This window comes from Dermochelys coriacea, chromosome 17 (assembly GCF_009764565.3).
Source record: "Dermochelys coriacea isolate rDerCor1 chromosome 17, rDerCor1.pri.v4, whole genome shotgun sequence".
NCBI lineage: Eukaryota > Metazoa > Chordata > Testudines > Dermochelyidae > Dermochelys > Dermochelys coriacea.
Window position 1 is genome coordinate 21,846,313 of NC_050084.1, and position 70,349 is coordinate 21,916,661.

Genomic DNA, 70,349 nt, shown 5'->3' on the forward strand with positions numbered 1-70,349 from the left:
GATGTGGTTGACCGTCCAGGGCGCCATGGTCAGGGGGGCACCATCCTAGTACCACAAGCTGGTGGACCTGGGCTACCGGAGTGGGGGTGAGTGTGGGTGAGCCCAGGGCTGCAGCCTGGCCATTTATTCTAGTTCAAACAAGCAAGTGACCCATGCCACATGCTGCAGAGGAAGGCAAAAAAAAAACCCCAAGGTCTCTGCCAGTCTGACCTGGGGGGAAATTCCTTCCCAACCCCAAATATGGTGATCAGTTAGACCCTGAGCATGTGGGTGAGACCCACCAGCCAGATACATGGGAAAGAATCCTCTGTAGTAACTCAGAGCCCTCCCCATCTAGTGTCACATCACCGGACGTTGGAGATATTTGCTGGTAGCAGTCACGGATTGGCTACATGCCATTGTAGGACGTCTCATCATCCCATCACCTCCATAAACATATCATGCTCAGGCATTAGCACTCGACTCAGTATGCTGGTAGACTTCTGTTGTAAGACACACACTACTCAATAGTCCTGGAGGGAGAGAAGTGTCTCCCATCTCCTGTCTCAAGACACACTATTTTTGTGGGACCTGCCTCTAACAATAAGAACATAATTGGTGGCATATATACACACATTTTCAGAAGAACATAAGAATGGCCCTACTGGGTCAGACCAAAGGTCCATCTAGCCCAGTATCCTCTCTTCTGACAGTGGCCAATGCCAGGTGCCCCAGAGGGAATGAACAGAACAGATAATCATCACGTGAGCCATCCCCTGTCACTCATTCCCAACTTCTGGCAAATAGAGGCTAGGGACAACATTTCTGCCCATCCTGGCTAATAGCCATTGATGGATCTATCCTCCATGAATTTATCTAGATCTTTTATTAACCCTGTTATGGTCTTGGCCTTCACAACATCCTAGGGTGACCAGATGTCCTGATTTTATCAGGACAGTCCCAATTTTGGGGTCTTTTTCTTATAGGGGCTCCTATTACCCACCACCACCATCCCGATTTCTCACACTTGCTGTCTGGTCTCCCTACAACATCCTCTGGCAAGGAGTTCCACAGGTTGACTATGCGTTGTGTGAAGAAGCTTTAGCAAAGCTTTTGATACCATCTCCCACAGTATTCTTGCCAGCAAGTTAAAGAAGTATGGGCTGGATGAATGGACTATAAGGTGAATAGAAAGCTGGCTAGATCATCGGGCTTATCGGGTAGTGATCAATGGCTCCATGTCTCATTGGCAGCCGGTATCAAGCGGAGTGCCCCAAGGGTCAGTCCTGGGGCCAGTTTTGTTCAATATCTTCATTAATGATCTGGAGGATGGTGCGGATTGCATCCTCAGCAAGTGTGCAGCTGACACTAAACTGTGAGGAGAGGTAGATACGCTGGAGGGTAGGGAGAGGATACAGAGGGACCTAGACAAATTAGAGGGTTGGGCCAACAGAAATCTGATGAGGTTCAACAAGGACAAGTGCAGAGTCCTGCACTTAGGACAGAAGAATCCCATGCTCTGCTACAGAGTAGGGACCGAGTAGCTAGGCAGCAGTTCTGCAGGAAAGGACCTAGGGGTTACAATGAATGAGAAGCTGGATATGAGTCAACAGTGTATTCTTGTTGCCAAGAAGGCTAACGGCATTTTGGGCTGTATAAGTAGGAGCATTGCCAGCAGATCGAAGGACGTGATCATTCTTCTCTATTCAGCATTGGTAAGGCCTCATCTGGAGTACTGTGTCCAGTTTTGGGCCCCACACTACAAGAAGGATTTGGACAAATTGGAAAGAGTCACAATGAAAATGATCAGGGGGCTGGAGCACAAGACTTATGAGGAGAGGCTGAGGGAACTGGGATTATTTAGTCTGCAGAAGAGAAGAATGAGAGGGGATTTGGTATTACTTAATGAAATAATACCAAGGTTTGGCCCTCCAGAAGTAATTGACTCAGACCAAGGTACTCACTTTACCGCAAAGATTTGTGGCGAACTTACAAAAGCAGTAGAAACAAAATGGGCTTTTCACACTCCTTGGCATCCCCAAAGTTCAGGCCAGGTAGAGCGGATGAATGGAACTCTAAAAACTCTTTTAACAAAATTGTGCCAAGAACTCAACATGAGATGGACTACAGTCCTTCCTCTAGCTCTTTACACTATTCAAACAACTCCGGGTGCCAGAACTAAATTGGCACCTTACGAAATCCTGTTTGGACATGTACCCCCGACCTTCGCTCCTTTGATATCAGTTCCCACTGATACTGATATGACCAAAGCGACAGAAACTTATGTGAAAGAATTGCAGAGACAGCTAGTGACACTGCAGAAATACTCTGCACACTCCCAGTCTTTACCTTTGTGGGAAGCGGTTCATTCTTTTTTACCAGGTGATCCTGTGTGGGTAAAAGCATATAAGAAGACTCCGCTTCAACCACTGTGGTTAGGACTCTTTGAAATCCTCCAGAGCCCTACCGCTATCCGAGTGAAGGAACTACCCACCTGGATCCATCATACCAGAGTCAAGAGGAGCACCGCTAGGGAACCTGACCTGGAAAAAGGTTCCCCAGAAGCAGACGGTATTGGACTTCAAGGGAGCTACACATGTTCACCCCACTGTGAACCGGGTGAATCAGAAGCGGACGACATTCGTGTTCAAGACCAATGGACTGCCACCCCTTTGGGCGATCTGAAGCTCCGACTGCAGCTGAACAAACCTTGAGTTGGTGGTGTCCTATCCGAGAAGGATGGCCCCGGGATTTAGCATGGGTTCTTGTGTTTGAAATCTGTTTGTTATTTGTTATTTTTCTTTTTTGGTGGTACAAGGAGTAGAAAGAATAGAATCACATAGTCCTAACACATTTATACGCCTTGCCCATGAAATGAAAGCTCGCATGCCAGCCCTACAAAATACTTCATGCTGAGTGTGCTCGTTAATGCCAGCCGATAGCCAAAAGGGTCTTCCCATGGTCCCTATTCCTCTTGGTGCAATGAATATGACCTGGACCCCATCCTGGAAGGATTCCTCAGGCAATTTAAATATTACCTAGGCGGATACAGGCATCTCTGAGAGCAGGTATCTAATAGTTTGGAAACAAGTTGGTCAATGGTGCCTCTTGAAAAAGGGAAAAAATAGCATTAGGAAATAGTGAGTGCAAAGCTTACTTTAACAAAAAGAAAAGGAGGACTTGTGGCACCTTAGAGACTAACAAATTTATTAGAGCATAAGCTTTTGTGAGCTACAGCTCACTTCATCGGATGCATTTGGTGGAAAAAACAGAGGGGAGATTGATATACACACACAGAGAACATGAAACAATGGGTTTATCATACACACTGTAAGGAGAGTTATCACTTAAGATGAGCCATCGCCAGCAGCATGGGGGGAGAGAGGAAAACCTTTCATGGTGACAAGCAAGGTAGGCTATTTCCAGCAGTTAACAAGAACATCTGAGGAACAGTGGGGGGTGGGGTGGGGGGGAGAAATAACATGGGGAAATAGTTTTACTTTGTGTAATGAGTCATCCATTCCCAGTCTCTATTCAAGCCTAAGTTAATTGTATCCAGTTTGCAAATTAATTCCAATTCAGCAGTCTCTCGTTGGAGTCTGTTTTTTAAGTTTTTTTGTTGAAGGATAGCCACCCTCAGGTCTGTAATCGAGTGACCAGAGAGATTGAAGTGTTCTCCGACTGGTTTTTGAATGTTATAATTCTTGACGTCTGATTTGTGTCCATTCATTCTTTTACGTAGAGACTGTCCAGTTTGGCCAATGTACATGGCAGAGGGGCATTGCTGGCACATGATGGCATAGATCACATTGGTAGATGCGCAGGTGAACAAGCCTCTGATAGTGTGGCTGATGTGATTAGGCCCTATGATGGTGTCCCCTGAATAGATATGTGGACAGAGTTGGCAACGGGCTTTGTTGCAAGGATAGGTTCCTGGGTTAGTGGTTCTGTTGGGTGGTGTGTGGTTGCTGGTGAGTATTTGCTTCAGATTGGGGGGCTGTCTGTAGGCCTGAATAGAGACTGGGAATGGATGAAGTGAGCTGTAGCTCACGAAAGCTTATGCTCTAATAAATTTATTAGTCTCTAAGGTGCCACAAGTACTCCTTTTCTTTTTGCGAATACAGACTAACACGGCTGCTACTCTGAAAGCTTACTTTAACGGCACTCATTTTGGGAGCAAGAGAGGTCCTAATATCACTCTCCTTAATGGGGCAACCTCTTGTACTTCTGCGTGGCACAGTTTCACAGATAACAAGTGCAGTTTACATGGGGAGGAACATTTCCTGTATCAAGGTCACAAATTGGTGGAACATTACGTTATAAATTGCACGCTTGAGTATAACCTGACAACTCATACTATGTGCTTATGTTCCTCCAATGCTTCTGTGACTAAATTCTCCCTTCTCCCATCTTGGACAGGGTGGTACAGACGTATTAATAATACCTGGTCCAAAGTCACTCCTACTCTCTTTGGAGTATACTGGGTGTGTGGTAATAAGGCATACCAAGCCCTCCCTCCTTCATGGAGTGGCTCCTGCTATTTGGCTTGGTTAGAACCACCTGTAGTATATCGCACATAATTTCCTAAAGGAAAAATCAGAAATGTAAGGGGGCAGAGGAAGACATTAATGTCTCTCGTCCCCTTACTTGGCGTGCCCTAAACGATTGGACAGGTGCTTGTGCAGGATTCGTCTTCGCCTGTGGGGGCGCCACTTGGCGTATTGGAGAAGAAGTAATGAGTCTTCAGGGAGTATTGGAGGTAATGGCAAATACTACTGCCGAGGCCTTGATAGATTTAGCAACTGAGCAAAAGAAACTAAGGCAGCTGGTCCTTCAGAACCGCTTGGCTTTAGATATTTTGCTGGCCTCCCAGGGAGGAACATGTGCGTTAATTGGGCAGGAATGCTGTGTATATATTCCAGATGTTTATAACGCCACCTGGGAAAGAGCAAACCACCTTATACAAGTTGCAAAAGACCATGGAGGACAGCGGGTTGACTCGTGGTAGAGCAATTTGTTTAATTGGATTCCAGATATAGGTGGCTGGGTACATAACCTGCTTCGCAGTGCTGTTGTAATTATTTGTGGTTTAATAGTTTTGTATATTATGTTAAGATGTAGCTGTTGGATGGGTACCAAGCTGTGCCCTACTAACTAGTGAATAGTCCTAAGTCACTACCCACAGTGGCCAGTATGTCCCAAGAGTTCCCCTATGGCACTCTTTTTTCTGGGGACAAAGGGGGGACTGTTAGGTGAGAAAAATTAAACATGAAGCAGTTATGCCAACCGAACCAAAGTCAGGCCAAGAAAGGCTGCTGGGAAAGTTTCTGAAAGTAGAATGATTAAATACTTGTTTAATGTACAGAGAGTGAGAAAAAGGGGAGGCCTGCTGCATTCCTGCATTATCGTACCAGATGTTCTGAGAATGAGATGGAGACACACTGTCTCCACACCTTGTTTTTGTTTCATGTATGTTTTTAACTCCTCGTCTCCAGTTTGACAACTGGATTGCTAAGAAAGTCAGGGAGGCATAACAACTTGCAAAAAGCTATATACAATAGGAGATAGATATGCATGCATGATAAAGGACTTTTAACTAGCAAAGGGGGGGGGAGGGTTGGGCTATTTCATGAATAATTTGTGACGCGACAGACCTGTCTATAAAAACCTATTAGTTTTAGGTTCTGTCTCCAGAGCAATCGGGAGGGGCGATGGCAGCACGTCTAGACGTACCTGAGCTAGCCTCGATTGGGCTGGCATGCCAAACACCGCAACCCTAGCCAGCCATGTACAATCCCGCCGGGGATCTTCCGTACTCCCTTGGGCAGCCAGCCCCTGCCACTGGCCATGCCAGCCTGGCTCCGCTGCTGGGGTATCTGTAGATCCACAGCATAGACCTCTACCACTTCAGCTAATGGAGTGACTGGTAGCAGTAGAAGACTGTTATCTTCCCTGAGGGCCTGGTGCTAGAGGGGGATGGAGACACACACTTTGCCAGTGGGTTTCACAGCTATTTGCTGAGGGCAGAGGGATGGTGCTATGCAGGACTCCTGGGGTCAATTACAGGTTCTGCAAAGGAGAGTGTGACTCTTCTGCTTCTGCCACACAGCCTGTCCCTGAAACCTGCTACTCCGATCCCTGTCGCCCCAGCTTCTGCTCCTCTCCCCTCCCACCTATGGCATCTCACAGCAGGCCACTGACCTCTGGCAGAGGGGAGCTGGGCTTGGTCACTGACAGATGGCACCAGACATTTCAGCCTTCCCGGCCCTGCCCCAGAGCCGCCTCCCAAAGCTGAGATGTTCTTTCCCTTTCTTTGCCAGGGCCGCCTCCGGCAAGAGCAGGAAGGCCGGGTCCTGGGCTTAGAGCTGGGAAGGGTGAACTCACCCCCCATCACTTCTATGACTGGGATCCTATTCCAGCTTCAGCCAAACGTAAGTGGGGGGAATCTTTCTGTAGACACGCCATGGTGACATGGCCCATCCTTGGTCTCCATAGTTACACTATGGCGATATGTCCCATCCTTGGTCTCCACAGTGACACCATAGTCACCTGGCCCACCTGTGGGTCTCCATAGTGACACCATGGCGACCAGGCCCACCTGTGGGTCTCCATAGTGACAACATACTGACATGGCCATTCCTTGTCCAGGAAATGGGGGCATTTCCTACTCACAGCTGCAGAAGCAATGGGTCACGTTAGAAAACACTGGACTTTATTGTATCTGCAAAGAATGACAGTGGTGTTGGCAGGGGGTCTCTTCCCCATCACACAGTCACTGGGGGACAAAGGACACAGAAGGGATGGAGGGAGTGGGAGGGGTTCTCCTTAAATAAACAGGGCTAGAAAAATAGCTTCTCTAAACCGTGCAATGATGCACATCAGTCCGTGTCAATAATGGGGAGCATTACATTGAGTTCTTGTCCAGCTGCACAGTCTGGATGTCTTTACGTGATTTTTCTTGCTTTCCTTGACATTTAGCCAGTGATATCTTACTGTGATCAACACAGACTTCCTTCCCCTTCGTGAGCATCACTCTGTGAGGAGAAAGAGAGAGAGAGAGAGAGATGAGCCCAGCTCCCTTACCAAATGCAAGGGACGCCCAGACTGATCGCAGCTCCCGCGGCAGGGCAGTGACTGTGAGAGCGCTGGGAACGGAGGCACTTGTCCCTGAAACGGTCTGGTTCCGCAGTGAAACCGGTTCCCTGAATGCTGGAGGCTGACAGAGCTGCCTGGGCCCAAGCACGGTGCACTTGCCTTCCCCAGCAACAACACAGCTCAATCGGACCTGCAACATCTTGTGCTATTGCAATCGGTGCCCCCCACGCAGACCGGTCAATACACCATGACCGTGGCCTGCCGCGCTGCCACCTTGGAATAGGAGCCCCACCAGCTTGGTCAACGCACTGCTGCCCTAGGCTGCCTATCCCCTGCCAGACCAATTCCATCCCCCACCCCCAGCTCTGCCAACACCTTTCGCTCCTGAGCTACAGCCCCCACCCTGCTACTGGAACCAGAGTCCCCACAATCCTCGGCTCGTGCACCTTGACCCTGCTGAGCTGGGCTCCCGGCTAGCCCAGAGCTGGGGAAGCACATGCAGTCCTTCTAGTGTGTCTCTGACTCCAACAGCCCCAAACCTCAGTTAGCCAAGCTGTATCATCGGCCAGCAGCGTCGCCTAGTGACACCTGCCCCTTAGCAACAGTGTGATTGCCCCTTTCCATTTTCCTTTTGTAACTGAGCCCCACTGAGTCAGGCTAACGGCCCTGAGACCCCCTTGTTTGTTTAGTTGATCATTTGCAACACAGGCAGTTGAGGCGAACCATAACCATACAAAGATATCTCGTCCCACAATGCACTTTGTTCCTGTCGGGCGACAATTCCTGACTCCATGTCTGTAACAGTACCACGGAATATTTACAGGTTGCAGAGGAGCAGCCGTGTTAGTCTGTAGCCACAGAAGGAACAGGAGGACTTGTGGCACCTTCGAGATTAACAAATTTATTAGAGCACAAGCTTTCGTGAGCTACAGCTCACTTCATCGGATGTGATGAAGGTGCCACAAGTGCCACGAGTTGCCACAAGTACTCCTTTTCTTCCTGCAGAATATTTAGGACAGAAATTTCAGCAGTAGAGGACGTCATTACAGCAGCTGAGACTGAATCTCGGCTACAAAGTCGCAGAGGCGGTAAAGACCATGGAGTGGGAGAGGAAATTATTGGGTTTGCACATGAAAGGTAAAAAATGTGGTGGCATTTTATTTGCCTGTATTTGGCAGCGCTACGGGCCCAAGATGAGACAGACACATCGGCCCCGTGTGTGTCTCACGCCCCGGGATACTCACATCACGGCCTGGCGGGAGCAGTTAGGACCTGTGGGTCTGCAACTTTTGATGTGTTTTGGAGAAATTCTTCTGGGAACAAAATTATCTTTCATGCAGCATGTGTTGCTCTGGCTGATGACTGGGAAGAAGAAGGGAAAGGGAATTAGTTCTCCTTCCCTCAGGAACAAGGGAGCGCTGACTGGAGAGAATTTCTTACACTGACTAGTTCTGTTCTCATTAACAGCCATCCCCCCTTTCTGGAGGCAGGTGGGAATTCTTGGATGCTCCCCCGGCCCCTCCACAATCGGGTTAATTGTTGTTGTTGTTCTGCCCTCCACTGGCACAAGAAATGGACTATTCTCCATTCTGCCACTGAGTGATCTGGGTTGTCCCTTTGCCGCTCTGTGCCTTGGTTTCCCTGCCAGCAGCATGGGGGTAAGGGTACTGACACTCCCACTGGGGGCTGGCGAGGGTTAATTCAGTGATGCTGGTGAATGCCTTTCAGAGCCTGGGATAAAGGGCTATCGATATCTGAGCTCTGGAGCAGGCAGCTCTCGGCCTCCGTTCCCAAAGCCTTTTTCCCCATTTCACAGATGAAACCTGAGGCCCAGGAAGAGTCCGGCTCAGATTTCCAAAGCTTCCTAGGGGATTTTGGTGCAATTTCCATGGGACTTGGGCAGCCCAAACCCCTCAGGCGGCGTTGGAAATCCAGCCTCAGTGACGGAGGCTGGACTTGTACCCACATCTCCTGAGTCCTAGCACAGGGCCCACCCACACCCCTTCCTTCCTCTGCTTCACCCACTGCCCTTCCAAAGCTCCCGGGCCCTAACGCTGGTGCTGGAAATGCCCGGGCTGGTGGAGCCTGGCAAGGCAGGGCTCTGTAGAGTAAGGAAAGGGGTGGATCCGGTACTTACAGGAATCGCAGTGGGCTTCCGTCCAGAGAGCGGCAAGGAGCAGCGTTGTCAGGGCTAAGGAGGTGACCTTCATTTCCAGGCAGGTTCTCTCGGCTCCAGTTGAAGCAGAGGCAGGTTGCTCCACAGTGGGGTGGCCGAGAAGGGTCTGGCTTCCCCCTCCCCTGCCTCTGTATTTTATAGCCCTCAGCAGGGATTTCCATGGCTGCGGTGGCGAGTGCGTGGAGGTGGAGAAGGGGCTGGAGGGGAATAGTTATTAATAAATGATAACGAAGGAATGGAATCTGCCTCTTCCCCCACGCAATTACCAGTGGCCAGAGGGGACAGAACAGGGGCTGGAAAGTCTCTTGCTGATTTACAGATAAGGAGCCAGCCCTGCACATGCTCACGTGGGAGGGGCGGGCTGCAGATTTTTAAGTTTAAATTTAGTCATTTGCAAACCACACAGGATGACACACGATTCCCTGCCCCTGTGTTTGCTGAAGTCCTGCACTGAGTCTCTTTCAAACCCAGTCAGTGACACCGGCTGACGAGCCCTGGAAAGGAGACAAGGTCAGGCCCATCTCGTGTAGATGGGACGGTGGGGTTGGATGGGCTTCAGTGGAGGTTAAACCCTCCCCACACATTTCGTGTGCTTCGCTATGCAGGTATCAACGGTAATAGCAGAGTGCCCCAGTCCTGGATGGGCCTCCTCCGTGCAGCTCCCCTTGCAGATGGCAGTGCTGTCCTGCTTTCACACCTGGGGACTGCAGCACCAGAGACCCTGGGGGACTTGTCCAAGCTCTGGTGGGAAGGCTTTGGCTGAGCTGGGAGTAGGATCAGACCCCTTGAGTCACACCCCAGTGCCTTCCCCCTTTGCCATCCTTCCCCCGAAGCTGCTCCCCGTTCATCATGCACCCCAAGAGCTGGGCTTGTGATGCAGTTGAGCAGCCCCCCTAAACCAACTCATTTCAGGGGGAATCCCACGCTGATGAGAAGGTTTCTCCATGTACCCTAGTAACTAGGTAGCAACGTGCCCATTGAACAGCAATTGACATTAAAGGCCTTAGGGGCTGATTTCCAGCCTGTGGCACATTAGCAGCAGGGCTAGAATTAGTGGTGCAGGTAGGGATCATTGACTAATTTCACACATTGTAAGGCCAGAAGGGACCATAGGATAATCTAGTCTGACCTCCTGTACAACACAGGCTGGAGAATTTCACCCATTTCCCCCTGTATGGAGCCTAACAGCTTGTGTTTGGCCAAAAAGGAAAGGAGTACTTGTGGCACCTTAGAGACTAACAAATTTATTAGAGCATAAGTTTTCGTGAGCTACATAAGCGCTCACGAAAGCTTATGCTCTAATAAATTTGTTAGTCTCTAAGGTGCCACAAGTACTCCTTTTCTTTTTGCGAATACAGACTAACACGGCTGCTACTCTGAAACCTGTTTGGCCAAAGCATCTCTGTCAGACAGGTCTCTGAGTTTGGTCTGAAAACATCCAGGGATGGAGATTTCATCACGTCCCTTAGGATTTTGTTCTAATGGTTGATCAGCCTCCCTGTGGAAAATGTGGCCCTGATTTCTTACCAGGATTTGTCTGGTTTCAGCCTCCAGCCGTTGGTCATTGTTCTGCCTTTCTCCACTGGGTTAAAGAGCACTTTATTGCCTGGTATATTCTCCCCACGAAGGTGCTGGTACCCGGTCCCCAAGTCACCCCTTGCTCTTTTCTCTGAGAAGCTAACTAGACTGAGTTCTTTCAGTCTCTCTTTGAAAGGGATTTTTTCCAGCCCTCGACTGATTCTTGCGGCTCTTCCCTTCACGTGCTCCAGTTTTTCCCACATCCCTTTTGAAATGCAGATACCAGACCTGGGTGCATCTGTCAATACATGGAAAACCTTAAGCGGAAGCCAGACCTGGGCAAGGCCTTCGAGTTGCCATGCAAGTGGCAACCACTTCCTCCCCGGGGGCAGCTTCACCTGATTTGCCTACTGGAGGTTCATCCACAAGGCCTGGCTCAACTGCGTCCCGCTGAATGGAGCCATCCACACGGAATCAAGACAAGCGATGTAGGAAGTGCGGCTATGCCAACAAGACACTACCCCACTTCCGGTGTAGCTGCAATCCCTATTCCAGAGTCTGGCAGCTGAGACACAACACCATCCAAGATCACCTGGTCAGAGCCATCCTGCCACCCATGGGGGAGGTTGCTGTGAACTCCGCCATCCCCAGAATTGACAGCCAACTGCGACCGGACATCATCATCACCAGTTAGGACCGGAAGAAGATCATCATGGTGGATGTCACAGTGCCCTTTGAAAACAGGACCCCAGCTTTCCACGACTCCCAGTTTTGAAAGCTGGAGAATACGCCCCTCTGGCCAACACCCTGAGAGCTAGGGGCTACGAGGTTCAAACTCACGCGCTGATCATCGGAGGCCTGGGCCCATGGGACCCCCGGTAACAACGAGTGCTGAGAGAATGTGGTGTCAGTTAACGCTATGCTCGGCTGATGCAGCAACTCATGGTGTCGGACGCCATCAGGTGGTTGAGGGACAGCTACGTAGAACACATCACTGGAGATCGGCAATACCAGGAGGAAAGAGCTGGTGTACCAATGAGAAGCGCAGTCGAGAAAGTAACTGAAATACTTTCCTGATGTACTGTTTTTTCTAAATGGACAACCTACCCTAAATTCTCAATTACTGAGGGACAATCTTCACTCATTGATATATTTTGCTTTCTGCCACCAGCTCTCTGTATAACTTTTGTCATGAGTAATGTATCCAAACACTTGTATGGTAAATATCTAAACAGTATTCTTAAATTCATTCACCTAAATTTGGGTTATTGCTGATTATGCACTATATGTATCATATGACTTAAAAACAAACTTTGTATTTGTGCCAAATCTAAGCACTATACCCAGATGTACAGACACTCTTTTCTCAATCTGTATATTATATAATTTTAACATTAGCTTTAATAAACATGTTAAATCCGCGTTTCGATCTCACCAGCACCACAGACAAAGGTGAAATCTCTGCCCTGCGCCTACTCACCACTCCCCTGTTTTTACCTTCAATGTCACAGTGATGCCACAGTGTCACACAGGGCTCATGTTCATTGTCTGGCCACTGTGACCCCTAGATCCTTTTCATTTCACTGCTTCCCAGGATACAGCTCCCCATTCTGCAGGTGCGGCCTGCATGCCTCAGTCCTAGATGTTTCTATGGCCTTGCATTTGGCGGTATTAAAATGCATTTGGCTTGCATGGGCCCAGGTTACCAAGTGATCCAGATCGCTGTATATGTCTGCCCTGTCCTGGTCATTATTTACTGCTCTGCCAGTCTTTGTGCCATTCACAAATCTGACAGCAGTGATTTTATATTTACTTCCAGCTCATTCCTGAAGATATCGAATAGCATCAGGGCTCAGACTGATCCTGTGGAACTCCACTAGAAATGCGTCCATTTAATGACTACTTGATGAGATCTGTCCATGAGCCAGTTCTTCGGCTGTTGAACATGTGCTTTACTGATGGTGTGTAGTGCTCGTTTTTAATCAGAATGCCTTGCGGGACTAAGTCAAACACCTCATAAAACTCAAAGACTATTATATCAATGGCGTTACCTTTATCAACCACATCTGTAATCTCATCAAAAAAATGAAATCAGGTGTGTTTGACAAAACCTGTTTCCCATAAAGCCCAGGTCAAGTGGAATTAATTATATTCCTGTCCTTTTATTCTTTATCAGATGAATCCTGTATCCGCCTTTCCATTATTCTGCCAGGGACTGATGTCAGAATAACTGGACCATGATATCATCCAGCTTGCCTTTTTAAAATATTGGCATAACATTAGTACCTTCCAGTCTCCTGGAATTTTCCCTGTTCAGTTATTCCAACATTTATTAAACATTAACAACCGCAGCCAGAGATCTCCTCAGCCAACTCTGGGCTGGTCAAAGGTCCCTCAAGGTCCCTTTTCTCCCTGTAAGGGGCTGATTTTCATAATCAAAATGCTCGAAAATCCACATCCGCAGGGTAATGGTCCTCAAAACTGGTGTGCCACAACAAGGCCTGGGGTAGACTTTGTGTCACAAATTGCGCGTCATTTGGTTAAGGGGTTCCAGAGATACAGCCCTCCCCCAGCTGAGATGCTCGTAATGTTCAAAGTGTACTAAAATCCACGTCACAATGTAAATTGCTTTAAGAGTTGATATGTGGCAAGGGAGCCTGGAGTACAGCTTGTGGTGCAATTTGGGGGTCAGTTAGTCAAGGGGTTCCCAGATATAGACTCCTACAAATGTGCTGCTTTTATCATTTTCAGATTCATACGGCTTTTTTTTAATATGTCCTTCTAGCTCTAATTGAGGGGCACTGAAGGCTGAAGGTGAGAGATCCAGGGGTGCCCTGAGGAAGAGGAAAGACAGAAAGCCCAGCTGAGCTGTTTGTATTCATAAGGACAGTCTGGCCTTTGGACTTTGTTACTTTATTTAATGAAGGCAAACCCAAAGGAGGGGCAAGTATCAGGAAGCCTGTGGCTGCCGGGTTGGGGAGCAGCGGCCTCCTCCCACCTGAGTCCACCTCAGAATGGAAAAATCAGACCTACAAGGTTCCAAGTGCAAAAAGGGAACAGAAGCCACTTTGGTTTCCCTTCCTGCACCGTTTCACTTACTGAAATGACTGACCCCAAACCAACATGGTAATTGAAAGTCAAAGGCTTCCCATTGGTTCTTCCTGTTAAATTATTGCCTGGAGACATTACTGGGAGGATTTGAGGTTCAGAGGCCCAAGGTCACACAGGCAGTCTGTGGCAGGGAGACACACCAAATGTCCTGATCCATAGCAAGCTAACCTTTAGGAGACAGGGGAATGTCTTGGGAGTTAAGCTGAGGCACTAGAAAACATGTTACAAATTTGATTTATATGTAGATGGTTATTTCCTGTATTCTTACTTTCCCTCTGTGACCGGATGCCTGGAGGGGCCACACTGAGAGGACCACTCTCAGGGCAGGCTGCAAGGAATAGGGCAGACAATCCCCCAAACTGGTGGTTTATCCTATAATTAGATTCACCAAGCCAGTAACAAAACAACTTCTGCAATACCAGACTGATTAACAGAAGCCAAATATAATCCCCTTTAGGCAATCCAGCCCTGGGATCCCATCTAGACAGCCAGGTCTAATATAATGAGAGGTAATTGAAAACTTGAATCATCATATATGAGGTTCATAGAATCATAGAAGATTAGGGTTGGAAGAGACCTCAGGAGGTCATCTAGTCCAACCCCCTGCTCAAAGCAGGACCAACCCCAACTAAATCATCCCAACCAGGGCTTTGTAAAACCGGGCCTTTAAAACCTTTAAGATCCTAGCACGATCAGGGGTAATGGCAGCGGTAAAGGCCCAGAGGTTCTATAAGTGGAAATACCAGGAGAACAAACCCCCGAGGTCCCAGCTATTCGACCTCATACACCTCGCATGGAAGTGGTCACAGCCTGAGGTGTGGAGCCTGGAGGAGATTTTGGAGACTCTGGTCATAGACCATTACATGCGGGGACTGCCGCCAGATCTCCACAAATGGGTAGGCCAGAATGATCTGTTCACATACGACGAGATGATCACACTGGTAGAAAGACAGATGGCAGCCAGGGAACTGACCCGACTACCCAAGAAAGGCCCCTTTCGAAGCAAGCATCCGACCCCAACCCTGAAAGGTTGGGCAGCCAAACCCCCGGGGAGTCCTAGGTGGAAGAAGGGGGGGGCCGAAAACCAGTGGGGATCCCAGAAGGAAGGGATTGGCCTGAGTGGGGGGAACCTCGGGACTAAACCCCCTAACCCCTGGGATAGGGGAGTGATTAAAAGCAATTATAGATGTTATGCATGTGGGGAGTGGGGACACATAGCAGCACAGTGTCCCAGCACCGAGGCACCTATGCAATGTAACTTGGGGGATTGGGAGGTCCCATGCTCCCTTTGATGCATACCCCATACCACACATCGACAAACTGGTTGACCGACTGGGTAGTGCCCGATTCTTGACTACACTGGATCTGACAAAAGGGTACTGGCAGATTCCTCTGACCAAAGAAGCTAAAGAAAAGACAGCTTTCTCCACCCCGGATGGGCTATTCCAGTACACCGTCCTCCCTTTTGGGCTACATGGGGCCCCAGCCACATTCCAGCGCCTCATGGATAAGCCTCTGTGCCCCCATACTAATTATGCAGCTGCATACCTAGATGATGTCATCATCCATACGCCAGACTGGGGAACCCACTTGGAGAAAGTTGAGGCAGTACTGCGCACCTTAAGGCGGGCTGGCCTCACTGCTAATCCCGCTAAATGTGCCATAGGGCTAGCAGAGGCTAGGTACCTGGGATATATTGTGGGAAGGGGCATAGTGAAGCCCCAAACGAATAAGCTAGATGCAATTCAAAACTGGCCCTGGCTGACCCGAAAGAAGCAGGTCCGTGCGTTCCTAGGCATGGTAGGCTACTACCCACGGTTTATTCCCCAATTCGTCACTAGCGCAAGTCCTCTAACGAACCTGGTGAAGGCCCGAGGTCCAGACATGGTAAAGTGGACCGACGCAGCAGAGGGGGCATTTACAGACCTTTGGACGGCCCTCTGTAATGACCCCGTACTCATAGCCCCGGACTTTAACAGGGAATTTATTTTACAAACAGACGCTTCCGAGGTGGGGTTGGGAGCAGTTCTGTCGCAAATGGTGGGAGAAGAGGAACACCCGATCCTCTACCTAAGCAGAAAGCTTCTCCCAAGAGAACAGAAATACACAGTGGTCGAGAGAGAATGCCTTTCTATCAAATGGGCTATAGAGACATTGCCTTATTACCTCTTAGGCCGGCGATTTACTCTTGTGATGAACCATGCACCCCTCCAGTGGATGCAGAGGAATAAGGAAAAGAATGCAAGGGTCACCAGGTGGTTCTTATCCCTCCAACCATTCCAGTTCCGCATACGGCACAGGGCTGGATGCCACCATGGCAACGCTGATGGTCTGTCACGAGCATACTGCCTGGAGTCCCAAGTTGCCCAACTCTATGGTGTTGAGCAGAGGGGAGGATATGTGACGGGGCAAGGCCAGATGACTATAGAAAAGTAGTGGGAGATAGATAGATTAGCTCCAGGCTAAACTAATCCCTGGTACCAGGTTAAGTGAAATGGAAGCTGCTCCAGGTCAATTAAGACACCTGGGGCCAATTAAGAACTTTCCAGAAGTCAGGGAGAAGGCTAGGTTGATTGGGACACCTGAAACCAATCAGGGGCTGGCTGAAACTAGTTAAAAGCCTCCCAGTTAGTCAGGTGGGGGCAGATGTCAGGAGCTGTGGGAGGAAGTTGCGCTGTTGGAAAGGCTGAGTAGTACACACCATATCAGGTACAAGGAAGGAGGCCCTGAGGTAAGGGTGAAGTGGAGCTTGAGGAAGTGAGGGCTATTGTGGGGGAAGTAGACCAGGGAATTGTACATGTCATGTTTCTAAAAGGTCAGCTACCATAGCTGATACTATTAGGATCCCTGGGCTGGAGCCCGGAGTAGAGGGTGGGCCCGGACTTCCACCCCTCCCCACCTTTGCCCCCTGTTTAATCACTGAGACTGGGAGACAACAGAGACTGTGCAAGGAAGGATAACTTCTCCTCACCTCACTCACTGGCGTATGATGAAAATGGCTCAGTAGACTGTGACCCTTGTCTTAGAGAAAGAAGGGTTATGTGGAGGGTCACAGTGATAGTGAAATCCGCCAGGAAACGCGGGACCCACAGAGGCAAAGACAGAGCTTTGTCACAATATTGATCTTTTAACCATTTGCAACTCTCTTCTCTTTTCCTTTTATTATTAAACCTTTAGTTTTAGTTACTAAAGAATTGGCATCAGTGCGATTATTGGGCAAGATCTGTCAGGTCTTTTGAGATTGATGAACCTTGCCAGCAAGTTAAAGAAGTATGGGCTGGATGAATGGACTATAAGGTGGATAGAAAGTTGGCTAGATCATCGGGCGCAATGGGTAGTGATCAATGGCTCCATGTCTAGTTGGCAGCCGGTATCAAGTAGAGTGCCTCAGGGGTCGGTCCTGGTACCAGTTTTGTTCAATATCTTCATTAATGATCTGGATGATGGGATGAATTGCACCCTCAGCAAGTTCGTGGATGACACTAAGCTTGGGAGAGAGGTAGATACACTGGAGGGTTGGGTTAGGGTCCAGAATGACCTAGACAAATTGGAGGTTTGGGCCAAAATAAATCTAATGAGGTTCAACAAGGACAAGGGCAGAATCCTGCACTTAGGATGGAAGAATCCCATGTACTGCTACAGGCTGGTGAGCGACTGGCTAAGCGGCAGTTCTGCAGAAAAGGACCTGGGATAACAGTGAATGACAAATTTGATATGAGTCATCGGTGGGCCCTTGTTTCCAAGAAGGCTAATGGCATATTGGGCTGCATTAGTAGGAGCATTGCCAGCAGATCGAAGTGATTATTCACCTCTATTCGGCACTGATGAGGCCACATCTGGAGTATTGTGTCCAGTTTTGTTCTCCCCCCATCCCCTCCCCACCAGCCCACTACAGAAAGGAAGTGCACAAATTTGAGAGAGTCCAGCAGAGGGCAATGAAAATTATTAGGGGGCTGGGGCATATGAGTTACGAGGAGAGGCTGAGGAAACTGGGGTTATTTAGTCTGCAGAAGAGAAGAGTGAGGGGGGATTTGATAGCAGCCTTCAACTACCTGAAGGGGGATTCCAAAGAGGATGGAGCTCGGCTGTTCTCTGTGGTAGCAGATGACAGAAGCAGGAGCAATGGTCTCAAGATGCAGTGGCAGAGGTCTAGGTTGGATATTAGGAAACGCTATTTCACTAGGAGGGTGGTGAAGCACTGGAATGGGTTACCTAGGGAGGTGGTGGAATCTCCTTCCTTAGAGGTTTTTAAGGTCAGGCTTGACAAAGCCCTGGCTGGAATGATTTAGTTGGGGTTGGTCCTGCTTTGAGCAGGGGGTTGGACTAGTTGACCTCCTGAGGTCTCTTCCAACCCTAATCTTCTATGATTCTATGAACCTCATATATGATGATTCAAGTTTTCAATTACCTCTCATTATATTAGACCTGGCTGTCTAGATGGGATCCCAGGGCTGGATTGCCTAAAGGGGATTATATTTGGCTTCTGTTAATCAGTCTGGTATTGCAGAAGTTGTTTTGTTACTGGCTTGGTGAATCTAATTATAGGATAAACCACCAGTTTGGGGGATTGTCTGCCCTATTCCTTGCAGCCTGCCCTGAGAGTGGTCCTCTCAGTGTGGCCCCTCCAGGCATCCGGTCACAGAGGGAAAGTAAGAATACAGGAAATAACCATCTACATATAAATCAAATTTGTAACATGTTTTCTAGTGCCTCAGCTTAACTCCCAAGACATTCCCCTGTCTCCTAAAGGTTAGCTTGCTATGGATCAGGACATTTGGTGTGTCTCCCTGCCACAGACTGCCTGTGTGACCTTGGGCCTCTGAACCTCAAATCCTCCCAGTAATGTCTCCAGGCAATAATTTAACAGGAAGAACCAATGGGAAGCCTTTGACTTTCAATTACCATGTTGGTTTGGGGTCAGTCATTTCAGTAAGTGAAACGGTGCAGGAAGGGAAACCAAAGTGGCTTCTGTTCCCTTTTTGCACTTGGAACCTTGTAGGTCTGATTTTTCCATTCTGAGGTGGACTCAGGTGGGAGGAGGCCGCTGCTCCCCAACCCGGCAGCCACAGGCTTCCTGATACTTGCCCCTCCTTTGGGTTTGCCTTCATTAAATAAAGTAACAAAGTCCAAAGGCCAGACTGTCCTTATGAATACAAACAGCTCAGCTGGGCTTTCTGTCTTTCCTCTTCCTCAGGGCACCCCTGGATCTCTCACCTTCAGCCTTCAGTGCCCCTCAATTAGAGCTAGAAGGACATATTAAAAAAAAGCCGTATGAATCTGAAAATGATAAAAGCAGCACATTTGTAGGAGTCTATATCTGGGAACCCCTTGACTAACTGACCCCCAAATTGCACCACAAGCTGTACTCCAGGCTCCCTTGCCACATATCAACTCTTAAAGCAATTTACATTGTGACGTGGATTTTAGTACACTTTGAACATTACGAGCATCTCAGCTGGGGGAGGGCTGTATCTCTGGAACCCCTTAACCAAATGACGCGCAATTTGTGACACAAAGTCTACCCCAGGCCTTGTTGTGGCACACCAGTTTTGAGGACCATTACCCTGCGGATGTGGATTTTCGAGCATTTTGATTATGAAAATCAGCCCCTTACAGGGAGAAAAGGGACCTTGAGGGACCTTTGACCAGCCCAGAGTTGGCTGAGGAGATCTCTGGCTGCGGTTGTTAATGTTTAATAAATGTTGGAATAACTGAACAGGGAAAATTCCAGGAGACTGGAAGGTACTAAAGTTATGCCAATATTTTAAAAAGGCAAGCTGGATGATATCATGGTCCAGTTATTCTGACATCAGTCCCTGGCAGAATAATGGAAAGGCGGATACAGGATTCATCTGATAAAGAATAAAAGGACAGGAATATAATTAATTCCACTTGACCTGGGCTTTATGGGAAACAGGTTTTGTCAAACACACCTGATTTCATTTTTTTGATGAGATTACAGATGTGGTTGATAAAGGTAACGCCATTGATATAATAGTCTTTGAGTTTTATGAGGTGTTTGACTTAGTCCCGCAAGGCATTCTGATTAAAAACGAGCACTACACACCATCAGTAAAGCACATGTTCAACAGCCGAAGAACTGGCTCATGGACAGATCTCATCAAGTAGTCATTAAATGGACGCATTTCTAGTGGAGTTCCACAGGATCAGTCTGAGCCCTGATGCTATTCGATATCTTCAGGAATGAGCTGGAAGTAAATATAAAATCACTGCTGTCAGATTTGTGAATGGCACAAAGACTGGCAGAGCAGTAAATAATGACCAGGACAGGGCAGACATATACAGCGATCTGGATCACTTGGTAACCTGGGCCCATGCAAGCCAAATGCATTTTAATACCGCCAAATGCAAGGCCATAGAAACATCTAGGACTGAGGCATGCAGGCCGCACCTGCAGAATGGGGAGCTGTATCCTGGGAAGCAGTGAAATGAAAAGGATCTAGGGGTCACAGTGGCCAGACAATGAACATGAGCCCTGTGTGACACTGTGGCATCACTGTGACATTGAAGGTAAAAACAGGGGAGTGGTGAGTAGGCGCAGGGCAGAGATTTCACCTTTGTCTGTGGTGCTGGTGAGATCGAAACGCGGATTTAACATGTTTATTAAAGCTAATGTTAAAATTATATAATATACAGATTGAGAAAAGAGTGTCTGTACATCTGGGTATAGTGCTTAGATTTGGCACAAATACAAAGTTTGTTTTTAAGTCATATGATACATATAGTGCATAATCAGCAATAACCCAAATTTAGGTGAATGAATTTAAGAATACTGTTTAGATATTTACCATACAAGTGTTTGGATACATTACTCATGACAAAAGTTATACAGAGAGCTGGTGGCAGAAAGCAAAATATATCAATGAGTGAAGATTGTCCCTCAGTAATTGAGAATTTAGGGTAGGTTGTCCATTTAGAAAAAACAGTACATCAGGAAAGTATTTCAGTTACTTTCTCGACTGCGCTTCTCATTGGTACACCAGCTCTTTCCTCCTGGTATTGCCGATCTCCAGTGATGTGTTCTACGTAGCTGTCCCTCAACCACCTGATGGCGTCCGACACCATGAGTTGCTGCATCAGCCGAGCATAGCGTTAACTGACACCACATTCTCTCAGCACTCGTTGTTACCGGGGGTCCCATGGGCCCAGGCCTCCGATGATCAGCGCGTGAGTTTGAACCTCGTAGCCCCTAGCTCTCAGGGTGTTGGCCAGAGGGGCGTATTCTCCAGCTTTCAAAACTGGGAGTTGTGGAAAGCTGGGGTCCTGTTTTCAAAGGGCACTGTGACATCCACCATGATGATCTTCTTCCGGTCCTAACTGGTGATGATGATGTCCGGTCGCAGTTGGCTGTCAATTCTGGGGATGGCGGAGTTCACAGCAACCTCCCCCATGGGTGGCAGGATGGCTCTGACCAGGTGATCTTGGATGGTGTTGTGTCTCAGCTGCCAGACTCTGGAATAGGGATTGCAGCTACACCGAAAGTGGGGTAGTGTCTTGTTGGCATAGCCGCACTTCCTACATCGCTTGTCTTGATTCCGTGTGGATGGCTCCATTCAGCGGGACGCAGTTGAGCCAGGCCTTGTGGATGAACCTCCAGTAGGCAAATCAGGTGAAGCTGCCCCCGGGGAGGAAGTGGTTGCCACTTGCATGGCAACTCGAAGGCCTTGCCCAGGTCTGGCTTCCGCTTAAGGTTTTCCATGTATTGACAGATGCACCCAGGTCTGGTATCTGCATTTCAAAAGGGATGTGGGAAAAACTGGAGCACGTGAAGGGAAGAGCCGCAAGAATCAGTCGAGGGCTGGAAAAAATCCCTTTCAAAGAGAGACTGAAAGAACTCAGTCTAGTTAGCTTCTCAGAGAAAAGAGCAAGGGGTGACTTGGGGACCGGGTACCAGCACCTTCGTGGGGAGAATATACCAGGCAATAAAGTGCTCTTTAACCCAGTGGAGAAAGGCAGAACAATGACCAACGGCTGGAGGCTGAAACCAGACAAATCCTGGTAAGAAATCAGGGCCACATTTTCCACAGGGAGGCTGATCAACCATTAGAACAAAATCCTAAGGGACGTGATGAAATCTCCATCCCTGGATGTTTTCAGACCAAACTCAGAGACCTGTCTGACAGAGATGCTTTGGCCAAACAGGTTTCAGAGTAGCAGCCGTGTTAGTCTGTATTCGCAAAAAGAAAAGGAGTACTTGTGGCACCTTAGAGACTAACAAATTTATTAGAGCATAAGCTTTCGTGAGCGCTTATGTAGCTCACGAAAACTTATGCTCTAATAAATTTGTTAGTCTCTAAGGTGCCACAAGTACTCCTTTCCTTTTTGGCCAAACACAAGCTGTTAGGCTCCATACAGGGGGAAATGGGTGAAATTCTCCAGCCTGTGTTGTACAGGAGGTCAGACTAGATTATCCTATGGTCCCTTCTGGCCTTACAATGTGTGAAATTAGTCAATGATCCCTATCTGCACCACTAATTCTAGCCCTGCTGCTAATGTGCCACAGGCTGGAAATCAGCCCCTAAGGCCTTTAATGTCAATTGCTGTTCAATGGGCACGTTGCTACCTAGTTACTAGGGTACATGGAGAAACCTTCTCATCAGCGTGGGATTCCCCCTGAAATGAGTTGGTTTAGGGGGGCTGCTCAACTGCATCACAAGCCCAGCTCTTGGGGTGCATGATGAACGGGGAGCAGCTTCGGGGGAAGGATGGCAAAGGGGGAAGGCACTGGGGTGTGACTCAAGGGGTCTGATCCTACTCCCAGCTCAGCCAAAGCCTTCCCACCAGAGCTTGGACAAGTCCCCCAGGGTCTCTGGTGCTGCAGTCCCCAGGTGTGAAAGCAGGACAGCACTGCCATCTGCAAGGGGAGCTGCACGGAGGAGGCCCATCCAGGACTGGGGCACTCTGCTATTACCGTTGATACCTGCATAGCGAAGCACACGAAATGTGTGGGGAGGGTTTAACCTCCACTGAAGCCCATCCAACCCCACCGTCCCATCTACACGAGATGGGCCTGACCTTGTCTCCTTTCCAGGGCTCGTCAGCCGGTGTCACTGACTGGGTTTGAAAGAGACTCAGTGCAGGACTTCAGCAAACACAGGGGCAGGGAATCGTGTGTCATCCTGTGTGGTTTGCAAATGACTAAATTTAAACTTAAAAATCTGCAGCCCGCCCCTCCCACGTGAGCATGTGCAGGGCTGGCTCCTTATCTGTAAATCAGCAAGAGACTTTCCAGCCCCTGTTCTGTCCCCTCTGGCCACTGGTAATTGCGTGGGGGAAGAGGCAGATTCCATTCCTTCGTTATCATTTATTAATAACTATTCCCCTCCAGCCCCTTCTCCACCTCCACGCACTCGCCACCGCAGCCATGGAAATCCCTGCTGAGGGCTATAAAATACAGAGGCAGGGGAGGGGGAAGCCAGACCCTTCTCGGCCACCCCACTGTGGAGCAACCTGCCTCTGCTTCAACTGGAGCCGAGAGAACCTGCCTGGAAATGAAGGTCACCTCCTTAGCCCTGACAACGCTGCTCCTTGCCGCTCTCTGGACGGAAGCCCACTGCGATTCCTGTAAGTACCGGATCCACCCCTTTCCTTACTCTACAGAGCCCTGCCTTGCCAGGCTCCACCAGCCCGGGCATTTCCAGCACCAGCGTTAGGGCCCGGGAGCTTTGGAAGGGCAGTGGGTGAAGCAGAGGAAGGAAGGGGTGTGGGTGGGCCCTGTGCTAGGACTCAGGAGATGTGGGTACAAGTCCAGCCTCCGTCACTGAGGCTGGATTTCCAACGCTGCCTGAGGGGTTTGGGCTGCCCAAGTCCCATGGAAATTGCACCAAAATCCCCTAGGAAGCTTTGGAAATCTGAGCCGGACTCTTCCTGGGCCTCAGGTTTCATCTGTGAAATGGGGAAAAAGGCTTTGGGAACGGAGGCCGAGAGCTGCCTGCTCCAGAGCTCAGATATCGATAGCCCTTTATCCCAGGCTCTGAAAGGCATTCACCAGCATCACTGAATTAACCCTCGCCAGCCCCCAGTGGGAGTGTCAGTACCCTTACCCCCATGCTGCTGGCAGGGAAACCAAGGCACAGAGCGGCAAAGGGACAACCCAGATCACTCAGTGGCAGAATGGAGAATAGTCCATTTCTTGTGCCAGTGGAGGGCAGAACAACAACAACAATTAACCCGATTGTGGAGGGGCCGGGGGAGCATCCAAGAATTCCCACCTGCCTCCAGAAAGGGGGGATGGCTGTTAATGAGAACAGAACTAGTCAGTGTAAGAAATTCTCTCCAGTCAGCGCTCCCTTGTTCCTGAGGGAAGGAGAACTAATTCCCTTTCCCTTCTTCTTCCCAGTCATCAGCCAGAGAAACACATGCTGCATGAAAGATAATTTTGTTCCCAGAAGAATTTCTCCAAAACACATCAAAAGTTGCAGACCCACAGGTCCTAACTGCTCCCGCCAGGCCGTGATGTGAGTATCCCGGGGCGTCACACACACGGGGCCGATGTGTCTGTCTCATCTTGGGCCCGTAGCGCTGCCAAATACAGGCAAATAAAATGCCACCACATTTTTTACCTTTCATGTGCAAACCCAATAATTTCCTCTCCCACTCCATGGTCTTTACCGCCTCTGCGACTTTGTAGCCGAGATTCAGTCTCAGCTGCTGTAATGACGTCCTCTACTGCTGAAATTTCTGTCCTAAATATTCTGCAGGAAGAAAAGGAGTACTTGTGGCAACTCGTGGCACTTGTGGCACCTTCATCACATCCGATGAAGTGAGCTGTAGCTCACGAAAGCTTGTGCTCTAATAAATTTGTTAATCTCGAAGGTGCCACAAGTCCTCCTGTTCCTTCTGTGGCTACAGACTAACACGGCTGCTCCTCTGCAACCTGTAAATATTCCGTGGTACTGTTACAGACATGGAGTCAGGAATTGTCGCCCGACAGGAACAAAGTGCATTGTGGGACGAGATATCTTTGTATGGTTATGGTTCGCCTCAACTGCCTGTGTTGCAAATGATCAACTAAACAAACAAGGGGGTCTCAGGGCCGTTAGCCTGACTCAGTGGGGCTCAGTTACAAAAGGAAAATGGAAAGGGGCAATCACACTGTTGCTAAGGGGCAGGTGTCACTAGGCGACGCTGCTGGCCGATGATACAGCTTGGCTAACTGAGGTTTGGGGCTGTTGGAGTCAGAGACACACTAGAAGGACTGCATGTGCTTCCCCAGCTCTGGGCTAGCCGGGAGCCCAGCTCAGCAGGGTCAAGGTGCACGAGCCGAGGATTGTGGGGACTCTGGTTCCAGTAGCAGGGTGGGGGCTGTAGCTCAGGAGCGAAAGGTGTTGGCAGAGCTGGGGGTGGGGGATGGAATTGGTCTGGCAGGGGATAGGCAGCCTAGGGCAGCAGTGCGTTGACCAAGCTGGTGGGGCTCCTATTCCAAGGTGGCAGCGCGGCAGGCCACGGTCATGGTGTATTGACCGGTCTGCGTGGGGGGCACCGATTGCAATAGCACAAGATGTTGCAGGTCCGATTGAGCTGTGTTGTTGCTGGGGAAGGCAAGTGCACCGTGCTTGGGCCCAGGCAGCTCTGTCAGCCTCCAGCATTCAGGGAACCGGTTTCACTGCGGAACCAGACCGTTTCAGGGACAAGTGCCTCCGTTCCCAGCGCTCTCACAGTCACTGCCCTGCCGCGGGAGCTGCGATCAGTCTGGGCGTCCCTTGCATTTGGTAAGGGAGCTGGGCTCATCTCTCTCTCTCTCTCTCTTTCTCCTCACAGAGTGACGCTCACGAAGGGGAAGGAAGTCTGTGTTGATCACAGTAAGATATCACTGGCTAAATGTCAAGGAAAGCAAGAAAAATCACGTAAAGACACCCAGACTGCACAGCTAAGACAGAAGCAGCTGGACAAGAACTCAATGTAATGCTCCCCATTATTGACACGGACTGATGTGCATCAGTGCACGGTTTAGAGAAGCTATTTTTCTAGCCCTGTTTATTTAAGGAAAACCCCTCCCACTCCCTCCATCCCTTCTGTGTCCTTTGTCCCCCAGTGACTGTGAGATGGGGAAGAGACCCCCTGCCAACACCACTGTCATTCTTTGCAGATACAATAAAGTCCAGTGTTTTCTAACGTGACCCATTGCTTCTGCAGCTGTGAGTAGGAAATGCCCCCATTTCCTGGACAAGGAATGGCCATGTCAGTATGTTGTCACTATGGAGACCCACAGGTGGGCCTGGTCGCCATGGTGTCACTATGGAGACCCACAGGTGGGCCAGGTGACTATGGTGTCACTGTGGAGACCAAGGATGGGACATATCGCCATAGTGTAACTATGGAGACCAAGGATGGGCCATGTCACCATGGCGTGTCTACAGAAAGATTCCCCCCACTTACGTTTGGCTGAAGCTGGAATAGGATCCCAGTCATAGAAGTGATGGGGGATGAGTTCACCCTTCCCAGCTCTGAGCCCAGGACCCGGCCTTCCTGCTCTTGCCGGAGGCGGCCCTGGCAAAGAAAGGGAAAGAACATCTCAGCTTTGGGAGGCGGCTCTGGGGCAGGGCCGGGAAGGCTGAAATGTCTGGTGCCATCTGTCAGTGACCAAGCCCAGCTCCCCTCTGCCAGAGGTCAGTGGCCTGCTGTGAGATGCCATAGGTGGGAGGGGAGAGGAGCAGAAGCTGGGGCGACAGGGATCGGAGTAGCAGGTTTCAGGGACAGGCTGTGTGGCAGAAGCAGAAGAGTCACACTCTCCTTTGCAGAACCTGTAATTGACCCCAGGAGTCCTGCATAGCACCATCCCTCTGCCCTCAGCAAATAGCTGTGAAACCCACTGGCAAAGTGTGTGTCTCCATCCCCCTCTGGCACCAGGCCCTCAGGGAAGATAACAGTCTTCTACTGCTACCAGTCACTCCATTAGCTGAAGTGGTAGAGGTCTATGCTGTGGATCTACAGATACCCCAGCAGCGGAGCCAGGCTGGCATGGCCAGTGGCAGGGGCTGGCTGCCCAAGGGAGTACGGAAGATCCCCGGCGGGATTGTACATGGCTGGCTAGGGTTGCGGTGTTTGGCATGCCAGCCAAATCGAGGCTAGCTCAGGTACGTCTAGACGTGCTGCCATCGCCCCTCCCGATTGCTCTGGAGACAGACCCTTAAACACTCCAAGCTCTCACTCTCTGATGCCATTCCTGCCAGCCAACTCCCCCAGATCCTCAGACTCCCACCTCCCCCTAGCCAGGACAGCTACAGCATTTAGCTCTCCCCTTTATGATCTCTCATGCAATTGTTTCTCTGGCCTCCCAGGGCAACTAGCAAAAATCCATGAACCACCATTCGTAGCCCCACGAACATCCCAGGATCCATGGAGCTCATAGGGGCCCCACCCCACTCCCAGCAATGGGACAAATTGTCGTAGCCCCTGGACTTGTAGATTTCCCTGAGCTTGTTCCTCTGTTCACACCCTGCCCCCTACACACACACTAACACACACTCACCCTTCTTCTTCACACTAAGACCGTCTCTTGTCTACGGGGCTTCCCTGGGTCCTTCTACGTTGCCTGGTAAATGTCTTCTTTATTGGCGTAGCAAAGCGAGATCCAACACTGAGTGTTTCTCGCCTTCTCTGGCTGTCTGCACTGCGATAACTTTTGAATTCCAATTTCAAAATTCAGTGGAGAGCGGTGAGGGGGTGGGGAGCCCAGTTCCTCCTGTTTACTCATCAGTCTGCTCCTCAGGGCCCCGGAGCCAGTTGGATTTTAAGCATTGCTGCTGAGCCAGGCAGTGGAGCTCTGCACATGATCACAGATGCTTTGTTCCACAGGACCCTGCCTCATTCAGTGCACAGTTTGGACACACAAGGGACCTGTGTCCCAAGGTCCTCTGAAGGTCAAGTGGCAGAGGGCTCAGGGGTGTAGAGAGACACAGGGATCTCCTGGGTTCACCAGTCAACTGAAATGCCATGTAAGGAAAGCCTGTCACATGACCATAATCTTTGTGAAATGTATGTATGGAAAATGTGTGAGGAGTCGTATATATATGTCAGCAATTATGGTCTTGTCGTTAGAGGCAGGTCTCACAACGATAGCATGTCTTGAGACAGGAGATGGGAGACATTCTTTCCCTGCTGGACTATTGAGTAGTGTGTGTCTTACAATCAAAGTCTATTAGAGCTAATGGCTGAGCATGATAAGTTTAAGGAGGGGATGCTATGTTGAGATTGCCTGCAATGGCATTTGGCCCATCTGCGACTGCTAGTAGCAAATACTTCCAACGGGCAGAGATGGGACACTAGGTGGGAAGGGCTCTGAGTTACTACAGAGAATTATTTCCCAGGTGTCTGGCTGGTGGATCTCGCCCACATGCTCGGGGTCTAACAGATCACCATATTGGGGGTTGGGAAGGAATTTTCCCCAGGTCAGATTGATAGAGACCTTGGCATTTTTTTTTCTTTTCTTTGCAGCATAGGACATGGGTCACTTGCTGGTTTAAATTAGGGAAAATGGTGGATTCCCTATATCTTGTAGTCTTTAAATCACAATTTGAGGACTTCAGTAACTTAGCCAGAGGTTAGGGAGCGTGCGGGAGAGATACTGTGGCTTGTGATGTGCAGAAGGTCAGACTAGATGATCATGACGGTCCCTTCTGGCCTTGAAATCTATGAGTGTATGAGTTTGTGGTGACTTCAGAAGGAAACTAACAGGAAGAGGTAAACACTGGGGAGGTGAATCCTATTTTGAGATGAAGATCAAAGGTCTAGTCTGGTATAAATGCGGTACACCAGGCCTCCTTCCCTCTGTGAAGACAAGCTACAAGGGGGCTTGATCTTACAAAAGATGGATCTCAGCCACCCTGGCTGAAGATGCCGGGTAAAGGACTTAGGTAAGCTAACTGGTAGGAGACAGTGGAATGTCCTGGGAGTTAAGTTTAGGCTCCAGAAAGCATGTTATGAATTTATATGTAACTGTTTGTTTCCTGTATTCTTATGTTCTGGCATTTGAACCTTTATTCTTTGATAACCAAAATCCTTGTTTTCACTATAGGTAGATCTAAGGGCTGTGTTAAGCAGTGGTGATTCTGAGTTAACACTAGTAAGTTGGTGTGAACTGTTCCTTTGGGAATAGTGAATCTAAGAGCTCAGTGAGTGTTCGGCAGATCAGGGGCTGGGCACTGCAGGGGGATGTCTGGAGGGCTCAGGGGTCATTGTGCCTAACGCTCACCTGTACAGAGGGAGCGGGGCCTACGGAGGAGTGGCTGGCAGTGCTTGTGCTGCCAGAGGCTGGTGGGGTCAGGGAGCTGACCCCAGCCAGCACAGACAGAAGTGCTGCACACCCAAGCAGGGGGTGGCAAGGTGCCTCACAATGCTGGGTACCCAGGAATCATCACGGTGCCCCAGATCCCGGCAGAAGTTCTGACCCAGCCATAAAACCAGAGGCCTCTGCATGCGCATATAAGGCTCCCACTGTCACGGGTGTAAAGCAGGGCTGAGTCGGGGACAGCCTGGTGCAGGGGGCAGAATCCTGCTCTCAGTTACACCAGAGGGAATCCAGAGTAACTGACCTGAAGCCAATGGGGCGGCCCTGGATTTACATTGGCCACTGAGAGCAGAGGGCCAGATCTTTGCTGGTGTAAACAGACAAAGGCTCATGATGCCAATGGTGCTGCCACCATGAGCTACAGCAGCCCGTCCTGGATCTTTTCTCCCCCTCACCTGCCCTCCCCAGCCTCACAGCTCCCCTTTGTGAATGGCCTTCAGCTGGAGGCTGTGGCAGCTCAGAGACCCCCGCTCCAAGCCCCGCTGTGTGCTGGGAGGGCCTCGCAAGGAGAATGGGAACATTCCCATCCTTCCCGAACCAGAGCCGGCTCATTCCCCCTGCCCCGCCACCCCGTCCATATGCAAACCAGTGTCACCATGCAGCCCACCAGGAGGGCCTTTGGGGGCCCAACCCACTGGCCAGCTCCCTCAGGCCTCTCTGCATCTCCTCAAGGCCAGGGGATGGCTGTGCCTGTGTCCTTCTGACGGCTTCATCCTGCTGCCAGGCCCTGGCCTGGGGTCTGTTCGGGGGCCCCCTGCCTCTCTCTCCCCTGGGCACAACCCTGGCTATGGGGGCTTGCTAGCTCCCAGGGGGTAGGGCACAGGGCCCTGTCGTGGGCACTGACTGAATGTGCCCGGTGGGACACGGAGCTCTCAGCGCTCACTCAGCCAGCTCCCAGGGTTTAAGCACATGGACTTGAGTCTCCTTATGGGGGGGAGATTGATTGACAAGGGCACAGGCGAGAGGGGGCTCAGGCCCCAAGAGCGAGACTCAGAGAGAGGGAGCAGAGCTGGGATGGAGACAGAGACATGGAGGGGAGGCAGCAAACCAGTACTAGACAGAGGGGGGAAAGGGTTAATGAGGAGGTCACAAGGAAGGAAATGATCCAGCAGCTGGAGCCAGGCCCTGCCGATGCAGCTACACTGACAACAGGCTTCTTCCAAGCTTCAGTCATGTCCCAGATCTGAAACCCCATGGACTTTCCTGCTGCTCCTCCAGGACCTCAGAGGCCAGGGAGGATGATGTATCAAACCAGCTTTGCAACGATGTAGCATGGGGTCGCAGGGCCAGTGCAGCTGCCTGGAGGGTGAGAGCCCTATAGCTGCCGGACCAAATCCCTGAGAGCCTCGGGACAAGGGGACATGCGGAAGGCTCCCAACATCTGAGCGCCTGGAAATGCCCAGTGAAGGTACCAAACAACCTAAACTCTGCCCTCCTGGCAATGCCTGCCACCTGCCCTTTGCTGTTCCTTTCACACCAGCCCGTCAGCTGGGTCACTCTGGGCACAAGGTGGTTTTTAGGGCTTGGAGAATGAGTAGCAAATTGGGGAGATGGCCTTGTACTGATTCCTCCATCCGTGTCTTAGATTGCGGGGCTCTGTGGGTGGGGTCCATGTGACCTCTGTGTTTGTGCAGCGCCTGGCACGCTGAGTCTGACTAGGGCCTGTGGGCACTATGCCCAGAGCAATGATGAGCAATGCTAATAGTCCTGGGGCAGGGAGGATGGCCACCACCACCGGGCCAGTGCAGAGTTCAAAGGTTGCACTGGTGGCTGCGGTGATCTTTCCTTGGAGACAGCTCTGTACTCGTAATGCCTGCAGGCAGAGGGCATTGGAGCAAGCCCCTAAGCACTGGAACCCTGGGGCCCCAAGAGCATCTTATTCCCCATTTGGGCCATACAGCCAGGGCTCTGGTTTAGAGTACAGCCCTTCATCACCGCTCCGACATTGGGTCTTCCCATGTCAGTGCTACTGGGCCAGCCCCTTGGGCTCCCATGGCCCCTTTGTGCTCAAAAGAGACTTAGGGTCTGTCTACACTGCAATCAGACCCCGCGGCTGGCCTATGCCAGCTAACCTTGGCTCGCTGGGCTCGGATAAAGGGGCTGTTTAATTGCAGTGTGGGCATTCCGGTTTGGACTGCAGCCCAAGTTCCTGGACCCTCCCACCTCGAGCCTGGGTTCCAGCCTCAGCCGGAACATCTACACTGCAATTAAACAGCCCCACAGCCCAAGTCAGCTGCCACGGGTCAGCCGCGGTTTTCTAATTGCAATGTAGACATACCCTCAGCATTTCCCCATCGGTAAAAACGGAATGCTGCTGACCTTCTCCGTAAAGCACTTTGACGCGTCCCAGGAGTTACGGATCATAAGGCAGCACCTGTGGAGGACTTACCCTCCGACTGCTCTAACATGTGCTGGGCACGATTCAGCTGCTGGTAAGCTCAGAACTGGCAGCTGTTTTTTCTTTGCTTGTTTTCACATAGCGATAACATCCTGGGCAGTTATTTTACTCCCCAGTCCCTGAGATCTCCTCTCAACCCAAAAGATTTTGCCTGGGAACTAGGAAATGCCTGAAAAGCGCTTATTCTGGGATCCATTGATAAACTCCATGAAGTGCAAAGCATCATTGTAATATCGATGTGTATCTCATTCTGTGCCTTTATTACTGGGGACATGTGACTAAAACGGGATTGTTTGATGAATGCATCACAAGGTGTTTTTTTAATCCAAAAACAAAGGGATTCATTATCCGGTAGCAGAACTGGCTGCTGGGGAGAGAGAGGGAGAAGGTGGAAAGAGGAGCCCAATGCATGAAAAGGATTCCTAATCCATGTCCTATCCCCTGCCTTTGCCATCACTTTCATACAGTCTGGCATGAGCATCCATGCTCGTAATAATCAAAAGTCTGGAGCTATCTCAGCCTTGGAGAAATGGAAATGACCAGTCCAGTCACAAATGGCAAGGCACACATGTTTCAGGGGACAATAACAGATGAGAATGTGTGTGATTGTGCCAGATAGTCACTCAGTAAAGGTGCTAAAGAACACAACAAAGTCGGTCCTTCTACCCTGCCTCCTGGCACTACAGCACACAACACGTCATTTCCTTAGCTGGTGACAATGTAGACTAGCTCTATTGCCTTGACTGGAGCTACACAAGTTTCCACCAGCTGGGATGTGGCCCAATAACAAGTGATGTAGGCACATTGGATATCACATGCCACAGGAGGGCAGTAATATATCTCATGTCAGGAAAATCGCAAGGAGCATGGTTGTATTTATTTAAATGGAATGTAGGACCCAAAGATTTAGAGGTGTTAACATGACCCAGTCACTATCCAGCATGAAACAGTGCTAACAAAGGTCAGGGCATGGTCCACAGAGACATCGGCCTGTTTAATACCATGGCAAACATGCCATTAAAAATCGTTTTAACCCTTTGTTAAAGATACAGAAAAGAAGGAAAAACAATTAAAGCATTTGAAATGTAAAGTATTGAATAAGGTTTTTGTTTTAACAGCATCCCCAGTCCCTTTCCCTTTCGCTGGTGAGAGTGGTTGGAAGGAAAACACCCCTTATCTGACAGTCCCTTAGCTAGATCAAAGATGGTCATAACTGTTCTGTTGGGGGAAATGAGAAGCTGGTTGAGCTGGGCTGGAGCTGTTGCCCCATTTCCTAAGAGAGAAAACGAGAAACAGGCAGAAGAGGAAGAGGAAAGAACAGCAACGATAGAAACTGTGGCCTCTGTGTCTGGTTTAGCTGAAATCTCGCTGCGGGAAAAGCACAGGCATGGTGATTGATCTTATCAGCCAGTCCAAGGCCTGGCAAACACGTACCAGCATCGGGCTGCTTAGGACATTGCTTTTATCTGCCTCGCTGCTCACAGGCTTACAGCAGTGTTCAGAATATACTGTCTTGGCCAGCTAAGCCAGACTCATATTAGACAGGAGGAAAAAAGGGGAGGGATAGAGAGGAAAAGAAAAGATGGGGAAGAAAAAGGACCCCTGAAAGGGGTGGTACATAACAAAGCCTCATGTCCCAGCAGGTGTTCGGGATACAGCCGAAGCTGGTGGAGATGGGGATGTCCTCTGCATCTCTCTTTCTGGTGCAGTCTGGTCAAGACAGCTGTCAGTGTCAGGGCAACCAAGGCCCAATAGAGTTACTGTAAAACCCGGGGTCCCAGGAGACGGCAGGGGTGGCAGTCCTGATGGTGAATCATGCTCCTTCCCTTCTTTCCATCAGCAATTGTTGTGTTCATTTTCCCTGTTGATATATTACAGAGTCTGTTGTTTGGACACACTTTGGTTCATTATGGAATATAGCCAGAGTCAATCAGGTTTATGAGTATGGTACAGGAAGAAGGTTCTATATGATGTCAATCTCCGAAGAGCTGCCCGTGTAGTGATGTTACATTAACTTTATGGAGAAGTTGTGCTCCCCAAGTTACACATTTTAGCTGGGATTATTTATATGATCTCACACGTTACACATGTCTTTACAGATCCAATCTATCAGTTTTTAGAGCAGTTAAAGGCCCTTGGCACCAGGTACTCTGCTCCCAGAGACACCTTCAACATGGCTGAGGCCAGAGACAGCCGCAAACAGCCATGAGGAAATGGATTCACTCTCCGGACATTCCTGCATCTATGCCGGGGCCTGACCCTGCTCTCACGCCCCCAGGTGTAAATCAGGAGCCACCCCATTGCTGTCAGGCTCAGGTATAAAACCCAGGCTCGGGGCCAGGTCACCACAGCTGGGGATGGGTTTTCGGGTGAGCTCAGCAGGCAATGTGCACCCAACGCACCGAGCTCTTTGGCCAATCTGGCCCCAGCTGTGGGGGCTGGTTGAGCGTTTCAAAGCCATATGGAGCGGGACCCCAACTCCCATTGATTTAGCCCCGAGGCACCTTTGAAAATCTCACCTGCGGAGCCCTTCTGAAAATTGGTGCCACCGTCATTCTAACAGTGATCAGTCTCGACACAGCCCCTTGCTAACCCAGCTCTTTCTCCTCCTCCTGCAGATTCAAGACTCGAATAGGTAAAGACATCTGTGCCAACCCTGACAAGCGGTGGGTGAAGAAATACCAGGGGTTCTTCCAGCCTAATTCCCTGTCTATCCTCAGCTAGACAAGCTGTGAGGGGAGAATCCTGGAGACCAGCCCCCAGCTCTATAATCCATACACATAGCTGCAAACGTCTCTTGCTAGCTTGACTTTTGAGCCTTTAACAGAAACCTGCTTCTTTTGTCCTTCCCCGGTGCAGGATCTGACACTCCAGGGAAGCCACTCCTGGCTCTTTGACACAGCCCATCTCAGGGGAGGCTCTGGACACGGGAAGAGGCGTCTGATATTGCTGGCAGCTTTGCTGGGATCCAGTGTCTCCAGCTGAGTTTAGCAGCCCCCCGAAGTACACCTTCTCCCACGAGGTCCCCACAGGGTGTGGGTCTGTACCACGGTGGGGTCACCTCCTTGGGGGGACTTTGCAAAGCTGTCTAGGGGAGCAGATGTTCTGTTCTCATGAAAAACGGGTTGTCCAGATCCCTCAGCAGCTTTGAAATTCCCAGCCCTACCCTGCAGGCCCAGATTGCTCCCTGTGTAGCCTGGTTAGACCAGGCTGTCCACCTCCCCATGGCCCAGCAGAAGAGTTCCTTCCAGGGGGCTGGGACCTCCCAGTCTCCTCAGTAGCCACCAGCACAGGAAGGGCCCATCCCCGCAGGCAGGAGTTCAGGAGCACAAAGACCCGTGACTGTTATGGCTGGCACAAGGGTTACAGGCAGTTCCTCTCCTGCTGCAGAGCCCAGAAAACAGAAACTCGCTTGAGCTCCCCACAGAGCCATGTCCTGGCATGCTTGTCCTTCCCCCGGGGACAAGCCGTGTCCTTTAAGGGTTGTCTCCAGAGCCATGTCCTGGCATGTTTGTCCTTCCCCCCAGGGACGAGCCATCCCCTTTGAGGCTCTTCTCTGGAGCCATGTCCTGGCATGCTTGTCCTTCCCCCGGGGATGAGCCACCTCCTTTGAGGCTCTTCTCCAGAGCCATGTCCTGGCATGCTTGTCCTTCCCTTCGGGGACGAGCCGCCCCCTTTGAGGCTCTTCTCCAGAGCCATTTCCTGGCATGCTTGTCCTTCCCCCGGGGACGAGCCGCCCCCTTTGAGGCTCTTCTCCAGAGCTGTGTCCCATCTAGTCTACAAAGCACCATAGGCGACCCTGCCCCAGCCCAGTACAGACCCCTGAGCAGTGTTGCGGACAGCAGGGGATGGCATCCAGCCGAGTGGAAGGAACAGGGAGCAGCTGTGTTCCCTCATCCTGTTCAGACTCAGACAGACACGTCCCCGCCAAGCCAGTGAGGGAGAGACCTGGCCAGACGCTTCTAGGTAAACAGCACTTCCTGTGCAGCTCCCTCGTCCCCTGACTTTGGATTATCATTCTGGGCTCAGAAATGGCAGACCCAACGCTTCGAGTTTAATGTGTGAGCATAGGGGCCGTACGTGGGCATTTGATTCCAGAAAGGCCCTGGAAATAGTGTTGTCGGCTTCCTCTTCTGTGTATCGATATATACAAATATATAAACCATGAAATCAATTAAGTGTCTGTGCCACTTTGGGGCATCTGATGAGTCTGGTGGATTTTGTGAAATCGCTGCGGCACTGAATGCACCAGTGGCTAAGGAGCCAGGCATCTGTCACCTCCCTCCCAGACCAGGGACAATGGAGAGTCATTTGCACTTATAGCTCCCTTTTAAATGGAAGTGTGGTAGCACGGCTGAAGCCCAGGGGAACCAGCTGGCCCAAGTTTGTCTGCAGGGATGAGGGTTGGTCCCCAGAAGGGGGAATTAGCATGTAAAATCTCAGAGGGGCCCATGATGGGACTGGGAGAGGAACAAAGCGACAGGCTTTTGGAGGGAGAGGGAACTGTTTGACCTTGAGAGAAGGCTAGAGGAAGCTGACTGGAGAGGTCAGTGAGGTTCGGGAGAGAAGCCTGACCTGGAGAAGTGGAGTCCCAGGATTGACCGGGAACCCCAAGATGACACGGATTCAAATCCAGAAGATGCTCTGAGTGGTGAGGAATGGGAGGTGGGGATCCACACACTGGTGTTTCATATTTTGCCTAGATCTGTACATGTCTTGGGCTGTCTAAAGTAAAATGTGATTGTGTTAGAAACCCCACGCAAGGTCTCTGCTTGCTTCAACTGTGGTGTGTCCCTGCAGGGGTTAACTGTACTCCCGAGTGCCTGTGGGATGGAGCTCTGGGAGTGGTTTGCCGAGGCTGCTGGGGGAGCTGGCACGAGTCTCAGGGCCTAGGCAGCTGGGCTGCAAAGTCCCAGTGCTCAGAAGAGGGTGCTAGATGGAGGATCGGCACCCTGGGAACGTGTCTCGAGACCCAAAGCCAGAGGCAGGTTCTGGCCTGTGCTCAGACTCAACATGCCCAAAGCACCCGGGTCCAGTGTTGGGACGCAAACACAGCAGCCTGGTGGATGTCCAGAAGGGGGCGCTTGACCAGGGCTGGGACAGTGATCGCGTACAATCGAGAGCTAAACACCTATCCAGGGACTCGGTGTGCAATGGGGTGCTGCTCCAGGGGGTCTCTAGGTGTCACTGGGATACAAATGATCATAACAGCCAATGGTCTCCTCCACTGGCCTCTTCACCCCAGGCTTTGTCTCGCTCTGAGAGCCGAGGGTCTTCCATCCTCCCTGAGCTGTCCCTTCCGCCAGGCATTTCCACTGACACCAGTGGGCCTGCACAGTATATAAGGTACTGCTCTGTGTGTGGGTGCGGGATACACACCCACAAACACACACACTGTGCTGTTCACACACCCACACTCACAAACACACATACTGTGCTGTACACACACGCACACACTGTGCTGAACACATACACACTCTACGCTGTTGTAACAACCAGGCAAGGTACTAACAAACTTCAACAGGCCTTTATTCTTAAAGTGGAAACTTCTTTACCAAGCTGCTGCTGCACCCTCGGTAGCTCTCACTCCCCTCCTCAACTTCCCCCCCCTTCCTGTTTCCAGTCCTTTCAGACTCCCAACAGCCAGTGCTTCCAGTTCTAATAATTACAAGCAGCATCTAAACACCACATACACACACACACTGTGCTGTGCATACACACCTACAATGACACACTCTGTGCTGTACACACACACACTGTGTTGAACACACACACCTATAAATATACACACCGTGCTGAACACACACCCACAAACACACACACTGTGCTGTACACACACATACACTGTGCTGAACACACAAACCTACAACCACACACTCTGTGCTGTACACACACACACACACTCTACACACAAACACACACACTGTGCTGAACACACCCACCTACAAACATACACACTACTGTACACATGCACATCCACTCTACACACACACACACTGTGCTGTACACACACCCCTACACACAGTGTGCTATACACACACACACACACTCTGTGCTCGCTCGACACACATACACGGTACTGTACACACACTCTGTACTCTCGCTACAAACACACTCACCATGCTCCCCCCTTGCTGGGTCTCAGAGCCTGAGCTCCAGCCTGTGCCCCAGGGCCTGCACTGCTATGTTTAGCCCTGCAGCGTGAGCCCGATTCAGCTGACCCGGGCTCTGAGCCTCACTGCAGTGGATCTTGCTGCTTGGTGGATGTGCCCTGTGGATGCCAGCGTCCCCTGGGAGAGGGCAGTCCTTGCTGGTAGATGCTAGTGGGGTTCCCTCCTCTGGGTGCAGGCGGATTATGTCCGAGGAGGAGGCTGCAGCCCATCCCCCTCTTGTTCCCAGCCCAGCATCACTGCACTGAGAACCCCTGTCCATGGTGCCAGGAGATCTGAGCCAAGCCCTGCTGCGTTGCTGGAAAGGGAGATAGCCACACCGGGCCCAGGGATAGGGAGGGGTGAGGCAGGGGCTCAGCATTTCTCTCTGCGCAGAAGCCTGTTATCCCGGGACAGCGCTCAGTGCCTCTGGCACCTCCTAGTCTCCACCAGACTCCAGGCAGGGCTCAGCACCAATATCGCCCTGCCACAGCGTTTCCCTGGGAGCCAGATTCCCCAACAGGGGCCGACCGGCCTCCGATGGAAAGGCAAACACATGTGGTGTCCCCACAGCCGGGGCTGGACCCAGGCCAAAGAGCCCTGAGCTGGGGGAATGTGGCCCCTAGAGCTATCCCGGGCTAGGCCAGAACTCTGGATCTGACTGATCTAGGCAGAGCTGGAAATGCAGCCTAGCGTTAAGGTTGCCCGCCGCTTTTCATTCAAAGGCCATGTTTTCATTTGCTTATAATTTGCTTAAATTTCCCAGGCCAGGGTCTGCCTCAGGCTGATTTTTTTCTGGAGAGTTTCATTTAAAACAATTCCAGCCAGTTCTGACAACAAGGTTAGGAAAATGCAACCGTTTGTCAGTCACTGGTCCCTGGTGAAGCGATGGGGCTCCGAGCGGGGGATGGCGTTCGGCTGGGGGGTGCCCTGAGGACAGAGAGAGGCGCCTTTTGTGAAAATCTGCCCTGGTTAGCTCAGTTACAATGCTCTTGAGAAATCACTGGCAGTTGTTAGAATTTCATCAGCTGGGCAAGACACTCCATTTGCTCAAACCTTGTTACTGGAAACGACGAAGACTTGCCAATCAAATTCAGCCTGGGGCAGACAACCGGCATGGGAAAATTCAGCCAAAACGGTTAACGGCCTGTCTGATTTCCAAATGCTTTAAAGTGGTGCCCACTGCCTCACGATACACGTGCCATGCGTGTCTGTCTGGTGTACACAGGAATCTCATTCATTGGAGGCCATTTCGATGTCTACCTAGTGGATCTGTGTGTGCAGCTAGGTGTTTAGTGGCCGGATTCTGGCTTGCTGACACATGGGTGTAAATCTGGAGTCTCTCCATTGGAGTCCATGGCACTTCACTGCATTTACACCATGAAATAACAGCAGGATTTTGCTCCTGGACATCTATACAGCTTAACCTGCACCCCAAAAATATTGTGACTGTATAACCCTCCCAAGGGGGTGGGGCTTTCTCCTCCTCCCGCATCCTGGACGCATAACAGGGAAATGAAGCTGCTTCTTCCACCCCTGCAGGGTTTCAGGCCAGGAGAGCAAGTTACAGAGACCTATGAGTGTAGTGGAACAGGTTCCTGGTTCAATCCCCTCTCTCGGTGGGCTATAACAGGGTGTGGACTGAGGAGACCTGGGCTCAGTTTCAGGCTCTGCCACAGTAATCCTTGGCAAGTCACTTAATCTACCCCTGCCCCAGTGTACTATGGGGCTGAGACTTCCCTGCCTCAAAGGGGGCTGAGGATGAAATTGGTTCGTGACCGTGAGGCACTCAGGTTTCTATGGCCGTACGTAGACAGCTCCCCTGCAATATATCTTCGCACCCCTGCCATCTGCACAAAATGTGCTGGATTAGGCATCATTTCTAAGGCATGCTGGCCGGTGTCACAGGCCTTCAGCAAACACACGGGCAGGGAATCGAGTCTCATCCTGTGTGGTTTGCAAATGACTAAATTTAAACCTAGAACCCTCTGCCTGCCCCTCTCTATCCTCCCCCGTGAGCATGTGCAGGGCTGGCTCCTTATCTGTAAATCAGCAAGAGACTTTCCAGTGACATTGCTCTTCTGTCTCCCCGGCCACATGAGCGTGGAATGGAAAAGGGGAGACAGGTATTAATAGATGATAATGAACGAATGGAAGAAGTATTCATCTCAAGCTATTCCCCACCTCTGTGGACATTCCAGCACCATCATGGGAATCCCTACTGAGGGCTTTAAAATGCAGAGGCCGGCGAGGGGGAAGCCAGACCATTCTCGGCCATCCCAACCTGCCAGATCTACCTGCTGCTGGAGCCGGAGTTGAGACACCCCTCCTGGAAATGAAGGTTGCCTCCTTAGCTCTTGTAACACTGCTCCTTGCCGCTCTCTGGATGGAAGCCCACTCATTCAGCTGTAAGTAGAGGGTCAGCCCCTTTCTTTCTCCTAGAGACCCCAGCCTAAACAAGGCGATCTGGAAGGAAAGCTACCCATCATGCAGAGGAAGGGTGGTCTCAGAGGTGAGGGACTGGGCTGGGCCTTGGGAGAACTGGGTCTAGTCCCACCTCTGCCACGGACTCTGTGTAACGGAGCCGAGTCACTGCGGCTGGGATGTCTTAGGAGTCTGAACAGCTCGTTCCCATTAAAAGGATGGAAAATAGGCACTGAAATCCCCAGGGCAGTTTTGAAAGCCTCAGCCTTTGTCTCGCCATGGCTTCGTTCCCTGTCTGGAAAATGGAGCTAGCAATCCTCTTTTTGTCTTGTCTGTTTAGATGATGAGAGCGGAGCCCGTGGCTCTGTGCAGCGCCCAGCACAATGGGGCCCCCCTCTCTTTCGGGGCCTTTAGGCACAACTGAATCTGAATCTAGAATCATAGAAGAATAGGGAGGGAAGAGACCTCAGGAGTTCATCTAGTCCAACCCCCTGCTGAAAGCAGGACCAACCCCAACTAAATCATCCCAGCCAGGGCTTTGTCAAGCAGGGCCTTAAAAACCTCTAAGGATGGAGATTCCACCACCTCCCTAGGGAACCCATTCCAGTGTTTCACCACCCTCCTAGTGAAATAGTGTTTCCTAATATCCTGGGCAACATGAGAGGACTCCCTGTTTCTGAAACTAAGCTGGTTCTCTATTGAGAGAACTAATCACAGAGATCCTGCAACTGCCAAGAGCATTCAAGCTATGTGCATGCAGACTGGCTTCCAGCAGCCTTCTGCAAATGGTGCTTCTTCCTCCAAGTTCCATGGAGGTTGCTACAATCAACATAAATTAATTAACCCTTGCAAACCATCGCCCCCGCCCCTGGGCAGGGGTGTTAACATCTTTGTCCCCATGCTACCAGTGGGGAAAGTGAGACACAGAAAGGCAAACAGCTAAACAATGAGATCAACAGTGACTCAGTGACAGAGCTGGGAATATTATAATTGCAATATTTTGGTGCCAGTGAAAGGCAGAAACCCTCCCATGCAAAACAGCAATGAACCCGATCTGGGGGGGTGTCAATGGGAGCATCAAATAATTCCCTCCTGACCCCCAGAGAGAGATTTGGCCGCTTCCCAGCACAGTCACTATTACACATGATTAATCCTGTCTACCCAGTTCTTCATTATTATCCAGCATATGAGAACTCACTCATCTTCCTTTCTTCTTTCCAGTTGATAGGAAACTCAGCACCTGCTGTTATGCAAACAATTTTGTCAGAAAACCGATTGCTACAAAACTGATCCAGAGTGACAGACCCACAGACCATAGATGCTCCCGTCAGGCTGTGATGTAAGTTTCACAGGGTTGCAGACGCATGGGCTTGATGCTTTTCTTTGCTTTTCATGTCTGTAACTCCATCTATTTCAGTAAACGCCCCAGAAAAGTCCTTTCCAAGAGCTGCTCATGTTGTACCCTATTCAATTCCAGGTTTGCTAATCCACCACCTGATGAGTCACACGCAGAATAAGCTCTCGGATATACCCCTTTGCAGCAAGGGGTTAATAGTAGTTTCTATGCTAGGATTTCATTACTAAGGGGTTGGTCTACATGGAAAGTTCCAGCCATTTCATTAAAGGTCTGATTTAAAAACCAGTTTTGTTAAACAGATGCCAGTGGCCTTGCTTATTTTAGTTTCCATCAAAATCTGTTCCTAATTAACCCGCAACATGACCCTTTAGTGAGAGCATCCACAGATATTTGCACTGGTTTCCCTAAATCATGTCAATTGCTGCAACTTTCTATGTAGCCCAGCCCTAAATACACTGTGGTAAATCATCTGTTACTGCTCGAAGAGATCAAAACTGACTGACACATGTAAACATAAAGGAGCAAAGCGCACCATGAGATGTGCTATCCTTGCTATTTGTATTGTGTGTGTGAACTGCCAATTTTGTTGCACATTAGCAGATAGCCATGGGGTCTCATAGTCAGTGTGAACTGATGAGATTCCTCTAGAAAAGGACATTGGAAAGGAGCAATAGCTTAACTGAAAAGTTAGAGGAAGGGTAGGTGTCATTGTTAGCGAATGTCTCTGCCTGGCTCAATCAGTTCAGATGCTGTAGTGAGAGATGCTCTCAAAGAGCTCTGTGTTTGCCCCAGCTCTGGACACCTGCCCATCAGGATCAAGGCGTCTTGGCAGAAGGTCAGTGGCACTGATCTTAGAACTGGAGTGCACTGAGTCATGTGGGAGCTCAGAATTGGACTGGCAGGGGATACCCCAGCCTAGGACAGCAGTGCATTGACAAAGCCGGTGGGGGCTGTGCTGGAGTAGTTGGGAGTGCTGCAGGCCAAGATCATGGTGTATTGACCGGCCTGCATGTGGGGGGAGGGGGGCACAGATTGCAATAGCATAATATGTTGCAGGTCTGGATTGAGGTGTGTTGTCAAAGCTGGGGGAGGTGCCCCACAGCACTGTGTCTGGGACCAGCAACTCTGTCAGCCTCCTGTGTTCAGGGAACCGATTTCACTCCAGAACCAGACCGTTTCAGGGACAAGTGCCTTCGTTCCCAGTGCTCTCACAATAACTGCCCTGGCCCCTAGCCACATGAGCCGTGATCAGAGTCTGTGTGCATCTCTGCCCCGTTCCTAAGGGAACCTGCCTCATGGCCCTTTCTCTCTCTATTCACAGTGTGGTGCTGCGAAGGGGGAAGGAAGTCTGTGTCGATCCCAGTGCGGAATGGTTCAAGACGTACAAAGAAAACCAGAAAAACTCTTTAAAGACACTTGGCCTGAGGGTCTGAGACAGCAGCAGCTGGACACGATCTCGGTTTAACACGCCACGTTATTTATATGCACTGATGTACCAGTGTACGGTTTTGCTAATTTATTTTTCTAATCCTGTTAATTTATGTGAAAAAACCCTTCCACTCCCTCCATCCCTTTTGTGTTCTTTCCCCCCCGAACATGTGATGGTGCAGCTGGCCAAAGCCACTGTCACTCTCTGCAGACACAATAAAATCCAGTGTTTTCTAACATGTCCCAGTGCTGTCACTGATGTGAGTAGGAAATGTCCCCCCATTTCTGAACAAGGATGGGCCTTGTCACCATGGTGTCTCTATGGAAAAACAAGGATAGTGCAGGACACCGTGGTGTTACTATGGAGAACCAAGGATGCTGTGGGGATGCAATGGAGGGGAGAATCAGGGAGTGGACTGATCCTTGCTCACAGGAGGGGCGGGGAAGAGGGGACAGCGTCACTCTGGGCTTCTGGGCTCGTTCTGCTCCATCCTTTCCTCTTCCCTCCTGTGCAAATGGTGCAGGCTGCTCCCCCTCTCCCCCCCAAAACACCCCTTTGGCTCTTGAGAGGCAAGGGGGGCAGGGCAGAGCTCTGGCTGCTTCCTGCAGCAGCCTTGATTGGCTGCTGTTCCCAGGAGGCAGGGCAGTGGCCCAGGCAGGACTGGTGTGCTTGGTCCTCTGGCCAGACTGGCTGCAGCCCTAGTAGTGGCTCATTGGTGCCAGCACTGGATGGCCACAGGGCTGACTCCGATCTTGCTCCCACCAGGCACTGGGCAGCTCCCTTCCCTGGGTGCCAGAGTGAGGGAGACCAGAGTCAGGCTGGTGTCCAAGCTCAGGGGTTCCTTTACTGATTTACCTGCTGTCCCCTGCCCTTGGTACCTGGCAGAGGATAAGGCATGCCAGGGGGTTAAATGCAGTAGCCTGAGGTTCTCAGCCTGGGGGATACCACACCAGAACAAATGCCAGGGCACTACCCCAGCCTACCCTTCCCGCATTGCTGTGGGGAGCAGGATCTCGGCTAGATGAGAAGGGGTTGCGGTGTGGAGAAGGTGGGGAACCCGCTGCACTAGCCTTTCTGTTCTGATAACCAAGGCCCAGATCCCCACTGGGGTTCAGAAAAGAAGCTGGGCCTCCCCCCAGCTTTGCTTGATCTGTTTGCTCTGAGTCCACCCCATTCTCTGCTCCAAGCTGTGGATCTAATGGATGTGAAGCTGATGGGCCCTCCGGCCTGGAGTTCCTGGGTTTCCCTGTTTGTGAAGGACTTAGGAGAAGGAAAGTTCTTGGATACGAATTCCCTGGTAGCTTGTCCCTGTCCCAGGCTGACAAGACACTGCTGGTAACGGACACATGGTGGGGTGGGAGGCTGACTAGACTGTTGGGTGCCAGTAGAAACTGCAAATGCGATTGCAGCTACTGGGGTCTTACTGTTTAAGCACCTGGTCCACCTCCCAATGACGCTGATGACTCTTTCCACTGACTCTAGTGAGAGCTGGACCTGCCCTCTATGGCTAAGAGTCCATAATTTTTGAAACTTTGGTTTTCTCATGTAGGAGGCCGGGGGGCTGAGGAGCAGGCAACACCCCCCCGCCTCCAATGGCAATCACCTCAAACAGACCCCCTTAAACTTCCCACAGGCCTAGGAAAAGCCCATCCCCCTTTGATATTTGCTCCCAACCTGCTTTCATTCCATCTCCAAAACCCTCCTGCACCCCTAGGATCAGCCCCTCGCCATCCCCCCACAGGCCCAATGCGCCCATGTGCTCCCTCTTCTCCCTCCCCCCTTTCTGCTCCCCTTCCCCACAACAACACTGACAGTGCTGGAGGGCTAGGACATCACAGACTCCTTCCCTTTCTATGGCACCATTCGCAAAAAGAAAAGGAGTACTTGTGGCACCTTAGAGACTAACAAATTTATTAGAGCATAAGCTTTCGTGAGCTACAGCTCACATCCGATGAAGTGAGCTGTAGCTCACGAAAGCTTATGCTCTAATAAATTTGTTAGTCTCTAAGGTGCCACAAGTACTCCTTTTCTTTTTGCGAATACAGACTAACACGGCTGCTACTCTGAAACCTATGGCACCATTAATGCACAAACTGCCCCAGGGAACAAGCAGTTTGGTTTTGTTTTTTCCTAACAATATTTGGAGCATTTCTGCCTTTTCCCTTTGGCCTCCCCTGGTGCCGGGCAGCAGCTGAGGTACAAACCTGCATCTCCCTGTGATTCCTACATGGTTTCCTAAGGGTCTGACCTAGAGACCCTCCCTGAACAGGGAGTAGATTCAGGAGCTGCCTCGGCCTCCAGGCAGAGAGAGGGGGCACAGACAGGATACATGCAAGTTGAATCTTGATTGCATGCTTTTATCTCTGCATTTTGCTCTTGTTCTTCTTCTCATGACACAAACCTTCCCATGTGGTGGAAGACCCTGGATAACGAACTCACGGAACTCCCCAGGGTTGGTGTGGGCCACAACGTTACACGGGTTCACCCGGTGGCAATGGGGATTAAGATCAAACTAACACATACGATTTGATAAATCTTTGATTATGTTCTTGTTACTAAGGAAAATGAAATTACACATGAAGTTAATTATTAATTTAAGAATAAGAGACTAATTATGTGATAACCTGCAGGACATTGTAATATTGAATGTCATCTTGTATTCTGTTAGCAATACAGGAAATGATGGCTACTCTGGAAGAAGTTTATTTGATGTAATTTACCCCCTTTGGACTAAAGAATTCTGAAGTCATACCTCACTGGGGTGAGGGACTAGGTGAGAAAGACAATGTATCTGGGACTACAGACCTGCTATAGACTTCAATTAATTCTATTGCAGATGGAATTTATTTTGACAACCTTTAAGTCAATTTTCTGTTAAGAGAGAAACTACTGGAGGAAACAAGTTGTGTAATTTTTTACCCAGCTAGCCTGTAACAGCCACTGACTTCTCCACTTCTTTTGTTTGCAAAGCAAAGCTGCGACATCCGCTGTCACCTGTCCACATTTATTATTAAGAATGGTGATGGATGCATGAAGGGGAGTTTAAAAACGTCTACCGCGAGTTATGTTCATGGTCTGCAGGCCCCTTTTCCTTTTGAGGAGGCCTGATGTTAACACACGGCTGCTTAACCCTCAGGTCAGGCTGGGAAACTTTCTCAGAACTGGCCTCGCCTTTCTTTTCGATATCTTTGACGTTCACAAAGCCACCCTGCACGTGGTTTGCAACGATGAATATTTTAAGAAAACTTCAGGGTTAAGCATGACTTTTCCCAATTGACATTGACCCAAAGGTTGCCTCCCTTCAACAGGGTTGGGCCGTGTTGGCCTTATCCCGGGCGTACTTTACACCTGATTTGCCCAGACGGGTAAGCTCGAATTGTCACCATAAACATTAAAGTACAGGCAGAAGTCCTTCGCCTTTCACACCAACTCGCCGTCTAAGAGAGACTGACATTCCAGGGCCCCGAGACTGATTCCCTCTAGGGAAGGAAGTCTCGCCTATTAACTGGGAGATGCCCTGGCCTTTCTATTATTAAGGATGTGACAGTGTGGTTGAGTGTGTGCATGTGTGTATGAGCACCTGTAATACCCACACACAGAGGGTGCCATACAGAACAGTGCCCTAAATCTAAATTGCTCCAAAACTCTGCCCTGTGAAATAGTTTGATGTGTTTTCTTTGTTCTGTGAAATGATTCAACAAAACTAAGCTGCCTGCTATACAATTTTTCAGCGAGAGCTGTTGAACATCTATTTATTAAAGTCTCAGTAAGGTGCGGAGCTGTGTTGGGGGCTGGGAGAGGAAGAATAGTGCCTAACATCATTTTCTGTGATATCGTCATTGTCAGGTAAGGCGGGACTTCCAGTGGCATTGAGAAGGGTGGGACTTTCTGTGACAGGTAGGTGGGACTTCCTGTCATATCATCCTCATCTGTCAATCTCCTTAACAGACAGTAGGGTGTCCTTACTACCCAAGCCCACAGGAGCTATTGGGCAGAACAATCCCACTGAAATTCCAACAGGGCGAGGGAAATTAGTATGAGCTGAAAACCACAGCAACTAAATTCTGCCTGGACTCAGTAAGTCTGAGCTGCCTTGAATTGTCTTCCGGTCCATGCTTTCCCAAGGCACAAGAGAGTGGGGCAGGGCTGAGTTCAGTGGAGTAAAACCCTGCCACTTTCCCCAGCAGGGAGCAGGTGCAGGATTCTCCCTGGGGCAAGTTGCTTTGCTGAATCTAGCTAGCAGAGTACTCCTCTGCCCACAGCTCAGTCGCTACACACTGGCTGACTCAACTGTAAGGGGGCACAAGGGCAAACCCCCTTACAGAAGATACAGTGCCCAGTCACTCCATGCAATCAGCACTCAGTGCACTGCAAAGGGCCTCGCCTGGGGATGGCCAACTCCAAGCCGGGGGGCAGAAGCTAGCTCTGAGTTTCTAAGGCGCTGTGCACTGAATGGGAGAGGAGTGAAGGGGGAGGGTAAGGAGGATTCCTGAGAGATGCCAGCTGGGAGTGATAAATCAATGTGCTATTTCTATGCTCCTCCCACCCCCAGCAGTGTTGTGGGGAAGGGGCTGGGATCTCCCTGATCTCACAGACCACCTGAGTTTTACCCCCTCTTATGGAGAGGCTGGGATGGGAAATGCAGAGGCTTTGCAGAGGGTCCGACTTGGAGGCTCTGGAGATTTGTCCCAGTGCTGAGTTTGGTGCTCAGAATAGAAAATGCCCCCTGTGCAGCACACCCAACTTTGAGCCTCCAAACATCAGGAGCCAGATCCCCCAGAATAATGAGACAGGCTTAGAAATCAACAGATTAAACACTTAACACGTGCCTTTGCTGTTCTTCTCCCTCCCAGCCTCCCAGGAGGTCTGGGCAGGGGGCAAGCTCCCGAGCGGGGTCCGTGCTGGCTGAGTTCTCAGCGCGGAAGGTATCCATGTCCCACCCAGCGCAATGTGAAGGCATGCTGAGCTCTGGGTCCCTTGGCTCAGCCTAGCCAGGGGTCACCAAAGGAGGAAGGGGTCCCCAGACACTGATGGGTGGGGAGGCCAGGACCGGTGCCCGCTGGTGAGCCATGAAAGGCAATGCCCCTCTGGGTGTCCAGGGACCCTACCCAATTTCCCGGTCTCCCCGGGGCAATGCGAAGTTCCATGCCCCTCCCCAGGGTCGGCCTGGCTGGGGGATGGAGGCTGGGAACACTGCCAAGTGCCTGGGCATCTGGTCTCCCTGTCATTTGGGAGCACCAAAGGCTGCAAGTGTTTGGGAGTTTCCCAGGCCGCAGAATGGCAAAAAAGTCCCAACAATGTTTTCCCCGAGGGCTCTGAAGGATCATGACTGGGGGGGCGTGCTCAGGGGGCCCCCGGAGGTGGGGAATGGCCGGCCGGGCTCTCCGGCTGAGCTCACCCACACTCTCAGAGGCCTCTCCCCATGCAGGGCCACGCCCCAGAAGCAGGGCTGGAGAAGGGAGCAGGCCAGACAGCCCTCTCAACCACCACCTGTTACAGCCCCAAATGTGGAAAGACCTGGGAATAGTCAGGCAAGCTTGACTATCAGCACCTCTATTTGTTCCCCATATAATTAGAGAGAGAGAGAGCCTGTGTTGTGGAAACTGAGAGGCCATTGAAAGTCCCAGCCCAGGGAGGTCTGGATTATTCAGACCGGGGAAACCCAGGGCATGACTCTAGCAACACCTGCAATTCCTCCCTCTCCAGATTCTTACATTGGCCCTGCACTGCCCGTGTGACATGTCATTCCCTGGATAGCCTCAGCATGAATAATCCAGAGCTCCCTGGCCATTATGTCAGGGAAGCAACAAAGCCAGGGGTGTCTCTGTGCCGAGACTGGCACCAGGTCAGGCAGGAAAGGGATGATGACAATGCAGCATACAGCTCTTCAGAGGCCTTTCATCCCTAACCCACCAACGGCATCTCACAGGAGGACAAATCTCTTCCACCGAGCTCCGGCAGAGGGAAGCTGGGTTTGTTAGCTGATGATGGACCCAGACATTCCAGCCTTTCTGGCCCTGCCCCAGAGCCCCCCTAAAGTCCCAAGCAGATGTTCTTTCCCATCCTCTGCCAGAGCAGCCCCTGCCCACAGCAGGAAGGCTGGGTCCTCCTCTGCTCATAGCTGGGAAGGGAGAACTCACGCCCCATCAGTCTGTGGCTGGGAGAGAAAGGAACAAAATTATGTTCCAGCTCCCACCCAATGTAATGGGGGAGGAGAATTGTCTGCATGGACATGCCATGGTGACTTGGTCCATCCTTGGTCTCCATAGTCATGCCACAGTGATATGGTCCATCCTCGAGTCTGCATAGTTACACCACAGTGATACGGCCCATTCTTGGGTCTCCATTGTGACACCATGCAATTAATTGACAGCCCTAGTTATTAGTTTTCAAATGATACCTCAAGAGCCATGTTTTGTACAAAGATTACCACAATAGTGGGTCAGGTCTGAATACAAGGGTGCATTCGGTCACAAAGAGCCTCCCATGGGAAGCCCCTTACCCAATGCAGAGTGCAAAATGTAACCTTCTGCCAACTCTGGCTTATTTTAGGGGATTATCTACAATTTCTTCATTTTTTGGCTCAAGACCCCACCCCATAATCTGGTAACCTATAACCACGCTGGGTGCCTTTGTTAGGCAAATCCATACCCACTTGCAAGCACAGAGGTTTAAACAAACTTTACGGAGAGGGTGGGGGGCAGAGAAAAGGAAAAGGCCAGGCTGACCTGAGTCAAAGAGTTACACTTTAACACCTTGCACCCCCAGTTACCTCACAGTGCACAAGTCACAGTTCCAAACAACTGGACCCTGAATGGCTGGTGCAATTTTCGGCCTCCCACTCTCAGTTCAGGGCCCCCCAACTTCCTCACTCACAGTCCATGGTTCCAAGAGTCCAGGAAAATCAGGGGGCTGGTTTCGTAGACAGCTGGGGCTCAACCCCCTGCCCTGCTATAGTGATGTCAGCGGCTCGGACAGGGAGGCCTCAGCAGAGTCGCTGGGCTGATGTAGACGGTCGCTGTGAATTCCTCGGCTCCCGCTGGAGCGCACCCAACTGCTCTCACTGCTGCGCCGTCTGCTAGGGCCATGGCCTGTGGCTGAATCCGGCTGCGCTTTGCACTGCCTGCTGGAAGCTGCGGCTGGGCCCAGGTGAGCCGAACTGTGGCTGGGCTCTGGCCTCTGTCCCGCTGGCTAGACAGCTGGCCGCTCTGGGGAGCTCTGCCTGCCTACTGCAGGGACGGCACTTGGCTCAGCTCTTTCAGATAACAGGGGATCAGTGGCCTTGGGCACCCATCACAGTCCCTGTCACCCCCCACACCCCCGAGAGGTGTTCCCAGCACAAGTCAGGAATGTGCCACCTCTCTCCCCTTCCCTATACTTCTCGCCCTCTTATTTTATCCCTTCCTTTCCCTTTCCCTCTTCTCCCATCTCTTCCACTCCGCTCTCCTTGTCTCAGTGCCTGTGTGCGACACAGTTATGAGTGCTCCTGAAACCCCTCAGATCCCCTCCCTTCAGCCAGGGACTCGAGGGATCTATTTAGCTCACCAAAGAGAGAATTAAGCAGCCACTTGATCTCGGTCTGTAAGAACCTACACAGGAAGAAGGTACCTGATCCTACCAGAGGCGGGGGGGGGACTTTTTAGTCTAGCCAACCAAGGCAGAATGAGATCCGATGGCTGAAGAAAGCTAATGTGAGGCCAATATTTAAAAAGAGTTAACAGGCTGATCCGGGTAATTATAGGCCTGTCAGTCTGACATCGATCCCAGGCAAGATAATGGAGCAGCTGATATGGGACTCGATTACTAAAGAATTAAAGCAGGACAATATAATTAATGCCAATCAACATGGGTTTATGGAAAATACAGCCTGTCAAACTACCTTGATATCTTTTTTTTTTATGAGATGACAAGTTTGGTTGCTAAAGGTAATAGTTTTGATGTAACATACTTAGACTTCTGGAAGGAGTTAGACTTGGTACCATGTGAAATTTTGATTAAAACCAAGTTCTGGCTCCACTGGCTCCACCACTGACTCCGCTGGCTCCACCACTGGCTCACTGATGGGTCTCAAAATGAAATTGTAAATGGGGGATCATCATTGTACAGGTGTGTTTCTAGTGGAGTTCCACAGAAACTGGTGCTTGGCCCTGTGCTATTTAACATTCTTTATTAATAACCTGGAAGAAAACATGAAATCATCACTAATAAAGTCTGCAGAGGACACAAAAATTGAGGGGGTGTCCAAGAGGACAGGTCACTGATTCGAGCGATCTGGATCATTTGGTAAACTGGGCACAAGCAAACAATATGAGTTTTAATACTGTTAAATGTAAATGTGTCTATCTAGGAACAATGAATGTTGGCCATACTTACAGGATGGGGGACTCTATCCTGGGAAGCAGGGACTCTGAAATAGACAAGGGAGGGGGATGAATAATCACCTGAACATTGCATCCGATGAAGTGAGCTGTAGCTCACGAAAGCTTATGCTCTAATAAATTTGTTAGTCTCTAAGGTGCCACAAGTACTCCTTTTCTTTTTGCGAATACAGACTAACACGGCTGCTACTCTGAAACCTGTCACCTGAACATTAGCTCCCAAGGAGACACTTCAACTTCCAGCCATTTACCTTTCTCTGATAGACTGAAGAACCCATTAGTAAATATTTATTCCCCGTGTAGGTACTTACAGGCTGGGATTAAGTCACTCCTTGAGTCTCTCACTATACGCCATGTTTTCAAGTCCTTTAATCATTCTTGTAGCTCTCATTTGAACTCTCTGCAATTTATCAACATCCTTCTTGAACTGTGGACACCAGAACTGGAAACAGGATTCCAATGGCAGTTGCACCAGTGCCAAATAAAGAGATGAAATAACCTCTCTGATCCTATTCAAGATTCCACTCTTTATACACCCAAGGACTGTATTTGCCCTTTGGCCACAGTTAGAATAATTAACCATGGGAACAGTTTACCAAGAATTGTGGTGGATCCCCATCCCTGACCATTTTTAAATCAAGATAGAAGTTTTTTTTCTAAAAGATCTGCTCTAGAAATTATCTGGGGGCAGTTCTCTGGCCTGGGTTATGCCGATGGGTCAGACTAGATGATAGAATGGTCTCTCCTGGCCTGAAAATCTATGAACAGGACCCACATCTTGAATGGGGCCTCAAATGATAAAATAGATCGCACTTGCCCTTTTCCCCTTCACACCATTGTTCTCTTTTCCTCAGTGTAAAAACCTTCACCCAGCCAGGTATCAGGGGTTTCACGTCCGTGGTAGAAACTACAAGTGTGACACTCGAGTGGTTGCTCATGTCACTGGAGCTGGGAGACGCCAGGGCAGCTGTTAGACGCATGCAGTGCAGGAGGTGCCTGTGGGGTAGCAATCAGAGTGCTGCAGAACCCAGATAGCTAGGACTCCCCACGTCTGTCCTTCCACCACTGTCACTCCCTGCCTGAAAGTCCTCCAGCTTCCCCGGTCAAACAGCATGCTGGGCGTTCTCTGGGGACGGCTGCCAATCAGTGTCCAGCCTGAGACATGTGGGGCATCATGGGAGTCATATGACTGCAGTGCATCAAGGGAGATGTAGTCCAGCCAGGGAGCTGAGCCCATAGGGAAGAATGAGGGAATGAGGCACCCAAATTACGACTCCTATGAGGTATGTTGGCAACTGGAGCAGATGCAGTTTTGTGTCGACCTGCCCCAAAGCGACACGTTTCAACATTTCCTGATAGGAATGCTTTGGGGCTTTTTGTTTTATGAATAATTTCAATATTTTGACTTTTCATCCTGATCTGGGACAGGAACAAAGGTTGAATATTGGGATTGCCCATGGGACAGAAATTCAGATTTCTCTCAGCTCTAGTCCTTATCCCAAGAATTCCATTACGATGTATTCTGCCCTGTTTAAAGCCATGTTCCGGGCCATATGGAGAGCTGGCCTAGGCCTTGTTTTTCACCACAATGCTTGCGGCTGATCTGCACTGGCAAGACAGACTATACTGCAATACCTTGCTAATAGGAAGTGCCCTTAAAGCCAGTTCACCTCACATGGTTTAATTTCTGGTGTGATGGGCCCGGGCATGCCTGGCCTCCTTGGTCTGCGGCCAGCAGAGAGAAGAAGCACAAAGGTCTCGGTGGTTCTGCATGGTGCAGAAATGGGGTGGGAGAAGGGGAAGCTGGGGGTAGATGAAGAGCCCCCACATCAGACATGACAGCCAGAGAGCTGCCCTGGGCTCCTGTGTGCATCTCCAGGGCGATGTGGGGGAGGAGGGCGACACAGGCAGGATGTGGTACATTTCTGATCGCTCAAACTAACCGCAAGAGAGGATCCGAGAGCAGAATCGCTCCTTTGATCTTGGAAACCCACAAACAGAAAAGACACCACAGTGAGACTTCCCCGCCCCCAGCCTCTCAGGTGCAACGGGAGGAAGCGAAGGTGCTGGCTGATTCACTCTCTCTACCACAGGTGACCTTAGGCAAGTCACATGGGAAATGACAACTCTGCAAACCAACATGCACAGCTGGCCCCTGCCAGCTGACTTGGGCTCGTGGGGCTTGGGTTTAATTGTGGGGTCCTAGCCCCACGTGTCTACACTGCCCTTTAGCCCGAGCCCCGTGAGCCCAAGACAGCTGGCAGGAGCCAGTCACAGGTGTCTAAGTGCGGAGTAGACATACCCTCAGCTGCTCCGTGCCTCAATTTCCCAGCTGTAAAGTGGAGATAATGGCACAGCCATGCTTCAGGAAGGGGGAAATTCATTAATGACAGAGAATTGCTATGGTGATGGGGCCTATAGACAGAGATAGGAGGTTGCATGGATAGTCTATAAGGATACAGGAGCTCCGTCTGGAGCTCAGCACATACGGCCAGTCCCTATTGCTGCTCAGATACCCTGCAGTACACACCACAGCGAGGCCACCGAAGCATGGGGAGTATTGTTACATGTGTGCACACAATGCTAGAAATGAGCACAGCCCTCTGCCAGACACAGCCCCTGCCCCAGAGCGCTCAGATTATAAAGTCCCAGGCCAGTTCCCAGAAACGTTTCTCGTTGGCAGCCGGTATCAAGCGGAGTGTCCCAAGAGTCGGTCCTGGGGCCGGTTTTGTTCAATATCTTCATTAATGATCTGGAGGATGGTGTGGATTGCACCCGCAGCAAGTTTGCAGATGACACTAAACTGGGAGGAGAGGTAGATACGCTGGAGGGTAGGGATAGGATACAGAGGGACCTAGACAAATTAGAGGATTGGGCCAAAAGAAATCTGATGAGGTTCAACAAGGACAAGTGCAGAGTCCTGCACTTAGGACGGAAGAATCCCATGCACTGCTACAGACGAGGGACCGAATGGTTCGGCAGCAGTTCTGCAGAAAAGGACCTAGGGGTTACAGTGGATGAGAAGCTGGATATGAGTCAACAGTGTGCCCTTGTTGCCAAGATGTGCCAATGGCATTTTGGGCTGTATAAGTAGGGGCATTGCCAGCAGATCGAGGGACGTGATCGTTCCCCTCTATTCGACATTGGTGAGGCCTCATCTGGAGTACTGTGTCCAGTTTTGGGCCCCACACTACAAGAAGGATGTGGAAAAATTGGAAAGAGTCCAGTGGAGGGCAACAAAAATGATTAGGGGACTGGAACACATGACTTATGAGGAGATGCTGAGGGAACTGGGATTATTTAGTCTGCAGAAGAGAAGAATGAGGGGGGATTTGATAGCTGCTTTCAACTACCTGAAGGGGGGTTCCAAAGAGGATGGATCTAGACTGTTCTCAGTGGTAGCGGATGACAGAACGAGGAGTAATGGTCTCAAGTTGCAGTGGGGGAGGTTTAGGATGGATATTAGGAAAAACTTTTTCACTAGGAGGGTGATGAAACACTGGAATGCGTTACCTAGGAAGCTGGTGGAATCTTCTTCCTTAGAAGTTTTTAAGGTCAGGCTTGACAAAGCCCTGGCTGGGATGATTTAGTTGGGGTTGGTCCTGCTTTGAGCAGGGGGTTGGACTAGATGACTTCCTGAGGTCTCTTCCAACCCTGATATTCTATGATTCTATGACATCAGTGGGCATCTTTCCACTGACTTGACTGGGGTTAGAACGGGCTCTCCCAGAGCATCAGGCCTCGCAGTGTCATGTTCCCTCATTCCTAGGAGGGCAGGTTTGACGGATTGGCACAGATCTGCTCTACGGCTAGTCTGGCATCCCATTTCCTGCTATACACAACACCCCACTGGCTCATGCCGCCTTCTCCGACAGCACCGCAGGCTAGTGGTCTCACCAGTCCACTATTATCCCGCCTGAGACTCCAGAGATAGCTGCAGGCCCCAGGAGAGATCGGGGCCCTGTTGTGCCAGGTGCTTCATGTACACATAGAATCATAGACTATCAGGGTTGGAAGGGACCTCCGGAAGTCTTCTAGTCCAGCTCCCACTCAAAGCAGGACCAATCCCCAACTAAATCATCCCAGCCAGGGCTTTGTCAAGCTTGACACATGGGGAGAGGCAGCCCCTGCTCTGGAGAGCTTCACTATAAGTGGTCAGACAAGGAGTGAGGGAAAAGGACGCATTGTTAATGCTGTTTCACAGCAGGGACCTGAGGTCCAGAGAGACTAAGGGACTGGCCCAAGGTCACACAGGGATTCACTGGCAGAGCATGGAATTCACACAATTTGCAGGGCTCCCTCTCCAGCTCCTGCTGTACCGGAACAGACAAAGGGCCCAGATAGGCCCATAGCCCCCTGGTACTGACCCCGCTGATACTAGCCCAGATGTAGAAGAGATTGATCTTGCTTGTCTTGCATCCACTGATCCAGAAACGCACACGGGCCAGCAGACTCAGGAGTGTTACTTGGGCTATTGTGTTCTCATTCAGTTCAACACACAGGGGGGTGGGCTAAGAGATGCAGCACAGAGCTTGCAGCTCAGGAGATGGGGAGGTGGGGAGGGGGGCTTTAAGCCACCTTTTCACCCTCCCCAGCCTCAGCTGCTCCACAGGCTGGAGCAGCCCTTGATGTAACAGCCAGCCCTGGGAGCCTGGCTAAGTTACAGCAGCCTCCTGGGGTGCCCTATGGGTCACAGCACTGTTCAGAATCTGCCCCATGACATGCCCGTCCCACCCCAACCCCTCCCCCAGCATACCCCCTACAGGTGTGAAACAAGTGTTGGCTGCCCCTGTGCCTTTATAGGAGGAATCGGCTCTGGCTGGATGTGGGGCTTTTAGAGCCCCCTTCACACCGCTCCAGCCCTCTCATACAATGGGAAGGGGCTATGTGGTGGGGAGGGAGAATCTCCCCTTAATCCTTTTTTGAGACCTATGAGGCCCTTTGCCTCAATAATTGCCAGCAACAGTGAGTTTCACAGGTTTGTTCTATGTTGTATACCAAAGTGCTTCCTCTTGTCTGTTTTAAATAAGTTGCCTTTTAATGTACTTGGGGCCCCTCTTGTTCTCATAGTGTGGGAAAGGGGAAATTGGCCACCACTGCACCTACCCTGCAGCAGTTTGTACCCAGCCATCCCCTGACGCTTCTTCTTTTCAGACAAAACAGTCCTAGATCTTAACTCTCTTCTGTCAGGGGAGTTCCCCACCCTGACTGGAACCATGATTCATTTCCCTCCCTCTTCTCTGACCCACTGACATCCTGGCAGCAGATGCACTTGTGCGGGAGTCTCCCTTCCAACTGCTGCTATGACTCAGACTCCTTCACTTGTGACTGTGGTCAGAGCGGGTGGGGAGATCAGGGCGGCCAGCCCGCAGCTTTCCAAACTCAGGAGCCAGCCCCTCAGGATCATGAGATTACCCTATAAACACTGAGATCTTTTTAATTTATAAATGTTGATGTGAGGGTGTGTAGAGACGCCACCCTGAGCAGTAAGAGGTCAATGAAAGCCTGTCCCCCTGTCAGCCCCACCCCATTACACCTATGCAAGGTGTCAAGTCCGTAGGGAAGGTTTAAAAGAAGGAAAGCCCAGTTCTGCTTCATATGGGGCCACTGGGCAGAATCCCCTTTCCAGCCCACCTATGATGGAGGCATGAGAACCCCTGAGCCGAGGACTGGAAGGCCCACAAAGCCTGAAGCAGGGCCAGAGCTCCAGCGTGGCCCTGCCAGACTACGGGTGTGTTGGACTCGGTTACCCGGCATGGGGCAGGAGTAAAAGTGACCTGGCCAAAGAGCTGAGACAGAGGAAGAGGCAGATCACTGCAGGACAAGAGTGGCTGTCAGCCCAGGGACCCAAGGGAGAAAAGGTCGCTATGCCACTCCCAGCCAAGAACGGGTGCACCATTGGTGAGGAGGCTCTTCCACACTTGGGTTCTTTTTCTTTGCCTGCTGATTTCTGGGCATTTTTGGACACAATCAGCTCATGTTCTCAAGGTTGGAAACTTTGTCAGGGAAAGCCGAGGGTCTCGGGCAGTCACTTCATTCTAGCCGCTAGGGCTTTAATAACTAGACCAAAAATCACAATACACACAATGAAGTGGCGACAATTGGCAACATTGAGTCATCTCCCAGCACAGCGTAATCTCATCACACAAAACTGTGTCATCTCCCAACACTGCGTCATCTCATCACCCAACACTGCATCATCGTCCAACACTGCGTCATCTCCCAACACTGTGTAATCTCTCAACATTGCATTATCTCATCACCCAACATTGCATCATCGCCCAACACTTCATCATTTCATTGCCCAACACTGTGTCATCTCATCACCCAACACTGCGTTATTGCCCAACACTGCATCAGCATCCAACACTGCATCATTTCATCGCCCAACACAGCGTCATCTCCCAATACCGTGTAATCTCCCAACACTGCGTTATCTCATCGTCCGACACTGCATCATCGCCCAACACTGCGTCATCTCCCAACACTGTGTAATCTCCCAACACTGCATTATCTCATCACCCAACATTGCATCATCGCCCAACACTTCATCATTTCATTACCCAACACTGTGTCATCTCATCACCCAACACTGCATTATTGCCCAACACTGCATCAGCATCCAACACTGCGTCATTTCATCGCCCAACACTGCGTCATCTCCCAATACTGTGTAATCTCCCAACACTGCGTTATCTCATTGTCCAACATTGCATCATTGCCCAACACTGCGTCATCTCATCACCCAACACTGCGTCATCTCCCAACGCTGTGTAATCTCCCAACACTGTGTCATCTCCCAACATTGTGTTATCTCATCACCCAACACTGCATCATCGCATTGCCCAACACCACGCCATTGCCCAGCATCATGTCATCTCATCGCCCAACACTGCGTCATCGCCCAATACTGCATCATAGCCCAACTCTGCGTCATTTCATCTCACAACACTGTGTCATCTCATTGCCTGACACTACATCACTCACTCGCTGTCCCCATGGGATGTGAGCCCAGGTGAGCCACTAGTGCAGGGTAAAGTTCCCATGTATTTACAGGTTTCAGAGTAGCAGCCGTGTTAGTCTGTATTCGCAAAAAGAAAAGGAGTACTTGTGGCACCTTAGAGACTAACAAATTTATTAGAGCATAAGCTTTCGTGAGCTACAGCTCACTTCATCGGATGCATTGTATTTACAACGAATGGCAGCAGCACAACCAGGTGGCTGTGTGGAGCACTGCAGCGATGGGCCAGGGACCCACCAAGATGGAGTTTGGGCCTCACCCCAAAGCAGTGCAATCCAATTAGGGGTGCTGGTTACACCAATCGGCACATTGCCCTAGCTGCCTCCTTCCCCTGTCCCAGGGCTGGGGGTTGCACAGTTTATCTGCCATGTACCAGCCACATATTTGGTGCAGTGAGTTGGGGCTGAATTCAGTGCAAAAGCCGAGAGGGGGCATTTGCACCCCTGAGTTCCTGGGCCCAGCTTGCACCTGGCTGCCCAAGCCCTCCCTGAGCCTCCTGGGCTCTGGGGAATAGCTGAGACACAAGATCATCCTGGACCCTTGGACCTCCCACCCCTGGACACCCCCACCACACCCAAGGTTGTCTCCTCCAGCAGGGCCTCCTTGGAAGGGGAGGGGGTTCCGAGCCGGCCGAGTGTGGGGGGCCTCCGGTGTTGGGGCGGGGTTCCCGTGACTGGTCCACTCCCCCTGTGTGCTGCCACATCAAGCAAACCACACAACCACAATGAGCCTTGCCCCAGCCCCTGCCCTGTGGAGCTCACACAGCACGTCCAGATCACACAGCTTCCCTCATGACTCCTGGGGTGACCCCCACTGGTGCCATCCCGGAGCAGCGTGGAGATCACCATTGTTACTGCACATGCCCCTTGCTGGGGCAGTTTGGCCGTGAGGAGCAGCATTCAGAGCTGCAGACAAAGTGTCACCGTGACCAGCCAGCAGTGGGGAGTCCACAGAGGAGGGACAGGCTGTGGGGCAGGGTCCTTCTGAAGTCTGAGCAGTTCTTGGGGGAAGGCACACTGCAGGCAGAGGCTGTCTGGGCCTTGCAGGAAGCCTGCATTCAGCGCTGAGCCCTGCACTTTGGGAAGGACATAGGGTTGGGACGCGTTACAGAACAGCCTGGGCAGTAAAACCCCTTAGGAAAGGACAAGGCCAGGGTGTGGCCGGTCTGCAGCAGAGTGCCCAGGAGAATTGCAAGCCAGGGGAATTGCAGCCATCTCCAGTTCTGCAGGGAGGTCTTGTGAAAAGGACAGGGGCTGATCCTGCCTCCTGGCCAACTTTTGTAGCAATCAGGCAAGGTACTAACAAACTTCAACAGGATTTTATTTTGAAAGTGGAAACCTCTTTACCAAGCTGCTGCTGCACCCTTGGTAGCGCTCATTCCCCTCCTCAACTTCCCCCCCCCTTCCTGTTTTCAGTCCTTTCAGACTCCCAACAGCCAGTGCTCCCAGTTCTAATAATTACAAGCAGCATCTAAACACCACACCAGCGAGCACAGGATCAGAGTCCAGGGACTGAAGCCGGGAAAATGGAGGTTAAATATCAGGAAAACCTGCAGGACTCCAGAAGCAGAGCAGGGGGCCGGACGAGCACATGGGGGAGGCTGCAGATTCCTGTGCCCATTGCCCTGTGCCCTGTGCCGTCGCTGGCACTGAGCTGCTCAGGACGAGTGGGGAAGCCGGTGGCTCGCTTGGCTCGGTAATTTGTTGTTGTCAGATATCAGCTCTTGTTAAAGATTATTGATGCAGACAAGATGGGGGGAAGTGGAAGAATAGGCGTACTGTCTCTTTAAATCTATGGCAGGGGGCCAGGTATGGGGGTGGGCTGGGAAGAAACAGGGCAGCTGTAGCGTTAATCCTGTTCCCCTCACTCTAATAAAGTCCCTTGTTCAGCGTTAGAAAGCAACACTTCTCTGTCCCATAGGGCTGCGCCCGAAAGGGAAGGGCCTGTCACCAAACCAAGTGAGATGAGGGACATCTCAGATCCCCGTGCTGAGATGAGAGCGTCATGTATGTAAATCATGAAAATGCACTCAAATCCCACAGGAAGCTCCCCCGCGGCGACCGTCACTGCCAGAGCTCACTGAGTGCTTTCCACTGCCACCCGGGGCAGCTGCAGCCGGGCTGGCTCTGCTCCGTGGACTGTTTGACAGGGGCCAGGCACCTGAGCCTCCCAGAGCGAAGTGCGGACAAACCCCACCCCAAAGATGATATCACAGATTGAAACCCTGTGAGCGAGACACACAAGCATGGGTGGCATGTAAACATCCCCTTCAGGGACGCTAGACCCCCAGTCCCACCCCTTCCACCCGAGGCCCCACTCCACCCTGCCTCTTCCACCCCACCTCACCCACCAGAGCACTGAGACCCCATTCCCCACCAGTGTGACCAGAGAAGCCCTGGCCGAAGCACTCCAGCTGCCCCTGTCCACCGGCTGGCCCTGGCCACCCTGCGCCAGCTGCCCCAAACCCCAACCTCCGGTCCACTGATCTGAGCTGAGCCCCGACCAGCTTATACCCGCCACCCATGCACAGAAATCTACCAGACAGACACACATGGCATCTGCTTTGTCAGGATGAGGACATTGCTCAGAGGCATCTAGAAATCTGGCAGGACACATCAGCTGATGGGTTTAAAAGACAGCTTTGATTTTTACAACAGATGCAGGAATTGGCAAGGAGCAGAACCCCCCACCTGCCATGCCCAAGCAGAAACCTTTCCGCTGCAGATGCACCTGGTGTACATCCACAGTAGATGCCAACACCTGAAGATATTCTCTCAGTTCAGAGAGAACTAGGATTTTTATTGATCTGTCAAAATGACTCCCAAGCCTCTGAGATGTATGTGAGCCCCTGAGATGACTGCAGGACAAAGCTGCAGGCTGGACATGGGTGCTTCAGCATGATGCAGCCTGCAACGAATCAAGGAGCAGATGACCAACTATCCTGCCCTGAAATACTAGGATGTGAATGGAGATCAGCCTGACAGTGGAATGGGGCCTGGGGTCTTGCTTCTGCAACAGGGAGAGACGGTGGCTTTCACACCAAGGTCGCTGTTGCCAACAGAACAAGGAAATGCCCAATGGAAAAGGAATGTCTTGCAATATGTAAGGGGGGACTGTTGCCCCCTTACTAAAATTCAGAGGGGGTGTTCTGGTTGGCTAGCTCCCAGTACTAAAAGTGGGGAAGGGTCTATGGGAAATCAGGACCCTGAGACTGATAGTCCTCAGGAACAATGGGGAGAGGCCAATGCTCCAGGTCAGCCTGAATGACAGGGCCGGCAGGCTAATCAGGGAGTCAGGAGGCCAGGGAGGTCTCGTCATCAGTGTGAGCTGGATTTGCCTGGGTCAGACAGAGTGGGGCCCAGCAAAGGAGAAAGCAGGGGCCCAAGCTGAGCTGGGGAGAAGAGCTGGGCCAGATCCAGAAGGACCAGAAAAGCAGCCCAGAGAGAGCAGACTTGCCTTGGGAGCAGAGCTGCAGCAACCAGAGCCAGAGGGGTCAAAGAAGCAGCCCAGGAAGCAGGTCAGTGCTGGGAGCAGAGTCACAGAAGCAGCCTGCAGAGCAGACCTGTCCTAGGAGCAGAGCTGCAGCAACCAGAGCCAGAGGGGCCAAAGAAGCAGCCCAGGGAGCAGGTCAGTGCTGGGAGCAGAGTTACAGAAGCAGCCTGCAGAGCAGACCTGTCCTGGGAGCAGAGCTGCAGCAACCAGAGCCAGAGGGGTCAAAGAAGCAGCCCAGGAAGCAGGTCAGTGCTGGGAGCAGAGTCACAGAAGCAGCCTGCAGAGCAGACCTGTCCTGGGAGCAGAGCTGCAGCAACCAGAGCCAGAGGGGCCAAAGAAGCAGCCCAGGGAGCTGGAGGCAGAGCAGCAGCAGCAGTGCTGAGACCAAGTGGTGGAGCTGGGGCTGGAGTAGTCTGGAGCTGGGTGCGGTGAGCAGCTGGGGAGAGCGAGGGGGACCCTGGGCAGCCCAGCACAGGGAGACGCCTCAGCCAAGAGGCTCTACAGGCCAGGCTTGGATCATAACCCCGACAGGGCGGGGGCGACCCTGGGCAGAAGGGTCCTGCCACTTAGAGCCTGAGAGCGTGTGGCCATCACCAGAGCAAGTGTCCAACCCACAGCATCCCTGCAGCACAGCCAGGACCGGAGAAGGGGCCTGGGACTTACAAGGAACAGACTGTGAACTGTCCTGATGTTCCACAGACACTGTTTGTGATGTTCCCTGCCACAGAGCGGGATGATGTGTTTCCTTTAACCTTTCCCATGTTTCCTTATTCTTTTTAAAATTAATTGTTGATTAAATAACTTGCATTTGCTTTAACTTGTATGTAATGGTCAGTGGGTCAGAGAAGTGCCCAGTGCATAGAGAGTACCCCAGAGGGGGAACACCCTAGCCCCTGTCCTAGGTGACCACAGCAGGGTTCGGGGTCGAGCCCCCCAGGAATCCTGGGCCCAGCCTTTTTGGGGTTACGAGGATTCTGCCAGACAGGAGAGTGGAAGGGGAGTCTCCAGGGCAGGGAGGCCACTGAGTAAAGGAAGTGGGAGCGAGGACTCAGATCCTTTTGCTAGCCCACTTCACTGGGACAGTGCAGAAACCAGGAAATTTCCCCACAATAGCGGGACTATTCCCGTTTATGTAATTGGTGTCACGAACAGGATCCTATCCACAGGGTCTATCCCATTGGTTTACTGGTTGAGTTCTAGTAGCACTGTCTGAGCCTGGTCAAGCACCCTACCATGGGTGGAATTAAGGAACTACAAACCCAGTTTGCTGAACTTCAGCACAGATTATCAGACCAAGCAGAGGCATTACAACAAGCTAGAACAGAACAGAGAGACGTCTTGTCACTGGCTAAGGTGGTAATAGACCAACAGGCAGCAGAAGCTAAGAAACCCCCTGCTATTTATGTCCCACGGGAGCAGAAGGTTACGGAGTTTGGTGGCTTCCTGACTAGACCAGGAGAAATTACGGTAGAGGAGTGGGTCAAATTTGTGAAGGTTGCTCTGCGTGTGCTAAGAGTACCTGAAGAAGATTATGTGGACTTCGCAGAGGAGCACCTCAAGGGCCAGGCCAAGGCCACAGTAAAGTTAATGGCAGTGGCAGACAAAAAAGATATGGAAAAAGTGTTTGAACTCCTCCTAGAAGTGTATGGAGACAAGGTACCTATTGGAACCCTACTAAGGAGTTCTTTGAGCGAAAGCAGGAGCCCGGTGAAACTATCTGGGCATATGCGTATGACCTCCAGGAGAGAATGAGCAAAGAGGAGCGGCGAGACCCTCAACGAGTTCCAGACCCAGATACGGTTCTGAAAGAGCAGTTAGTGCTGGGGCTCCAGGATGATTCCCTCCGCTGCGAAATGAAAAGGAGGTTTAAGGAAGAGCCCAGTAAGAAGTTCCATGAACTCATGCAGGCTGCCATTATGTGGTCAGAATAAGAGGAAGTTCCTGTGACAGACAGCGAAGCCTAACCCCCGTACACAAAGTGGGGGCCTAGTGAATGCAGCTGCTGAGGAAAAGGCCCTGCCCCAAACACAGTTAACACTGGAAAGTTTAAGTGAGGCTGTCCAAAAACTGGCAGTCCAACAGGAGAAGATGATAAAAGTGATGACTGAGTTAATGAAAGAAAAAAATCCCATTAGTATGTTAAAGTATCCAAGGGCACCGGGATCCCAAAGAGCCCCACTAAAGGATGAGCTGGGAAGGTGCATCTGTTACACTTGTGAAGGGCCAGGACACACTCGCCGGGAATGTCCACTGAGAAGGAGAACAGAGTCCCAGGCTCTGAAAACCAGTGGGGCACCAGGAGCGAGTGGCCCATCTGCAGTAGAAGGCCAAGCAGTGGCAGAAGGATTCCGAGGCCTCTCCTTGGTGGAAAATCGCTCTGCACACAGTGTTGAAAGGAACGTGGGCAATGCCAGCATGTCTAGTGACTTCTGTAAGCGAGCATTTGGAAACTGTCTAACTGCTGAAGTATGTATAGCAGGGGTGAAGACCAGATGTTTGTTAGATACTGGCTCAGAAGTCACCACTGTTACTGAGTCGCATTTTCAAAACTGTTTGAAAGACAAGGATCTGACCATGCACAGCACACAGTTTGTACATCTAACAGCAGTTAATGGACTGGCAATCCCAGCGGTGGGATGCCTCGAAGCAGACATAGACTACATGGGCCAGACACTGCCAGGGAAACGCATCTTCATCCTGAAAGACACAGACTCTGAAGGGAGCCATATGGGAGAAGGCGTCCCAGGGATTCTAGGGATGAACATCATTAGTGAGCTGAAGGAGCTACCTTTGTCAGAAGAAGGAACCAGGAGGATGAACCGTCATGGGCACTCTAAGAAGAGTGCTGTGCTGAGTAGAGTACTGGCTCGAGCACAGAGACAAAACCATGCATTGGGCCCTGCGGGGCAGATTGGAAATGTTAAAGTGGGCAGAAAACAGAAGACTGTTATTCCTCCTCGGAGAGGGAAGATCCTTGACAAACACTGCTGTGTATCAGAAAATACCAATCGATATCGAGCTCTTGTAGAGCCTACATCTGGGGTAAACCTACCTAATGGACTTCAGTCAGCCAATGTACTGACCAGTGCCATCAAAGGAAGAGTACCAGTGAGTCTTCTAAACTCAAGCGTGAAGGCTATGGAGTTGCAGCCTGAGGAGGTGATCCATCAGGTGAAGGTAACATCTAGGGAGAGGGGAGAACAAGTTACCTTTCCTCAGGAAAGGTGTGGTGGGAGACTGCCAGTTCCAGTTCAAGCGGCATGCCAAGGGCTGATTCCTGCACAGGTGGCTAACTTAAGGGTGTTGCCGGAGAAGCATCTAGAAGCCTTTTCAAAGGATGAGGAGACCAATTTTGATGACTGGGTCAAAGGTGTCCATGACAGGCCAAAGACAGCCAGTGAAGTTGCTCTCAGTACAACTAAAGATACAGCCCAAAGTAGGGAAAGGACTTATGATCGCAAGTCCAGTGGGGCTCTCATCAGACCTGGTGACAGTGTACGAGTTCGTAGCCACAGACGCCAGAGACGTAATAAAATACAGGACAAATGGGAGCCAAATCCCCACACTGTGGTCACCCACAACAGTCCCGAACTGCCAGTGTACGTTATCCAGCCTGAACAAGGAGGTCCTGAGAGAGTAGTACATAGGGACCAGCTAAAGCATTGGACTTTTAGTCTTACCAGGGCTTGTAGGAGGCATAGAGCAGCATTTCCCAAGGAGACTAAAACCAATGGGATAAACAAAACCCTAATGGGAATGGCCAGTTCCCTCAAACTGACGCAGTATTACCGGAGAACAGGGAAATAGAAAATATGAGTAACGAACCACCAGTTTTAAGAAGGTCCCAGAGGGCTAATAAAGGTGTAATTCCTCTTAGACTTAGAGATGATTATGTTAGTGGTTCTATGTAGTGTTTTAATAAATATTGTTATGTATAGTATGAAGAAGTAGATGTGAAATGTTAAATATGTTAAATATTCTTTTGATAATTGTTAATGGTTTTTGGTATGATATGGCGTGGGTATATGTTGTTACTATGGGGCCCAGACGTACTGGTGTGAATATTGTGGCTGTGGCAGAATTTTAGCAAGGGGGAATGTAAGGGGAGACTGTTTCCCCCTTACTAACATTCAGAGGGGGTGTTCTGGTTGCTAGCTCCCAATAGTAAAAGGGGGGAAGGGTCTATGGGAAATCGGGACCCTGAGACTGATAGTCCTCAGGAACAATGGGGAGAGGCCAATGCTCCAGGTCAGCCTGAATGACAGGGCGGGCAGGCTAATCAGGGAGTCAGGAGGCCAGGGAGGTCCCATCCTCTGTGTGAGCTGGATTTGCCTGGGTCAGACAGAGTGGGGCCGAGCTAAGGAGAAAGCAGGGACCTGAGCTTAGCTGGGGAGTAGAGGCCAGATCCAGAGGGGCCAGAAAAGCAGCCCAGAGAGAGCAGACCTGTCCTGGGAGCAGAGCTGCAGCAACCAGAGCCAGAGGGGTCAAAGAAGCAGCCCAGGGAGCTGGAGGCAGAGCAGCAGCAGTGCTGAGACCGAGTGGTGGAGCTGGGGCTGGAGCAGTCCGGAGCTGGGTGCGGTGAGCAGCTGGGGGGACCGAGGGGGACCCTGGGCAGCGGGCCCAGCACAGGGAGATGTCTCAGCCAAGGGGCTCTGCAGGCCAGGCTTGGATCGTAACCCTGACAGGGCGGGGGCAACCCTGGGCAGAAGGGTCCTGCCACTTAGAGCCTGAGAGCGTGTGGCCACCGCCAGAGCGAGTGTCCGACCCGCAGCATCCCTGCAGCACAGCCAGGGCCGGAGAAGAAGGCCTGGGACTTACAAGGAACAGACTGTGAACTGCCCTGATGTTCCAGAGACACTGTTTGTGATGTTCCCTGCCACAGAGCGGGGTGATGTGTTCCTTTAACCTTTCCCATGTTTCCTTATTCTTTTTAAAATTAATTGTTGATTAAATAACTTGCATTTGCTTTAACTTGTATGTAATGGTCAGTGGGTCAGAGAAGTGCCCAGTGCATAGAGAGTACCCCAGAGGGGGAACACCCTAGCCCCTGTCCTAGGTGACCACAGCAGGGTTGGGGGTCGAGCCCCCCAGGAATCCTGGGCCCAGCCTCGTTGGGGTTACGAGTACTCCTCCGGACAGGAGAGTGGAAGGGGAGTCCTCAAGGGCAGGGAGGCCACTGGGTAAAGGAAGTGGGAGCGAGGACTCGGATCCTTTCGCTAGCCCACTTCACCGGGGTAGTGCAGAAGCCAGGAAAGTTCCCTGCAATAGCGGGACTATTCCCCCACTTACAAATAGAATTCAAAGGTGAAACGTTGGACCAATATGTTCAAGATCAGGAAACTGTTTGAGTAATGTCAGGTGGAGGTTGCCAGGCCTGGAGCAGAGGTCCCAGCAATACGCCTCTGTGGAAACCCCAACCTTCCCTTGTAGGAGGTCAGAGTTAACCCCTGGAATGACCAACACCCATAACAACAGCAAAGCCCAGAGCAGATCCAGGCCAGGACCCCCAGTAGGGGTTACACAGCACAGCTTACAGCAAAGCAGCTATTCCTCCCCCCCGCCGCCTGGCTCGACACACATAGACTCTCTGCCCTGGGCCAATGCAACCCTCTTCCACCTTGGGTCAGCCCAGCCGGTCTGTATTCTGGGTGGTGCTGGCAGGCTGGGTGAACTCAGCGTGGTGGGTCGGTTACTGGTCTCAACTCCTGTCTGCTGAAGGCTGAGAGTTTACACAAATTCCTTTTTGCCAGCAGCCGGCTCTCCTGCCAGCAGCTCCCGCCGTGCCCCAGCTCAGGACTCTTGTCCTGCTGCTGCTTTGTTTTCTATCCAAATTTCCCAGGCTGCCCTACACCATTCGTTCAATTCTCCCCCCAACACACACAAGGATCAGAGTTAATTCTATGTGTTTGAGTAGCACTCCCCCCAGCCAATCAGAGCAGCCTGGCGGGAGGGAGCTGTCTCCCAGCTTCACACCGGAAAGTGACTACACACCAGAGCATTTCTAAAAGCCGTAGCTGGTGGCCCCCAAGGGCCTGCAGCACATGGGGCTGAGACTGCGATGCTACAGCACTTAGCCATAAGCTAAGAGAAAGGGCCTGGGATGTGCATCACCAACTTCTTACCCAGAGTATTTACTCTGGCACTTTCCACTCAGAACCACGTCCATTCCCTGCAGCCTGGCCGGGGGGAACAGCTGCACTGCACAGCTGGAATGGCACCCTCTGGTGAGTGCCTGGGGCAAGGCCCCTCCAGCTAGAAGACCTGCCCTTCACCAGATGCAGCTGGGTTGGGATCGCCCCCACAGCTCTGCCCCACAGGAGGGTTAAGCAGGGGCCTTGGAGGGTCTCTGACTTACAACAGGGCTGGATGGGAACTGCAAGGAGAGAATTTCCCCAGAGGAAAAGATTCAGTATTAACGTCTCAGAGACTGGGGAGAACTTGGTGCCTCTGTCGGCGAAGGGGCCATCCGTGGGCCAGAGTGCCCAGGGCTGGGGAGCTCAGGGGCGCAGGGGGGGAGAGGCAGGTGTAGCGGGGTGTGAGGACCCACTGGTGGACATCACACTTTTGACCAAGGGTTCAGGTCCCTTGGGACCTGAATTGGAGGTGGGGTTGGGTGCAATTGGCAGTTACATGGCATTGGCTGGGGTGTGTCCCTTTTACCAGATGGCACCGAGCCTTGGCACGAGTTAAGCCTTGAGAGGCCTTTGCTGATTTGGTGTCTCTTTGGGGGACAGCTAGATCCTGGTGGGGGTCCCAGAGGCCTCCAGGGGGAGGAAGAAAAATAACCAGGAGCCACCATTAGACACTCCTGACCAGGTACACTTGCCCCCCATCTCTTCCTCCCCATGTGGAGCTTGCAGCTCTATTTGTGGGGTCGGAGTAAGGTGAATGGTGGAACAGCAAGGAGGCCTGCCTTGGGCACGTGGGCAGAGGGGCGTGGTGGTTTGGGGAATTAAAACTGGGGCTTTGGGAGGCATCTCAAAGGAGCTCTGTGCTGGGGCCGGGCTGCCTACACTTTGCTGGGTTGGAACTCCCTGTCTGACTATTTCTGTTTGTCTGTTTAGACTGGCAGCTCACCGGGGCAGGAACTGTCTCTCATTCTGGTGTGGGCAGCCCCCAGCAATGGCCCTGATCCTGACTGGGCCAAATCAACAGGAATATGAATGGGCCTGCTCTTTAGTCTGTGCCAGCACCAAGCCAGAGGCTAATATGGCTCCACCCTCCCTGATCGGACCCCGGATGGGCCCGCCCGGGGCTCGCGCAGCATAGACCCAGCTGAGTGGTTTGGCTGGGACGCCATTAACTCGGCCCTCCCTGGACGGGACTCGAGGAGGGTCGGTTGGACCAAGAGCAGGTCGCACGGAGCCGCATTGTCATCCCAGCTAGCAATGACCTTGCCCAGCTCAGAGCTTCTGAGCCATTTGAATCCAAACCCCCTGATGCCGTTTGGACCAGAACATTCCAGGACTATTTAGACCACAACAGTCTGGTGCCACTTGGATCAACTGTGATCCTGTCTCTGCTGCCTGCACTGTGAGATTTGGAGATTTAGCTGGAGAATTGGACCAAAACCGCCATCCTTTCCCCAGCAGAGACCCGGACCTTCCGGCTGCTGCTGGGACAGAGAATCCAGCAGGTTTCGAGGACTGTGACAGGCACCAGGCTTGGCCCAAGTCCCCAGAGCCAGGACCATGGTGCGCAGCCAGGGACTTCTTGCTGATGCCCCAGAGACGAATCCTGGAGCTGCCCAGGAGGGGTCAGGTGAGCAGGACATTCCCAGGGCCCACAGGACACTCAAGGGAGAGGCTGGCAGGGCACGTGGGGTCCTAGGTCAAGGATGAACCTGAATTCTCTCTTTGCCTGCCCCAGGGAGGTAAGGGTCTCAGAGGGGAAGGGGAGAGAGACAGAGACCCCAGGGCACAGATTCCCCAAGTGGGGAGTGACAGAGACCTCTAAATGGTTAAATGGAAAGAGGAAGGGGGAGACACAGACACCTCCCCCCCCTCCCGGGGTGGAGGAGACACCAGGAAGAGGAAATTTAAGGAGTAGAGATCATATCTGGGGGCACAAAATGGCTCTTCCATGTAGAAACGCCAGTGCAAAGGGTCCTGGGCCCTTGGAGTATCGAGCCTAAGCCGGGGCCTTGGAGATGGGCACAGCCAGTCTCAGGCTGCTCCTGGTAACCATGCCAGGGTCATAGATGTGAGGGCTGGGGCAGAGCAGTGGGGCAGACCGTCCATCCCCGGGGGCCAGGGCAGCACCTGCACCGACAGGACGGTGTCTAGGGCTCTGTCCAGCCTCGTTTCCAGTGTACCAAGCAAGGGGGCTCTGGCCCTTCCCTGGGGGCAGCGTGTCCGATCCCTGACTGGGTGCTCCCCTGATATCCGTACTCAGTGCGTCCCCTTGCCCACCCCCTCCCACTGCCCGCGGGGTGCCCCTTTGGGCCTGGGACTCAGGGCTGGGAGCCGGTGGGGGGACTCGCTGCAGGGGGGCGGTGGGCTGCAGAGTGGCA

At 51.3% G+C, this 70,349-nt stretch overlaps 3 protein-coding genes across 3 annotated transcripts; 2 read left to right on the top strand and 1 right to left on the bottom strand.

Annotated features, from left to right (window-relative positions):
• Nucleotides 1–6,690: 6,690 nt before the first annotated feature.
• On the bottom strand, nucleotides 6,691–9,549 carry LOC119844814 (interleukin-8-like). The gene is made up of 3 exons (XM_038376177.2): nucleotides 9,212–9,549; nucleotides 8,319–8,436; nucleotides 6,691–7,013 (listed from the first exon to the last, which is right to left on the bottom strand). Exons 1-3 carry the CDS (start codon nucleotides 9,282–9,284, stop codon nucleotides 6,884–6,886), a joined length of 321 nt encoding a protein of 106 aa, XP_038232105.1. The 5' UTR covers nucleotides 9,285–9,549; the 3' UTR covers nucleotides 6,691–6,883.
• A 13,577-nt stretch (nucleotides 9,550–23,126) lies between these two features.
• Nucleotides 23,127–25,945, top strand: LOC119844815 (interleukin-8-like). The gene is made up of 3 exons (XM_038376178.2): nucleotides 23,127–23,464; nucleotides 24,240–24,357; nucleotides 25,661–25,945. The coding sequence occupies exons 1-3, from the start codon at nucleotides 23,392–23,394 to the stop codon at nucleotides 25,803–25,805; spliced, it is 336 nt and encodes a 111-aa protein (XP_038232106.2). The 5' UTR covers nucleotides 23,127–23,391; the 3' UTR covers nucleotides 25,806–25,945.
• Nucleotides 25,946–40,012: 14,067 nt separating this feature from the next.
• LOC119844507 (C-C motif chemokine 5-like) lies at nucleotides 40,013–43,162 on the top strand. Its single transcript, XM_038375388.2, has 3 exons — nucleotides 40,013–40,144; nucleotides 41,382–41,499; nucleotides 42,839–43,162. The coding sequence occupies exons 1-3, from the start codon at nucleotides 40,072–40,074 to the stop codon at nucleotides 42,948–42,950; spliced, it is 303 nt and encodes a 100-aa protein (XP_038231316.1). The 5' UTR covers nucleotides 40,013–40,071; the 3' UTR covers nucleotides 42,951–43,162.
• The last annotated feature ends 27,187 nt before the right edge of the window (nucleotides 43,163–70,349 follow it).

Coding starts and splice junctions, on each gene's coding strand:
- LOC119844814 (XM_038376177.2), bottom strand. CDS start 9,284: ATGAAGGTCACCTCCTTAGCCCTGACAACGCTGCTCCTTGCCGCTCTC. Junction 8,437..9,211: donor GGAAGCCCACTGCGATTCCT/GTAAGTACCGGA, acceptor TCTTCTTCCCAG/TCATCAGCCAGAGCAACACA. Junction 7,014..8,318: donor TGCTCCCGCCAGGCCGTGAT/GTGAGTATCCCG, acceptor TTCTCCTCACAG/AGTGATGCTCACGAAGGGGA.
- LOC119844815 (XM_038376178.2), top strand. CDS start 23,392: ATGAAGGTCACCTCCTTAGCCCTGACAACGCTGCTCCTTGCCGCTCTC. Junction 23,465..24,239: donor GGAAGCCCACTGCGATTCCT/GTAAGTACCGGA, acceptor TCTTCTTCCCAG/TCATCAGCCAGAGAAACACA. Junction 24,358..25,660: donor TGCTCCCGCCAGGCCGTGAT/GTGAGTATCCCG, acceptor TTCTCCTCACAG/AGTGACGCTCACGAAGGGGA.
- LOC119844507 (XM_038375388.2), top strand. CDS start 40,072: ATGAAGGTTGCCTCCTTAGCTCTTGTAACACTGCTCCTTGCCGCTCTC. Junction 40,145..41,381: donor GGAAGCCCACTCATTCAGCT/GTAAGTAGAGGG, acceptor TCTTCTTTCCAG/TTGATAGGAAACTCAGCACC. Junction 41,500..42,838: donor TGCTCCCGTCAGGCTGTGAT/GTAAGTTTCACA, acceptor CTCTATTCACAG/TGTGGTGCTGCGAAGGGGGA.